Genomic DNA, 72,089 nt, shown 5'->3' on the forward strand with positions numbered 1-72,089 from the left:
GTACTAGAATCAACAGATTCGCATGACAGGAATTCAAGGATATGAAGTTTTCCTAACGGTTCTGCAGCCTCCCGAGGATAAATACAGACGTCTCCGTATCGATCCACAAGACTCTACTAAACCTGCTCATGACTCGTGAGATTTATGTAACCTAGGCTCTAATACCAACTTGTCACGACCCTAAAACAGACCCGGTCATGATGGCGCCTATCATGAAACTAGGCCAGCCGACACAAACCCCAAAACCACCCAAACAATTATAATAAGTCATTTAAAGTCATTAATAAGCTAAAATCCCAAATGTAAGATAGAATAGAATGGTGCAGAAACAAAACACGGCCAAACATTGGGGTGTCACCAGTCATGAGCATCTTCAACTTGTCTAGGAATATGAAAAGACAACATAGTCTGAAACAAAGCTAATACAAAACTGAATAAAGATAGGAAGGAGAAGCACTGGGCTGTGAATGCCAAATAGCTACCTGGTCAACTCCGAAAGCCTGCTGGAAGCCAAATCAGCACTTGCTATCGCGACTCGAGACTCCTGGATCTACACACAGAGTGCATGGAGTAATATGAGTACGCCAACTTCGTAAGTAATAAAAGTAAAAGTAGCTGAGCAGTAAGAAAACACGTAAACCATGTCAAGATGCTACAACAAAATAGTATAAGTCCAGAATAATGCAATAAAACAATAAAATCCGTAAAAATGGCTCAGTTTAGTGAAAATCCTTTAAAAACGTCTTTCAATAGTTTCAAACGAGTGATGAAAACAGTGAGTAAAAGAATAGAAATGTAAAAATCCCCTCGGGCATAACATCAATGGAAACCAGCCCCTCGGGCTACATCACAATCACTTGTAATCAGCCCCTCGGGCAATAATATGAAACAACAACAGCCCCTCGGGCAATATCACATCTCACACTGGGTACCCGCATTTACTGGAGATGTGCAGAATCCTGGAGGGGCTCCTACAGCCCAAGCGCTATAACAAGCCATATCGTGGCATAATCAAACAGGCCCTTGGTCTCATAAAAATCATGCCCTCGGCCTCATAATCATGAATCAGTAATAACATGTTGCGACATGCAGCCCGATCCCATAATATCCTCACAACACAGACCCTCGGCCTCACTCAGTCAAAAATCTCTCAAGCCACTCAGGCAACTGTAAAACATGATGCTCAGCCCAAAATATCATTTAAAATATCAAAAATGGAGTAAATACGGTTGGGTTATGAAAACAATAGAATACAGTATGACTGAATACAAATATGAAATAAAAACAGTGAGGAATAATAGTAAAAATTCCCTAAGGGTCCAAAACAGTTGGCATTCAGCTCAAATATGGCATTCAGCCCAAAATATGATAATACTTTCCAAAACATAACGATATCAAACAAGTTTTAATAAATATGCGACATAACAGTTATACGGGAAACGGACTAAGCCATAATCCCAAATGGTGCACGACCCCACACTCGTCATCTAGCATGTGCGTCACCTCATAGTAGCACCACGATGTGAAATTCGGGGTTTCATACCCTCAGGACAACATTTACAATCATTACTTACCTCAATCTGGTCCAAACCCTAGCCCGCGATGCCCTTGCCTCTCGACTCGACCGCCGGAGGCTCCAACTCTAACCAAAAATAGATCTATACCATCAAAATATGCTAAGGGAACAAAGCTCACTCCAAAATAACCAATTAACACCAAAAATCCCGAAATAAGCCAAACCCGACCCCCGGGCCCACATCTTGGATCCCGATAAAATTCACAAAACTGGAATCCTTACACTCTCACGAGTTCATGCGTACCAAATATACCAAAATTCAACCACAAATGACCCCTCAAATCCCTAGATTAAGGTATCCAATTTTTAAGCCCTAAACCCCCCAATTTTGCTACTAATTTCCATAGATTTCAAGCATAAACATTTAAAACCCATCATAGAAACAAGTTTAGGGTCCAAAAACCTTACCTCTACAAAACCCTCTTGAATTCTCTCTTTAATTTGCTCTCCTAAGCTCAAACCCGTTACTGAAAATAGTGGAATAACCAAAAATTCGCAAAGGACTTAATTTATATGTTCTGCCCCAGCTAAACCACTTCGGCGGTCAAAATTTTGCACTTGTGGTCCCAGGTGCGCATTTGCGAAAGTCACTTATCCTCTCAAGGACCGCACCTGCGATTAAAATCTCGCACTTACGCTATCGCAGGTGCGTTCGAACCTCCACATCTGCGGTTCTAGCTCTTCTCACCCATTTCCGCATCTACGGCTACTCGTCCGCTTCTGCGGTCCCGCACCTGCGGTCCCCAAGGTGCAAGTGCGGTTATGATAGTAATTCAGTAGCTTCAGCTGCAAATTTCAAAGTCCAAATTCCCCGTCAACCATCCGAAATCACCCCGAGGCCCCCGGGACCTCAACCAAAAGTACGAACAACACATATACCACTATCCAAACTTATACCAAACTTCAAAACACCTAAAAAAACATCGAATAAACAAAATAACATCGGATTCAAGCCTAAGATTTTCAAAAACTTTTAAATTACGCTTTTAATCAAAAAGTCTATCAAACCTCGTCCGAATGACCTGAAATTTTGCACACACATCACATATGACACAATGGACATACTCCAACTTCCGGAATCCCATTCCAACCCATATATCAAAATCACCTTTACCAACCGAAAAAATGCCAAAGTTTCAATTTCGCCAATTCAAGCCTAAATCTACTACGAACCTTCAAAATACATTCCAATCACACTCCTAAGTCCCAAATCACCTCCAGAAGCTATCCGAATCATAAAACCAAATTTCGAGATCGTTTACTCACAAGTCAACTTTCGGTTGACTTTTTTAACTAAAAGACTAACTTAAGAGACTAAGTGTCTCATTTCTCTACAAAACCACTCCAAACCCAAACTAACCAACACGATACCACATAATACAGTTGAATAAGACATAAAGAAGCATAAATGGAGGAAACGGAGCGGTAACTCATGAAACGACCGGCCGGGTCGTTACAAAAATAAACCTCCTAGAAAGAGCCTCGGCGACCACATTATCTTTGTCTTTCTACACCTTTAGCACTCACAAAAAAATAAAGAAAGACCACTTTATCAACACAAAAAGTATACTTTTTCAAATTAACAAATAATCTTTCCTTTCTAAGAACATGTTCAACTGCTCAACATGCTCTTCAATTGACTTTGAATATATCAAAATATCATGAAAGTAAACTACAACAAACTTTTCAATAAAGGGTTTCATATAGTTCATCACCATCATGAAAGTGCTAGCTGCATTTGAAAGTTCAAAAGGCATAACTATCCATTCATACAGTCCAAAATTAGTTTTAAAAGCGGTTTTCCACTCATCACTGGGTTTCATTCTTATTTGGTGATAACCACTTCTCAAGTAAATTTTACAAAAGATAAGAGAGCCACTCAATTCATCAAGTAAGTCATCAATCCTAGGTATAGGGTTATCAATAGCCCTACAATCAACGCACATTCTCCAGCTTCCATCTTTCTTTGGCACTAGGATCACGGGCAAGACACAATGACTCAAGCTTTTCCTTACAAATTCCATCTCAAGAAGGTCATCAACTTGCTTTTGCAACTCTTTTGTAGCTCCGGATTGCTCCTATATGCCGCTTGATTTGGAAGTTGAAATCCCGGAACAAAGTCAATTTGATGCTCTATTCCCCTCAAAGGTGATTGTTCTCTTGGTAGCTCTTCGGGAAAGACATCTTCATAACCTTGCAAAAGAGTAGAAACTTCACTAGGTACAAAAGGGGTTAGCTCATTAGTAGTCAAAAAATAATCTTTATGCATAAGAAGTATAAGTGAATGGTTATCCTCAACCTCTCTCAAAGGATCTTGATGACTAGCTAACAAACTCGCTTTTTCTTTCCCTCTAGGCTCACTCTTATTTTGTAAAAGTGAAACCTTTCCCTCATTTTTCCTCTTTTTCCCACTTTTTTCTCTCTTGAAGTGCCACTCTTCTCACTTTTTTTCCTTTATTGAAGTATCATGCTTCTCATTTTTCTCTCTCTCTTGCCCACTCTTTGCTTTTTCCCTCAATTCTCTTATTTTTTTTTTGTAATCTTCACTCACTTGAAATAGTGTTAAAGGTAAAAGAGTAAATTTATGTCCATCTTTAACAAGAGAGTACTTATTAGTTCTTTCATCATGCTTTGATTCTCTATCATATTGCCAAGGTTGGCTGATGATAGGCTATAATTGCGTATTTTAGTCGCTTATTATACTCAAATTTACTGCACTTTAATTGAGTTTGAGCTTTAATCGCTAGTGTCTTGCACTAATTGTGTGTTTTATGCTTTGTAGGATTGATTCCGAGCTATGTAGATGTTATGGAATGAATTCAAGTGATTTGGAGCTTTGAAGTCTGAGTAAAAGCCCAAGAAATTAAGCCGAGATCGTATTCGGGGATCAACGGATGATAGAGAAATAAAACGAAGAATCGAGTAGGTATATTGTGCATTGTCTAGTACAATATACATAACTTTTTGTTCATAACTCCATTTGAGCCCACAATATATGGTTGGAAAGCTAACTCAAAGAGCTACATCTTTCATGTTTTATGTTTTTCCAAATTCCAAATAGAACAGGGTGAAAAATGCGGTCGAAACTGTGACCAAGGACCTGACGCGACAGAAACAGTATACCTGCCATATACCGCGGTTGACCGCGACCGCGGCAGTCTAAACGTGAAATATTGTCCTTTTTCGCGTAGGAGAAGGTATAATTATTTGGTCCCGACACTACTTGGTATATATACATGGAAAAACGGTATTTTAAGAGTTGGACACACTTTTGACATAAAAATTAGACCTAAGGAGGCTAAGGAGACTGAGGATTCGACCTAAGGAGTCAAGAACACAATAGGAGCAAGGCGGGAAATTCTTCAACGAGTTTTTCCTTCCTCTTCCTATTTTTCATTGTTGGTTATGATTTTTAGTATTGTAGTTTTACATACTATTATGAATAGCTAAATTGTTATCTAGGGTTTTGATAGAACCTTTTGTAGGATAAATTCTTGTTATGTTTTTATATAATTGAGCCGTTGGATTTCTCTACTTGTTCAACTACGTGTTTATTGTTGTTGATTGAATGGCCATCGATTGACTGTGCCTATTTATTATGCGTTCCTTGAGAAATGATACATATTTAGGTGATTGTTAAACAAACGTCACTCCTAACGTATGTGAGAAATCAATACAGCAGGTTTAAAGGTAGGTTTACAAATAACAAAGCCTTGACGTGGTCATAATGAGCGGTTAGATAAAGCCAACTAGCGTAGTTCGAGAGAATATGTCTAGTAAATTATTGTAGTTACTCGAGAGAGAATTACGACACCTAAAGTGCTCACGGTCAGTAGAGAATACATTGGAAAAATTGTAGGGAACACAGCTAGAAGGATTCCGACAATTGGGGAAATCATAACTCTAGACCTCCTTAATTTAGTCTCCAACCCTTTGTCTCGTTAGTTGATAATTTTACCGTTTTCTAGTATTTGCTAGTTAATTAGTTAGAAATATAAATATCAATCTTTATAATTTAGAAAATTGTTCAAACTTGTCTTTTTAGTGATATTAAACAGATATAGCTAAGCCTTAGTTCTCTATGGGATTCGACTCCGGACTTTTAGACCGGATTATATTTGCAGCGACCGCTTATCCTTTTTAGGACTAGAGTTGGGCGTGATCATCGGCCTAGAAGCAAATGACAAGCTTGCATTGGCACTACATCACACCAAACTTTATCATGATACTTTCTGATCTTGAACTTTATCAATTCTATCTTTGTCACTTTGAGCTCCCGACACTCATTTAACCATTGTACCATATATGGTGTAGGACGCTTCTTTGTAGGCAAATTCAATTGCTCTACCAAAGATGCACTTGCCACATTTGCACAACTTCCATTATTAATTATTATTGAGCAAACATCTCCCATAATCTTGTTGGAAAAATTGGTTATGGAGAATAGGATTAATCAAAACTTGAGGCATGTCAAGAATACTTCCTTTATGATATTTCACTACACAATAAAGCATAAATTAGGCGTATCCCCCAGGATTCAACAAGCTCTTCCAGTTATTAAACTGGAACAGAACTAGCAGAAAATTAAAGAAAGAACGAAGAAGATTCAGAAAGTTGCAGAAAATTGTGTCTTTAGCTTTCCAAAGACCATGTTTATATAGGTGTTGCTCCAACGGCTAGTTTATAACAGTTAGTTTGACTATTTCAAGATGAGAGAAAGTTGATAAAAATAAGGTACACTTCCTTTTGAGATATCCACAAATGACTAAAAAGACCCTTAGATGCTTGGGCTCTCCAATTGTAAGTGGGCCTCTTCATATGAACTTGGGCCACTATCCTTGAATATCGTAAAAATAGCACGGTCTAGCCAGTTTTCGGACTGGTCATTCAAAAATAGCCAGCGTTTACCAAGTCAATGAAAAATAGCCACTATTTTGCTGCAACAGAGACCGGTCCAGCATAATATACTGGAGTTCGGTGTACCTGTATATGAACTTCCAGCATATTATGCTGGACCGATATACTTTGCTGGCTCCAGTATAATATACTGGAGAGTGGAGAACCAGTGCTCCAAACTCCAGTATATTATACTGGACCGGTATATTATACTGGAACTTCAGTATATTATGCTGAAGTATTTTTTCGGATTTTGAACAATGTTTTTGTTCAGATTTATCTTTACATGAAAAGTGACTAAATTTCGATTACTTTTGAAACTAGGCTATTTTTGAACAACCACTTGTAAATCTGGCTATTTTTGAATTTCTCCCTTGAATATCATTTGGATGAAATTGTGGACTCTATTAGGATTTTCCAAAAGATCATTCAAATCTTCCAACGGTATCAAATGCATCCCAATAATTTGAAGGTCCTCGGCTTGACTCCTAATGAACGGTCTTGAAAGCATAGACGTAATGTGGTCACCCCGGGCATGATAAAACTCACATTCTGCAAAAATTATTTTTACTTTACTTCTTTATTTTATTATTTTATTTTAACTTACCTTGAAATGGTCAAAAGTAGCCCGTACAACATTAATTCTCAAACTAGTCAGTAAACTAACCGGTACATATTTCATATTAGAGGATTATTCTGATTTCTTGATATACTAGCTGTTTATTATTAAAATCTAATATACTAGCCATTTGGTTCAGCACCTATATATAAAAACATAGTTTTTGGAGAGCTAAACACAAATTTTTGAAATCTAATTCTTTTTTTCTCATGGGTTTTCCTCTTCTATAATTTGTTGTTTCTCCTCTTAGTAGTAAGTGAAGAAACTTGTTGAATTGTGAAGAATACACCTAATTTTATTCTTTATTTTATGAGTGAAATATCCTTAAGAACAATGTCTTTGACACAGCTCAAACTAATATCTATTCTCTGTAATCAATTTTTCGCCAACTCTAGCATCCTTTATAATATCTTCAACTCTAGACCAAGTTTCTTTATCCACAATTCATCTTAAATAAAAAAATCAAAATATCTTCAACAACTTCATAATATTGCTTTTTCATCATCAATTTAGTTCAGTTTAATATACATGCTTTCTCTTATATATCAAGTCTTTACCCCTTTTCTTATCTTTTATAAATTCTATATAATTATTCAACCTCAAGCCCTTTTAGTTGGAAAAATTTGACAGTTCTTTATTGGCTAAGACCTTATGTGAAGTGAGCATAGGATTTCATAGTCAAATAGTAAAGTCTATTCTTCAACGTTGAAATGGTTGTTCAGCAATTTCGAACTTGACCGTCAAGAATTTCATTGGGCATTTCCACTTTGTTATAATTGTTTGTAATTAATGCATGTTCAAGGATTCATGTGGATACCAAATACTAATAGATCTGTCACAACTATTTATATTTGTAAAACGTTTGGAAACAATAATGTATGTCAGCAAATAACACACTATCAGCAAATCGTTTCATATTTGTTTCTTGACTTTAACAAAATTTATATTGATTCCACTTATCAAAATATTTCGAGAGAATTTTTTTTTTCTAGTTTACCATTTTACTTTTAATTATGAAATTAAATATAGTAAAGAGGTAATTTTGACCATTTTCCTTTTAAGTTATACTTAAACCTATTTCTAAAATTTGGAGTTAATGCTTTGACGTTATTCTTTTATTTTACCCGTTTAGTTTAACATTTTGCTACTATTAAATTCGGCAAAAAATACTACGTCACTTCTTAATAAATGCTGACCAACCTTCAATAAATTGCTATGATCATCGCTCCGACATAATATCAGCTATTATAGGAAGGTAATAACCCTCTTTCCCAAATATCATTTGGGCTATTCAATAAATAAATAAATGGGATTAATACAAATAATGTACGCTATTAGGAATGTTAATGGACACGGTAGTAAGAGTCTCTTTTTGTTTTATTTATCTTTTAACAGGATTTCACAAATTTGGAAAGAGCTGAATTATACTTTTAACCCTACAAGAATTAGTAACAATTGTTGGTAAAAAAATTTCTTGAAAAAGAAAAAACCACCCGACGGACCTTAATTTGACCACTCTGTCTTTATGTGAAAAACTTATTACATAAAATAAAATACTAAGCCGCCTCAAATGCCAAGTAATTTATAGCCTATTTGGCCAAACTGCAAAAATCAGCTTATTTTGATAAGTGTTTTTTTTAAAAGTACTTTCGATGAGAATCAGTTTGTGTTTGGCTAATTAGTTTGAAAAACACTTCTGAGTAGCAATTAGTATTTGACTAAGCTTTAAAAAATTAATTCTAAGTATATTTTTCTCGAAAGAAGTACTTTTTTGTGCTTCTCCAAAATTGCTTCTGCTTCTCCTCGAAAATACTTTTTTTTTTCTTCCAAAAGCTTACGCCAAAAGTGCCTTTAGAAAAAAAAAAAAAAGAAGCTCTTTTTGGGCAAAAATAAGGCCAAACAGGCTATTAGTACCCTTAACAACTTAACTATTGTGTTTGATTTGTTCCACTAACAAAAATCACTTCTTTGTCATTTTCTCTGTCTTCCCATCTACCCAGATCATGCTTTTTCTTTCTTCTCCAAATAATCAAGAACTGATTTTTACATAAGTGGTTTTTTGAATCTTTGAAATGTGAAGTTGGTTTTATTATTTTCTAAGTCAGATGTTGCCTTCCTTAAGCTGAATTTGAGTTAGAAAAACCCAAAATGAGAGGAAGCATAGTTGGTGCCTCACCTAGTCCTATTGAACCTAGACAGAGGCTCTCTGTATCCACGTAAGTATCTAACTATGCTCTCTACTTGTTGATTTTTCCATTGATCTTAATTTTATTTTATCAGTACAAGTTATCTTATGGTATTTTTCTCAAGGGCATATTTGCATTACTCATTTGCTTACTGCTTGTCTATGTTTACATATTTGGGTGTGCTTATTTTGGGTCAAGATTGGTTTTTGGTTTAGATTTTTTGAGATGGAGTTGAGTACTAAAGTGTTAGTGGAATAAAGTTCATTTTTGCTTAATTTTTTTTTTTAGCTTCATTTACTTCTGAGAATAATTTGGGGGAATAAAATGAAGATTAGGTTCACTTTTTGGGGATGATAGATATTGGTACTGTCCTCCAGCTAATTCTTGTGTATCTGTAGATCTAGAAACACTGTAGCTCAATAGTAGAGTTTTGTATCCTAAATGTGAAATGAAGAGACAAAAATGAGCATTTCATTCTAGTTAGTTGAAAATTGAAATATCTTGAAAAGCTGAGTGACAAGCTGCTTCAGTCATAGTAGACGACCTTTTGGTAGTTTTAGCAGCAAAACATGATGTATGAGGTAGTTGTGCACCCGTTTGTTTAACTAAATCTTATTCAGTAGCACCAAAGAGCTGACACATTCATGCATGACATCGTCGGCTGATTGAGCTCTTTTCTTCCATGTTATAGTTTGTATTTATTCCTCTGCCTGCTAGTTCTTTCTGCTTTATCACTTCGTGCGTCCTTGCTGACTTAATTGAAAATTTGGGTGATGAAGACTCGCTTACCTGGGAAAAATTATTTAAATTGGGAGAGTCTTGTTGAGAGTTTGTATGCAGGGTGGAAAATGTAAGATGTGGCAAACTAGAAATGTTAGCATTATGGGCTTTTTGAACCCTACTCTTCTCCGTGATCCATCCAAACCATGATCTTTTTTATCCTAATACTGAAATCCTATTCCTTATGGGTGTTACCTCACATTAGATGACATCCAATCTCACATAATATGTTTTCAGATTATGAGTAACATGGTGTAGTGGAAGGGTATCATTTGTTGGAGAAATCTGAATAAGGGGTTTTCCTTTCATTTTGGCATATGTTCTATGAATAGAAAACGGTCATTTGCCACAGGTAGCATTCATAAGTTCTTTTATTTGGAATGGTGGGAAATAGTGGCTTCTTTACTCTCTGTTACATTCTTAAGTTTTCTTGATTTAACAAAAAAGGTGGTCTCTTTCCCCTCCGTTTTAACACATGTCAAGTTGAAAAAGAAGCTTTTGAATTGTCAGTTTTACCTGCCCTGTCTCCTTTTCTTTCTCTATGCCAAACTAGTACCCCAAGATCTCAGTTCTCTTTTTGTTTTGTTGTTCTCAAAGAATAGGAGCTGAGGCTGTGAGGTTGATCCTGAAAATGTCAATCCTTGTCCTAAACGAAGATCTCTTAACTGGTCCATTAGATATTAAAAATGACACAACTCGGAAGAGGATTCAATTGTTGGATGTACTCTTATTGAGATCTCTCTTAATGATCCAAGTCCGAACCTGATTGTATAAGCAATTACATGGGACCCTGAAGTTTATGGAACTTTTATGGCTGTTTTGTGTTTGAATCGCAATAGACTAACCACTGAGTCAGATCTATTATCTTTATTTGAGATGTGGTATCTAACTTCAAAGTCCAATCCAGTCTTCTAAATTTCTGACAGAATTGGCGCGAGGTCTCTGATGGACATTCTCACCATTAATGACTTTGTTTTTGACCCAAAAAAGGAAAAAGTTCAAAGATTCAGAAATCATCCAACATGATAGTGATTTTGTCATATTTATGATGACGTTGACTGCCTTTTATATGCTAACCTCTGTTCTTTGGTTCAGGGAGGAAACAAGCAAAAAGAGGTTTTTGAGAAGTAAAGTTTTCAGAGATGGGGAGAAAGGCCTCCATAGCCCCACCAAAAACAGGAATTTCACATGCAAGTTCCCAACTTTAAAGCTCATATTGGGTGTTATTGCTCTGGGAGCATTTTGGACACTCTGGCATTCTCCAACAATTTATAACACGGAATACATATCTAGTTCAAACTCTCGGTAAGTATAGGGCTTTTCGTCTTTGTTATTTCCATATGGTTAAAGATGATAACATCAGTGCATACTGAAGCTATCCTAGATATTTTGGAAGCTCCGTAAGTTGCGAGGATAGGTTTTTTGTTTCTTTTTTTTCCTCTTCTTCTGTACGTATGATTTTGGCACAGTTTCTGTGAATTGATATATAAAACTTGTTACCATTCTTAAAAAAAATGATTACATTAAATAAACCTTCGTATACCTTCATTTCTTAGGCGGCTTAGTGAGACCTTCAAAGAGATTATTTATTTGGTGTTTCTGGGTGAACAAGTTCCTAGCAATGATTAGAGAAACTTCGATTTGTTAAACAGATTATTTTCTCATATTCTAATTCTTTTTCTTTGCTCCAATTTTGGAATCTTGATTCTAGGGCTGCTTTGGTGCACAGAGGGTTGAGCGATGGTCCTTCAGCTGATCAACGTTATACATCACTTTTAGATATTGATTGGGACCAAATTTCCAGAGTTATTGAGAAACTAGCCGATCAACATGCGTATCAGGGAGTAGGACTATTAAACTTCAATGACAGTGAAGTCGATCAGTTGAAGCAGTTACTACCTGATGCTGAGCATGTGATCTTGAACCTAGATTACGTCCCGAACAATATAACATGGGAAACATTATATCCTGAATGGATAGATGAAGAAGAAGAATTTGAGGTCCCCACTTGTCCTTCTTTACCCCAAATTCAGTTTCCGGGTAAACCAAGGATTGATCTCATAGTTGTAAAGCTTCCATGCAAGAAGTCCAAGGACTGGTATAGAGATGTAGCTCGTTTGCACTTGCAGCTAGGAGCAGCAGGGCTGGCTGCCACTAATAAAGGGTATCATCCAGTACACGTGCTTCTTGTTACTGAGAATTTTCCTACGCCCAATCTGTTCACCTGTAAAGAGTTAGTTGTACGTGAAGGCAATGCATGGCTATATGAACCTAACCTGAACACTTTAAGAGAGAAGCTCCACCTCCCTGTTGGGTCATGTGAACTTGCAGTTCCTCTCAAGGCCAAAGGTTAGCTTTTGATGGTTACTTTTTTGTCAGAACGCTATAACTCTGATACTGGTGTTTAATTTATTAACTATTAAGAACTGCCAACCTGACCATCCTTGAATTTTACTCACTGCCTCTTGCAAGACATTGCAGGGGGTCAAGTTAAACTATTTGACATGTCATACACTGTTTATCTCCGCCTTTATCCATCTTCGTATTGTTCTCTTCCATTCTTCAGGATTTGAGGGAGTGGAGTGTGGAATAAGCAGTTGGGCACTATTTAATTAGTCCACCTGAAATGAAAACAATGAGAGGATAACCTCCAAATTCAAGTTAATTTCTCACAAATGATGATAAAATCTAACATTATAAGTTTCTGCAGCAAATTGGCACTCTGGAAATGTGAGAAGAGAAGCCTATGCAACTATTCTCCACTCAGCACATGTTTATGTATGTGGGGCCATAGCTGCAGCTCAGAGTATCCGCTTGGCAGGTTCAACACGAGATCTTGTGATACTTGTTGATGAGACTATCAGTGACTACCACAGGGAAGGTTTGGCGGCTGCAGGGTGGAAAATCCACACAATACAAAGAATAAGGAATCCTAAAGCTGAAAAGGATGCCTACAACGAGTGGAACTATAGCAAATTTCGTCTCTGGCAGCTGACAGATTATGACAAAATCATCTTCATTGATGCTGATTTATTAATACTGAGAAACATTGACTTTCTCTTTGAGATGCCTGAAATAACCGCTATAGGAAATAATGCTACCCTTTTTAATTCAGGTGTGATGGTTGTTGAACCATCAAATTGCACATTTCAGTTGTTGATGGATCATATCGATGAGATTGAATCGTACAATGGTGGGGATCAGGGGTATTTGAACGAGATCTTCACATGGTGGCATAGGATTCCGAAACACATGAACTTTTTGAAACATTATTGGGAAGGTGATGAGGAGGAGAAGAAGGAAATGAAAACACGTCTTTTTGGTGCTGATCCTCCAGTTCTCTATGTCCTGCACTACTTAGGTCTGAAACCTTGGTTATGCTTCAGGGACTATGATTGCAACTGGAATGTGGAGAAATTGCAAGAGTTTGCAAGTGATGTTGCGCACAGGACATGGTGGAAGGTCCACGATGCAATGCCGGAGAACTTGCATAAATACTGTTTGCTTAGGTCTAAACAGAAGGCTGCACTGGAGTGGGATCGAAGGGAAGCTGAGAAAGCTAACTATTCAGATGGTCATTGGAAGATCAAGATAAAGGACTCGCGTTTGCAGACTTGTTTTGAAGATTTTTGCTTCTGGGAAAGCATGTTATGGCACTGGGGCGAAACAAACTGGACAGATAATGCCACTGCTTCTCCAACACCTCCCACGGCCAATACTGCTTCACTTTCTTCTTTGTAGGTAGGAGGTTCTGTTACGATTCCTTTCTACATCTGTAAGTATCACAGAGTCACAACTTAAATGTCAACCAATGCCATAATTTATACATGGTGTTAACACTTGCCCCGCCCTCGAGAATAGTCTGTTCTGCAGCTGTGCTGCTTCAATTCTTTGCCATCTTGTCTTGTTACCTATACGATTGTTTCAGCTTAGCCAAATGGGGGTGGCTGGCTTCAGGAGTTGGTTTTTCTCAATTATCCTTTTACTTTCGGGTACAGATTCTGAAGTTGCAGTATGTTTGAGAAGTCATTCAGAATCTCTCTTTTGAGGCACCATATCATTGTTGTATTGAGGGTAGAAACAAAGTATACTCACATTATATATGAAATTTATTGATTTTAGAAAGCCCAACGTTTCATTTCTTTTCTACCTCCCCCTTTTTTCATAATTTATGCCGAATGTTTTTACTGCATGGGGTGATGGTCAGAGGGTGTCTTATTGTCTTGGAGGAATGGGATTTTGGTTGTTTTACTCGAGGAAAAAGGAAATATGAAAGAGTTAGAGAAGTCAAGCTTATAGTTTGTTTGGCAAAGCTTTTTGTGAACTAAACTTGCTTGTTAAAAAGAAATACTTATTCTATAGAATTAAGGTGTATGACCATGCTTTTGAAAACAAAAAGGAGTAATTTGAATAGTAGCAATAGCATATTTTTTTATTTATGAGGAATCGAAAATTTGTAGCTTCTCCTTAAAAGCATAAGCATAATTAAAACAATTAAGACAAAAATATCAACCAATATATAATGATATTGGGGTGAATTTTCAATATATGATGAATGATAGTATTTTGGTATACCTTATTTATCATCAAAAAGTTAAGGAATAATCTAGGATGTTCAATATTATTATTTTGGTTTAACCACACTGATGGTTAAACCATAAAAATTCATGTATTTGTGATTTGATGTTTTTATACTTAAATTAACAAAAGCTTAAATATTTTAATTGAAGGCTTATATATATATATATCACGACCCGAAATCCCAACTTCGGGACCGTGATGACGCCTAACATCCACTTGCTAGGCAATTCAACATTACTATATATATATATATATATATATATATGGGGAGGGTAAAGTGTACGCAGACCTTACCTCTACCCCGGAGGGGTAGAAAATATATATATATATATATATCACGACCCGAAATCCCAACTTCGAGGCAGTGATGACGCCTAAGATTCACTTGCTAGGCAAGCTAACATTACTACATAACTATTCATTTTTAGCAATTTAAAAACAGAATAATAAGAAAGTAAAGTTGTAGCACTCCAAAGTATATATAATAACTCCAAAAACGTTGTCTAGACTAATCTTGAAATCTTGTGTCGCAAGTGCATGAACTACTAAATAAAATACTACAACTAAGGTCTGAAATAAAAATACAACCGTTCGAATGAAATAACAGTACGACAGATAAGAAAGGGACTTCAGGGTATGCGAACGTTATACAGCTCTACCTCAAGTCTCCGAATGAATAGCAGTTCGAGCGCGCCTCCACTACACGCCATTGGGACGAACACCAGTATCTGCACAAGAAGTGCAGAAGTGTAGTATGAGTACAATCGACCCCATATACTTTGTAAGTTCCGAGTCTAACATTGTCAAAGTAGTGACGAGGCTATAACAAGGCACTCACTCTAAACTTGTACGCGTATAAGTTAAAGCAACAACAGAAATAGAGGAACAATAGTTGACGTAAAAATCAGAACAATAAACATATAATAGAGGGCCCCAGAATATCATTTACTCTCAACTTCATGACATAACACGGATGCGGAACCAACAGTCAAAAACAATAATAATATGTCTTCTCCGTTACGGCGCGCAACCCAATCCACACATATCACATCAACACCAATATCGTTGCGACGTGCAACCCGATCCCAAACAACACTTCAATATCCAATGCAACGCACAATCTGATCCCAAATAATAATACCAATATCCGTTGCGGCGTGCAACCCGATCCCAAATAATAATATCAATATTATAAAAAACTATGATGTATCGCTCAACATGAGAGAGAGAGAGAGAGAGAGAGAGAGAGAGAGAGAGAGAGAGAGAGAGAGAGAAATCTAAGAAAGTAAATAAATCTAAGGCAAACCAATATAACAAACCGGGGAAATAGAATCAAGCGGAGGCAAAAAGGCAATTAAAGGTTTAGAAAAAGTAAAAAAAAGGGCAACAAGACATGGGTACAAGGAACATATAGTAAAATAAAGCATGAAACAAGGATGACATGAATTTAACAAATAAGGGCAAGTAACAATGAGAGCATGATACAAATAGTAGTACGGAGTAAAAGAAGGCATGATTAAGTTTAAATACACAGTTAAAAGTCCACTCCGCATGCTTATTCCATGACAACGTATATACACTCGTCCCCTTGAATATATATCGTCCCCCACACTTAAATCAAGTAGCAAATAGACCAATCAAATCTTAATTCCATCAAGTCAAGATTAACTACGACACTTACCTCTTTCCTCAACAAACTCGACAATAAACCACGGCTTTTCCTTTGATACAAGCCTCCAAACCAGCTGAATCTAGCCAAATATCAATCAAACAATCCAAAATAAACATTAGAAACTACCCACGAATGAAAAAAGGTTCAGTTTTGACCATTTTTGAAAAAGTCAACAAAAGTAGACCCTTGGGCCCTCTTGGTCGAAATCTGAGATTTAGACCAAAACCCGATTATCCAGTCACCACCAAGCCCGGATATGTGATTTGTTTTGAAATCTAACCTCAATTCAAGGTCTAAATCTCAATTTTACAAAATTCCTAAACTCTAACAAAAAAATCCTTAATTTCTATCACGAAATCCATAGATTTGATGTTAAAAATTCATGAAAAGTAGTTGGAATTGATTGAAAACTAGTTAAAGATGCTTACCAATGAATTTGGGAGAAAAAGTTCTTCAAAAATCGCCTGTAGAGAGCTTAGAGTTGAAAAACATTGTAAAATAAGCTAAGTCCCGATTTCCTAATCTTTTACCTAGCTGTAGATTGTGATGTATGCAAAAGCGAACAACTTCCCAACCCTGCTGATATTACATTTACGGCATGATGATCACAGTTGAGATTGTTCATTACTAGCAAAAGAGACAACCATCGTAATTGCGAAGACTGTCCAAACCAGCACCAAGTCGCATGTGCGACCAACCCATCGAAAGAGCGGCATCCACCTGGTCGCATTTACGATGCCATCTTCGCATTTGTGAAGTGACGAGTACAAAACACAACACGAAATTGATGCTCGCTAATCAAAGATAATATAGTATAATATCGTCTTCACATGGATTGATTTTAAACAATGTTCGAGTAATTTTTGGTTCAATTACTATTCAGGAGGATCAACACTTGTGTTAACAAATTATAAACTAAGTTTAACTACTAAAATAATGCAGTTGATAATTGACAGCAAGGAATTGGAGAATCGCAGAGTGGTTTCTTATCAATGTGAGGAATAAGGGTTTGACAAGATAGGTGCAAGAGAGTTATTTGGGATTTAACTCTGGTTTAATTCACTCTAATGTTCTAATGATTCTCACGAATCTACTCGATAATTAGTTCAAACTTGTAGTCAAGATTCCTCTCTCGATTAAATCTTAGCTCTACGAAGTGAACTAATATAAGCATTGTGAAGTATGCAAGCATGCGTTAATAGATTGGTCCTTAGGAGAACGTCTCTCAAATATTCTCCTAACTTTATTTAATCAACAATTAAATAAGCTCTTTCGATTACTTAAGAGATTCAATGAATTAAATCAAACAAAATAATGCAAAGATAATCACCAAGATATTCCTCTTTCGATTAAATAAACTGGTGAATAAGTTGCAACAATTCAAAACTTCATAAACGAATTCAAGCATGAACTAGAGTTAAAATCTACAAATATTTATCAAAATACCATATCCGTCAAATCCTAAGGTAAACTACTCCATAATCACGGAGGAAGTCATCACAAATATAATGGAAAAATAAGAAAGCATCAATCGAACTTTACAATCCAAACTCTCGTATTGAATCGATGGAAAGATGATGGAGTCCCATGTCTTGTAGCCTCGAATGCTCTCCCAAAGCTTCCAAAGTCAAAAAAGTCCCTTCAAAAATGTATTTTTGGTGTATTTATATCCTGTAGGAGTGGGCCCAGGGGAAATTACCTTTTCCAAGCCGAAACAGGAAAGTACTCTGAGAAAATCACACACGCGCGCCACCCCATGCCGAGCGCTAGTGGGAAAGTTTAGAGAGCTGAAATCTGTTAGAGTTGGCCCATTTGTACTGTCGCGCCACGCCCAGCGGCGCCCCATGCGGCGCGGCTGTGGTTATTTTACAGAGTAATTCTTTTTTGTCGTGCTTTGATATCTGGACTTGGTCCTCGACCCCCGAACGCGATCCGAGTTTAATCCCTTGGGCTTTTATTCATATTTCAAAGCTCCAACTTGTTCGATTTAGCTCCTGAATATCTCTCTAACTCGAAATTACTTCCTATAAGGCATAAAACACATAATAAGTGCAATAGACTAATATTCAAGCTCAAATACAAGTAAAATGCAGTAATTAGAGTGCAAACTACGGCTAAAACACGTGATTCTAGCCTACCATCACGAAGCCAACAGTCTCTCCCCTCACATTTGCGAGTCCGACTTCGCAAAAGCGAGACTCGCAATTGCGAACAAGTCATCCCAAATGTGAGACCTACATACCTGAACACCAGCAAAAAGGCACCAACAATTCAAAGCCTTCCGAAACACCTCCAAACTCATTTGAAACTCACCCGAGCCCCTCGGGCTCCAAACCAAACATGCACACAAGTGTAATAATGTTATACAGACTCACTCGCTAACTCAATAATTAAAATAACATCAAATAACAAGAATCGATCATCAAAACTCAAGAAATTTAACTTAGAACTCAATTTTCACAATCTTTCACATAATGAGCCAAAACGTGCTCAGGTCACACAGGACCCCAACCAAACGTGCGTACAAGTCCAAAAATATCATACGAGTCGTCAAAATATTGATCTGATGTCATTTAACAAAAATATTGACTGTGGTTAACTCTAGTTTCATTTTAGTTAAAAATCACTTTTTCTTCAAAATTTCACATAAAAACTTCCGAAAAGTGACACAGACCACGTACGCAAATCAATAAATATGAAATGAAGCTACGAGAGGTCTCAAAACACAAAAATTGATATATACATATATAACTTACATTTCATCATAGTTAAATAGAAATCATTTAATGTCTTTCTTCGCAATATAAAGCTCAAAAAATATATTTTTTTTTAAAATTTTTGAAGTTGATTATTAAATTTTCAATGTATTATATGAAGGTTGTTTCTCTAAACTAGAAGTAACTTATATCTAAAGAAATAAAAAATAAAAAAAATCTCACCATGGTTATTGGAGTTAATTTTTTTGTTTGTGGTAATTAAAAGTACTCAACTAGGTGCCAAGAAGTAATTGATAGTAATATCGAACATTTCATATAACCCCCTTAATGTTAATGGAGAACAAGAGAAGTGTCATATTGCCTTGTCCTATCAAGAATTAAATTTAAATAATATTTTTTGATTTAATTTTCTTTCAATGAACTTAAATGAGATCTTTGTAATGCCAACTAAGATTACGAATATACAAGTGAACAAAAAGTAACTGAGAGTTCTTTCATATAAATGAGGAGTCTCGTACATCTCTGTGCTCTCGAAGTGTAAGAAAAAAGGTAAGATGTGTGTCTTTTCTAAGAATTGTTCTACTACATACGCAGCTAAACAAAATATTCAGTCTTGAATTGTCAAACTCATCCCCTAATTGGTAGCCAATTGATACCATCCATTATTGTTTACTTATTCCATTTATTATTTCATTGTCCGTTTCATTCTTAGAACCTATTTAGAGATTGGGCACATTATACATCATGATAGATTAATGTTGTCACACCTCCTTTTTGCGCGCCCGCCCCGAAGGATTGAATGCGCGAGAGAGTTTTTCCAATTTAAGTGACAATATTCGAAATGAGATTATTTAATTCAGAGTCGCCACTTGGGAAAGGTTTTTGGTGTCCCAAGTCACCGGTTTATCTTGAATCCCAAATCGAGGAAAATATTCGACTTTCCAAATGAAGTCTGCGAACCAGAAATTCTAAGTAAGGAATTCTGTTGACCCGAGGGAAGGTGTTAGGCACCCTCGAATCCCGTGGTTCTAGCACGGTCGCTTAAATTGTTATAATGGCTAAATATCTGATTTAAATACATGTTGTGACTTATGTGCTTTTATTAAGTTTTAACCGCTTTTATTATTATCATTATTATTTTTTATTTATTTATTGTTATTATTTTACGAAGAATTGCAACATTGTGAAAACGTATTTCAAATCACGTCGCAATCAATGCACCTGTGATTATCGACACATTTCGACTCCATTGAGATTTAGATTTGGGTTACATAAATGCACACCCGTATTTAAGAAAATAACATTATTAAATACGCGCCTAGAGCGACTAGCGTATCATTATTTTGGGTAGGGCCGTGAAATTTGCTAAAACGGCTCCTCCCTAATTCTAAGCGATTAAATGTACATTTATTGAGGGCCCCGCAATCTATACATTTCATTAAGCGAGGCTCATCTCATTTATTTTAAATGGACAAATCTTAAAACGACTACATTTTTCTATAAAAATTAGTCTCTAAAATAAAGAAAGAAAATCCTAATTAATTACTAGCTTTTTATTATTTTAAGAAGACATGACATGCTAATTGCTTGATTAATACAAATATTGATGAAAAAGGAATTTTACTCTTAATTTCGAAATTATAAATAAAATAAAAATTCAACAACTAATATTCAAAATAAACAAATATAGCTAGATTAAAACTCAGCATTGTTATTTTTTTAAAAAAAATATTATTGAGATTAATTATTCACAATCATTTGAAACTAAATTTAACCATAATTACTAAAGCTTATTAGAAAGTTTATTAGACTTAAACGTTCTCTTAATCTTGCTTAAGCTCAAGTCATGCCTTAATGCCTAATTTACGATGTTTAATTTAAATTCGTGTCTTAGCTAAATTTAGCTACTTGTTCATGATCAACCTATAATCTTGAAGCCTTCATAACTAGTGAATTAACCTATTTTGCCGAACTGATTTATTACAGACTAACTTATGATATTATTTTCTTATTCCAGTTATTATTTAGTAATTCATGAAATAGCTTAAATACAATCAACAAAAGGAACAAAGAAATAAAAACGAAATTAAAACTTCAAATTTTCATTCTTCATATGTATTCACGCTTCATATTTCGGATTACAATAAACAGCTTTTCAGTTGTGTACCTGATATTGGAAGCAAAAGAAAATGAATATGAGAATCAGCAACAGCAGTAAAATCAGTACAACACAGCAACAATAGCCCAGCAACAGTAACAACCCAGTAACAGACCGGTGGAGTAGTAATCCAAAAAAAATACAAAGCTTCCCGCTTTTATGAAACAACAATTAATTTTGATTTCAAACAACAAAAGAAAGCAGAAAAAATTTTTAGTTTTTATTTTTATTTTGAAAGCTTAAATATTTTTCGGAATTTTCTATCTCTTAAATGTTCAGCCCTTTTCTCTCTCTTATTTTCAGATTTGTTTCTCTCTCCCGTTTTTTTTTGTCTGTGTATTTTTTCTTCTATCTTTTGTGTTCCTCCCCCCTATTCTGATTTCAAGACCTCTTCTTATAACCCATCCCATAAACCTTTCAATTAATTAAAATCCATACTTTTTCTCTACCCAACCCATTATCTTCCCACTCATCCCCATTACATTAAATAAACATATCACACCACCCCATTATATTTTGTCCCCCATGCCTAACATAAAATAATGCAAGATTCCCCCTTTAAATTAAATCTTGTCCCCCCTTTATATTAAACAACTATATCACAACCCACCCCATTTCATTTTGTCCCCCATGCTTCATATAAACAATTACAAAATGTACAATTCCTAAACTACCCCTCTGACCCTATTACAAATTACTATTTTACCCCCGAAAGTACTATAAATTACCAAACTACCCATCAGCTATAACACATCAATTAATCAAACTTAACCAAAATATAGACAATATGATCAATTTCTAACAATGTTCAAACAACAATATGAACACGGATGAACATCATAACAACAATATCACATGAACACGATTTTAACAACATTTCAACAACAAATCACATGAACACAAATTGAACAACAAAGAACAACTAAAATTTGATTGAACAATATTTTAGCAACAAACAATCCTATTTTCGGATTCAACAACAACAAACAAAGTATGAAGATTTCTAAATTCAATCATATTGAACTTAAAATCAACTCTAACAACATTACAACAAACAATTCTTATATTAAACTTTAAACAAGATTATGAGAACAATTCAAGCAATAATCATAAATGGTAAACAAGAAATCAAACTATACAAAATTCGGATTCAAGATCATCCAAACAAAGTATGAACATGAATGAATCTATTTTAAGACAACAAACATGACGGATTCAAACGATTAAATCAATATATTTCCTTCAACACAACTAAATCTTTTTTTTAGACAAATAACAATATTTGTTGTTAGAAACAAATATGAACTTAAACTTGAACTTAACAATATTAACAATTTCTAAAAATACATAAACACATGAAACAAATTGAAGAAATAATCAATTAAATTTCAATTTGAATCTAACAAACATCAAACTAACAAATATTTATTCTAACAACAATACAAACATGAAATAAACATGAAAAACCACTAATTAAATTTCCATTTGAAATCTGAAAATTAATTTAACAAAACATATGAACATGAACTAAAAATTAATTCAAACGATAAACAAAACAAACATTTGCCGATTTTAGATTCGAAAATATCAAAGCAAAATATGGACAAAATAAAACTCAAAAACTACTAACCGGATCGAAATGAAATACGTACGGACTGTTTCGACGAACCTCTCCGGATTCGACGACGAACTCAACGACGAACTCACCTTCCTTGTAAACTTTGACGAACTCAAAACGACGCTCGACGACCTCGACTAAAACTCAACCGAGCAGCTCGTCTGAAGATACAACAGCTGGAATGATGAAGTGAAGCAGCAATGGGAATTTCTGCGACGAGCAGCAGCAACAAATGGAGCAGCAGCTGCGACAACCATGACGGAGAAACTGCCGCGAAACAGCAACGCCGGGGAGCTGGACGCGGCGAGAAGCAGAAACAGGCCGGAACGCAGCAGCAATGGTAGAAACGGGCAGCAGTGGCGCGTTTGAACGATGAGGAAGCAGCTGCGGCGAGCAGAAGGAGTAGAAGAAGCAGCCGCGACAGTAGGGTGAAGCTGGTCGAGGGTTTTCCGGCGTGACTGGGGTTGTTGGTCGTCGACTGTGGGCGGGATTATGGGTGACGGATGGTTTAGACGGAACAAGGAAGAAGATGACGGGATCTCAACAAATAAACATGGGAGCTTGTGAAGGAACAGAAGTGAAGAAGAAGAAGATGACGACGGGCAGCCATGGGAGCTCGGAGGGCAGCTTCGTTGTTGCGTCAATGGCGGACGTGAAGCTGGAACTTGTTGGACGAAAGGTGGTGGTTCGGCTGTGTCGACGGAGCAGGCAGGGGTGTGTGGGGGGCAGCCATGGATGGGGTCTTGCTTAAGGAAGAAGAAGAAGAAGAAAGATAGCAAGGGGGGCGGGTGAGTTTTGGTCTCTTTTAGGGTTTTCCTTTTATTTATTTTTTTGTTTTGTTTTGTGTCTTTGAAATGCAAGATAGGGGTATTGGGTATTTTGGGTTATGGACTGGGTCGACCCAGTTCGAAATGGACTGGGTCGTAGGGAAGATTGGGCCAATTTTTGGGCCTGTGACTTGAAATTGAAGAAGAGGCCTAATTCCGACTTTCTTTATATTTTCGCTCTCTTTTCTTCTTTTATTTCTCTAAAACTAAATTATAAAAATACTTAAACTATTATTAAGAACTAAATTAAGTTATAAAAGCGCAAATTAACTCCCAATAACAATTAACGCACAATTAAGTATTAATTAAGCATAAAATTGTATATTTGGACATTAAATGCTAAAATTGCAAACGATGCCTATTTTTGTAATTTTTAATTTTTGTAAAACAAATTTAATTACTAACAATTGTAGAATTAAATCCTACATGCAAAATGCGACATATTTTTGTATTTTTTATTAATTTATCAAATAAACACGCACAGACAAATACAAATAATTATTCAAAATATCACAAAATATCACAAAATATCACAAAATTGCACACCAAAGAAAAATCATTTTATTTTTGAATTTTTTGGGAGTAATTCTCATATAAGGCAAAAATCACGTGCTTACAAATGTCCCATTTGTTTGCTCTTTGTGAATGATCGAATCTTAATCATTAATTCTGTTTGCCTTTTCGTTTATTCTTAATTATCCAAATCTTAATTATTAATTTTTTTATTTTACAATCTCTTAATATATTTGAGTAGATCTATTTTTAATCTGTCAAAATAGATTTGAATGAATAAAATTTATACAAAATTTAATATTGTTAAGTTGATATCCATTACGTAGTTAACACCCGCAACCATCATATAATTTTATCTATTATTGTGTTGATATAGCATGAAGGTTAAGTATTATTTATTTTAATTTTAGATTTATTAATTTTTAATAAAGATAAATTTTATAAATTTAGATATTAAGAAAATAGGTCTTAATGACTTAGCATTTAGATCTTAATGCAATAATTTAATATTTATATGTGTATTCAAATTCTCACATTTAAATTAGACTGACGTGACTTGATGAAAATATTAGGCTGTTTGGTCAAGCTTTTTTTTTTTCCGCCAAACGTATTTTTTTTACAAGTAAGGTATTTGTCCAAGCTTTTAGAAAGAAAACGTACTTTTGAGTAGAAGCAAAAATAATTTTTGAGAAGCAGAAAATAGTAGCTTCTTCCAAAAAGTATTTAAAAAAAATACTTTTGATAAAAATATACGTAGAAGCACTTTTTAAAGTCTTGTCCAAACACCAATTGCTGCTCAAAAGTGTTTTTCAAATTAATTAACCAAACACAAATTGTTTCTTAGCAAAAGTATATTTTTGAAAATTATTTTTAAAAAAATCACATTTCAAAATAAGCTGATTTTGAGCTTGTTTGGCCAAGCTTCTAAGAAGCCAAAAACACTTCTTCTTTTGGTCAAAAAATCACTCTTTTGGAAATTTATAGCCAGTTCGGCCAAACTTCTCTAATCCTAGAAGCATTTTTTTTCTTTCAATTTTTTAATTATTTTTTATTTTTTTTATTTTTTTTAATTTAAAGTGTTTGGCCAAGCTTTTGGAAGAAAAAAGTGCTTTTGAGGAGAAACAGAAGTAGTTTTGAAGAAGCAAAAAAAAGTAGCTTATCTCCAAAAGTACTTTTTTGAAAAGCACTTATGAGAAAAATACACTTAAAAACAATTTTTTAAAAGCTTGGCCAAACACAAATTGTTGTGCAAAGTGTTTTTCAAATTAATTAGCCAAACACAAACTGCTTCTCAACGAAAGTACTTTTGAGTAAAAACACATTTCAAAATAAGCTGATTTTTGCAGCTTGGTCAAACATGACATTAAGGTGTTTGGCCAAGACAAAGAAGTGCGTTTGAGCTCCACATAAGCAATTTTTCTTCTTTTAGGAAAAAGCTACACGTTTTAGCTGTTTCCAAGAAGCAGAAACATAAAATTATTTTTTCAAGACAATAATATTCTTAATAAGAATTTACATTTCCAAATTATCCCTCGCTTTTTTTTCTGTTTCTGTACCATCTATTTTTCATTTTTCTTATTTTGATTGTTTTTTTATTCTTCCCCTACTCTTCTTTGAAATAGTCTCTCTACTATAAATAGATCTCTTTTTATATAGGATTTATTGAGTAGATTTTTAATTTATATTATACGATGTATATTGATATGTTTGAATCATCGCGTAAACAAAAAGTAATGTCATATATCCAATATTATTTCTTTGGATAACTATATTTTTATTGATTAAATTTTTTAATATGTATTTTAATTTATATTTTATAAATTTAATTTTCTATAACAAATAATAATAATTATAAATTATACATTTACTGTCCTTCAGCATAATTCGATACTTTTTGGGCCAAACACAATTTGCTTATTATAAAAGCACTTCTAGAATGAATTGGGCAATACAAATTACTAATATTTTACATAATTACGTTTTCAAATAAAAATACTTCTTAAAATAGTAGTTTTTAATAATTTGGCCAAACGGGCTGTTTACAAGCTACAAGTACCAAAATAACCCCAGCATAACATTGTGCGTCTTTTCTCCTCTTCCTATTCTCCCTTACACACAGTTGGTATGTAGAAGCTGCGAAGACTTAGGCCCGAGACTCACTTCGATTAAAATGCAATCTACTTCTTCTACAATTACACTACCATCCATACTTTAATATTCCCACACGCTCTCTCTCACTCACTCTCCACTCTTGACCCAAAAAAAGAAAAAAAGAAACATTTAGAGAAATAAGGAAAAAAGAGCTCAATTTTCTCGATCTTCCTTTCTGTCAAAGGTTAGTACCCTTTTCTCCCTCACTCCATTTTTACTTTTTTCTTAATTGCAATTTAAGGGTTTATATTTCTCTTGAAATTGATCTTTTTTGTTGTCTTTCGTATTAGGGCAACAAATTTTGTATTTTTCTGCTATACATGTTTGGCTTTTAATTTGCTTTTAGCTTCTGGGTTTTTGCCAATACGAGCTTTTGTATGTGAATTTAATTGTTGAATTATACTAGACCTGTTAGCAAGTGGGAGAACAAATGATATTTAAGGCAAATAATCCTAATTTTCCTTGAAACGGGTCCTAATAGAGTGAAGTGGATATAAATGGTTCATATTGTCAACCCCAACAAGTTTAGGATTGATTTGTAGTTGTTATTGGTCGAGTTTGCAGTGTGATTGGGACTTGCACAAGTTAATCTTTTAGAATTAATTCGGGAAATTATGGTTAGGGACTAGATCTGAAGCTCTATTATTGGGACGTAGGTAATTAGCTTTGAGAGATTGCTCTTAAGGTGTTTGCCTGAAGCATTGACTTCATTCATCAAGTTAAGGATTTTACCACTCTTCTCATATGGAGTAGTACTTTTGATGAAGTGTGGCTATTACTGGAAAGGAGAAAGGAGGTGTTGATCAAGAGCAAACTGTCAATACTCTAAGCTGTAACTTGTCCTTATTGGCGGAACTGGTGAGTTGTTGCTCAAAGGCTGATAAAGTCACAATGGATATTGTATATGAGGGGGATGTAAAGAAGTACCATCTTCTTAATTGGGCAACTTTAATATTCCGGTGAAGAGCTAAGGACTTGAGGGTACTCAGTATAATCTTATAAAGAAAATGGATTTGAAGTTTTGATCTGGAGTAACATGTGTTGTGGAGGAGGATCATGTCGGAACATTATGGAGCTCATAGGTGGATGGGGAAACAATCATGCAGCCATAGAGAGCAACTCTACAAAGGAGTATAAGGGAAGGGTGAGAAGATTTGACATTGATATCAGATTTGGATAGTTAATATAGCCAGAAATTGTATATTTCTAAAAGCAAAGTGGTGCGACGATATTTTTTTTTGTTGTGCGACGATATTATCAATGTCTCTAGCCTAGAGACAGTAGCACTCACTCATGTATGCTATCAACATAGTGATGGGAATTTATTGGACCTGAACTTCAAATGGAAGGGCTAGGTTCAGCAGCTTAAATTCAAATGTTTATGGATTTTGGTTGTTCGGTGTAATCAGCAGGATGTAAAGAAGGAAGATAGTATGTTAGACTTCATTGAATCCTTGCAAGTTTAGGACTTTCACAGCTGAAGTCCTTTTTTTTTTTTTTTGTTTTTTTTGTTTTTGTACAGAAGGATTCCTAATTCTTGTACTGCTTTAGCACCAGCTTGGTGCTAATTTTCTCTTTTTTCAATATACAGGTTACTTACTTTCTCAAAAAAGAACAAAAAGAAAATAAAAAGGAATTTGCGTTGCTAGGTGATGGAAGAGCTCAACATGGTGTTTGAATCATTCTACAAGCAAAAAACATCATTTACCAGTAATAACAGCCAGAAATGAGGAGGACTAGAGATGTTTTTTTCTCAATTAAGTCTTCCTATAACATACTTGAGAGAGAATGTGAACTTTCCTTACACTTCAATTTGGGTTCCTAGAGCTTCAACAACAATGTTTTTCTTCACTTGAAAAACAGCATGGAAAGCCATCCTCGCTGCTGAGTTTGAGGACAATTTATAAAAGTTGGTGTTTCATATGCTAGAATATGATAGAGAATGCTAACCATTATTGCTTCATGATTCAAGTGCAAACACGCTATGGTGCATAGTCTGGAAGGTGTCTGAAACGGAATGGATGATGTCAAGAACTGTTAGAGAGATACTACTAGGGTGGAAGTTTAGAAGGAAGAGGCCAAGAATGAGATTCTTGAAATTAGCTCCTTTTGTTTCCTGTGGATAATATAAATAAAAACGAATAGAAGTGCATTTGAAGGAGTTGAAAGGCCCTTCTAAATATTTTCAGGTGGGTATTTATGGGGATGCTTGTTACTGGTGCATCAGCAATATAGTCTTCCCTCATAGAACTTGATGGAAGGCATCACCATGCAGTTTGTGTCTGTTAAAAGATTCATTCATATTATCGGTAATCATCCTTAATTAGGGAAGGCTTAAGTGATATCATTGGATATTTGCGCTTCACCGATGCACATTTTAGATGGTCAAATCGGTGCTGCTGTCTTTCGACGTGATGCAATGGCTGTTCACCTTGAGCTAATAGTAGTAGCAAGTTGTACAAAGTCAAAGCTAGCAGAGATTGGAGGGTCAGGATAACAGCAGAGGTAGGAGAGAAGAATAGAAGAAGTAGAAGGAGAAAGTGGCTATTGTTTAGCACCACAGAGGTGTTAAAAAAAATTCGGATACGACTTCGGTACCAAAAATAGCTTGGGGATGTTTTCACTGTATGCTTTGGAGATTATTGAAAGCAAAATCAATAGACCTGTCATGGCTTGATTCATCAAGTGCCTTAATTGACCTAAATAAAATTTATTATCAGCAGCTACTGTAAAGCCAAACACATCCGTTTAACATATAAGCATATGTATTGAATGATGCATGGTTTAATGGAAGTTCTTTTGGTCAAATTGTCCTCGACATGGATGCATGACGAACATTGTTCTATTTAGGCTCGCAAAATTGCTGTATCTTCTATGACCATGCATTAGCTGGCAGCATCAGACGTACATTTTATGTAATTTCCCTAGGATGCTGCATAACCTCTCACGAGTGTTCCATTCGACTGCATCCAGTTTCTAGCCACTAAGTTGTTTGTGATGAGCAGTGGTGTTAATTCTGTCAATATAAATAAGAGGACATCATTCACTCCTTTGATGTTTCTTCCTGCTCGAAGTACTTGCTGCTTTCATCTTGTGAAAGGCCAGACATCATCAATTTTAGAAATTTATGTGGCTGGCGGTCGAAACTTAACAACCAAGGGAAGTCGGACCATTGGTTTGTACTCATGGTTTGATGGGATTTTAAGTATTCAAGTCTCTGGAAGCCTAACCGAGCTGAAAGTTAGTTAGAATAAAGAACCCTTCCAGCATTCAGAAGTGATTGACTACAGTGATTTGGAAATATGAATAGAGTTGTCTTTAACTTTAAGTGTTATAACATGAAAATTTGTTCTGGTTCTTATTCTTTGGTGGCGGTAGTTGCTTCTTTTGTTTGTTCTGTTCGTGGATCACAAGTTCGTGTAGTTTTATTGGATATATTTTCTTTGCTCGAAGTTATAGGGAATCGGTTTTGCTGCTCACTAACTGTGCTTCTCCTGTCTTCACAATTGGAAGGGATCTTGCGAATTATATATTGTCATACTTTCTTTTACCAATCAGAAGAAAAGAAATGTGGGTACTTTATCTTGGTTCTCGTATCTGTGTGTGTAACAAATATCTTACTGCTGCTGCCCCAAGGCTTTGTCTAGTGGTAAGCCGCGCAATGCGTGATGTGTTAGGTGCATGTCACGTGTTCGAACTCTGTCGTAGACAAAAACCTGATATGTAAGTGGAGAAGGGTAGAGGGCCCGGCCCATTGTCTACTGAGTTTCGGACTGTGCACCATTAGCTCTTGGGGATTGCTTAGTTATAAAAGAAAAGAAATGCTGAACCATGTGAAAAAGATATTGTTTTTGCTGAAATGCTTCTAGCAAGTAGACTCCAAATTTAATACTATCAAACCCCTTATTCATAGGGCAATTTCTGTTTCTTAGCGTAGACTTGAGAGTAAATCAAGAGGTCTCTACTCCATCAGGCTTATTGTCTCATCCAATTTCTCTCTCCTCTGCTTGTTTGTTTATTCCCTATATATCAATCAATTTTTCAACTATGGGGTGTATGAATCCTCTATATCAGTTGCTCTCTATTAGAGTTGGTTTGACTCTAGTACTCAATATTTGGTATAAAAATAATAAAAATAGAGGATCTATAAATTTGCACTCATCACACCAGCATAACCAAAGTAAAAGCTCCTGACAAACAATAAATCTAATGTGAGTGTAACAATAACTAGTCTTTATTCTAACTAATTGATATTGCCTGTATATATGTTTGCTTTTATTGTGTTCTCCTTAGCTAAGTCTCCCATGGATTTTGATAGATTATAGCTCTTTTGAGGCAAAATTCTCTATGTGATTTTAAGTTTGCGTTGTCCCCTCGAGCACTTCAATCATATCATATTATTGCACCTACGGACAGGTATACTTGGAAGTTTACATAGGACATGACAAAATATTTCATGGGATCTTCTCTCATTTTATTCTATAAGTTTGCTACCTTTTTTGTTTTTTGAAATGGTAAAGTATCCTCTAAGTTTGCTACTTGCATATTGATCTTGACATTCATATTATTCAACACTCATCTTCTGGATATTTTGGGTTTTATAGGTCAAACATTCATCATTCCTTTCCAGAACCTATATTTTGTTTTTGTAGTTTTCCCATTATGTGGATTACGAAAATCAATGTTCTATGGAAGTAATCTGGAAAGGGCGGATGATAGGAACTTATTTGTTCCTAACTTAAGGCTGCTTGATTCTCTGAAATAGTTAAAATTATGTCTATACTTTCCAGGTCTTCAGATATTCTTTATGACAGAAATTAAATACTGCTGATATTTGCTATCAAGGACCAGTATGGGTGAAAGTGCAAAAAGGCGAAAGTCTTTGTGGGATGCTGAAGAGACTCCAAATAGTCCGGATTATGAGGAATGGGGAGCTTCAAAAGCTGATAATTCGTGGCAGTCCAAAAATAACTCTGGCTGGTCGTGCGGGGACAATGTTACAGGAACAGAAGAGCTGAGGAAGGAAAACTACCATTATAAAAGCATGTCTCCAGCTTTTGATAGGTGGGGAAGGCGAAGCAGTAGTCACTCTCCAAATAATGGTCGGACCCAGTCTCGCAGGTCTGTTTACAGTATTTGGTTTAATGATCCATCATACTCATGATTATCAAAAGATAATCGACCACGTATCTGTAAAACCTATTAGCTTTCAAGTAAGATAGTTCTTTAGGTTTGAGTTTGTGATGCATTTCATGTATTGCAATGTGCAATGAAAGAACTTCTGGCTGGTGGGAAGCCACTGCTTTGGGTTCTCTCATATTTCAGTGTTACTTGCCTCCAAAGTTTTCACGAGTTTATTTGACTTTCCATCATTCTTTTGGTGTTCTCTCTCGTTTTTGCCTGATCCTTCCGTTGGGCATGGGGAAAGGGGAAGGGGAAGTTCGCCTAGCAGATATGGTTGATATTATTTCTACTGATACGTTGCAGTTTGTTTTTCATTTTATAGATACCCTGAAAGAGCCAGGAGCAGGAGCCGGAGCCGGAGCCGGAGCCGGAGCCGGGCAAGGGGAGAAGGTAGGAGCAGGAGTCGCAGCAGGGGAAGGGATAGGTTTAGGGGTTGGACCAGGAGTAGAAGCAGGAGCAAGAGCCGGGACCGGGACCAGGACAGGGACAGGGACAGGGACAGGGACAGGGGTAGTATGAGAGTTCAGAATAGGAGTCGTAGTCCTCTCCATAATTCTAAACGTGATCCATATGCATCAGGCGATAGAAGGAGCGGCCCTCGTATGTCATCCCAGGTATGCAGAAATTTTACAGCAGGGAATTGTAGGAGAGGCAGTGACTGCAGGTTCTTTCATCCAGATGCTATCAATCATAGGGATGGAGGTCATTCAGAGGGCAACTTGGTTGAAAGATTGGGTAGTCGGCCAGAGCGTGGACATGTCTCAAGGTATGCTGATAGTGAAGGTCCTGGGTACCAATCAAGGGATAGGCTTCCTGACATGCATCATCTGGAGGATGAGATGCACAGAAACCGGAATAGAGGTACAATTATTTGCAGGGATTTTGTGAAAGGCAACTGTCGCTGGGGTGCATCATGCAGATTTTCTCATGACGGTGCCTCAGGTGATAGCTATGACAAAGGCACTCGGAGTGCATCCATTGATCATGGTCAGGACAATCAAGCAAGCAGAACTGGAAAATCACTTTGCAAGTACTTTGCAGCAGGAAAGTGTTATAAGGATAACTGCAAATTCTCTCATGATGCCACATCAAGAAATCATGAAATTAGGCCCTCAGATGACATTGGTGGCCACAGACTTGATGACAAGAATAACTGGTTGAAGGGTCCAAAGTGGGATGATGAAGGAAGGCCCTCGGACCTTGTAAAGGCTAGTGGGTGGGATGAAGGCAGGCCCTCGGACCATGTAAAGGCTAGTGGGTGGGATGAAGGAAGGCCCTCGGACCATGTAAAGTCTAGTGGGTGGGATGAAAGTGGTGTGAGAAAAGATACTGCTGTCACAGTTCTTACAGATAGGACCAATGAAAGATTGGACCATAGTTTTGAAAATGAGAGCAGAGCCTGGGGAAGCACAGAACCACATTATATGAATTCTGACGGAGAGAGAGGTGTTTCTCCTCACGGAGGGAATGCTGGTAATCTTAATGCTTTGAACATTTCAGAACCTTCAGTTATGCAAAAGCTTACAAATGCTCAAGCTATTCATCTCACTTCTCAAGCTTCTGATCAAAATATGGAGAGAACTTCGGCACATGTCCTTGGACATAATTCAAATCCAGAAGCTTCAGGCATCATTCTCTCTGCCACAGCCACTCAGCCTTATGGATCTGCTAGTTCTTATATTCAGCCACAGGGGCTGACAGAAGATAGCATTGCCAGAACACTTGGCTCTAATGCACTAAATGAATTTATGCATGCTAGAGATGGTCTTCATCAAGTTCATTTGCCTGGACAGAGCTTCAGTGGTACAGGTATTGGTATGAGCTCTGAACATTCTGCAGCTCTGAATGGAACACACCAAGAACCGAATGTGTTCATACCTATCCCATCAACTGGACACAATAAGAGAGAAGCACCCAGCACACCCGAGATGCTGGAATTCAAAGTCCCTCAAAATATTTCCTGTACTGTTACTGGTGAGCAAGTACACCAAATGAAAACCTCTCCAACGTCTATGATAAAGAAATTTGAGGAAGAACTGCAAGAAGCCCAACTGCAAAGAGTCTTAAATCCCTCTGATCCTTCAGGAATGCTAGCTTCACATCCGATTTCTTCACTTGTTAATGCTATATATGGTCAGACCAATCTGGAGATGAGGGGTCCAAATAACTACCATCCTGCAGATGGCGTAGACAACTTTAAGATGCCCCCCGACAACTCGTCTTATTTGGATAGAGAGAGTAATAAGGTTCCGGAGGAGCAAATGAATCAATCATCTACTGTTGATCCTGAACCTGGAAATAAAGATCAAATCGATGATGTGAAGCAGCAGGAGAATAAATTAGTTGAAGTCAATGGAAAAGACAAATTAGCTCCCGAGGAGTCCAAGGATGGGCAAGAAAATGATCATCCAGGAGATATGAATATGCATGGGAAGGTTGAGGAGGGAAGTGGTAACAAAGATGAAAAAACGATGCGTTTATTCAAAAATGCTCTAATAGAGTTTGTTAAGGAGATCCTAAAGCCCACTTGGAAAGAAGGTAAGATGAGCAGGGAAGTTCACAAAACAGTTGTTAAGAAGGTGGTTGATAAGGTGACTAGTACAACTCAAGGAGAACATGTCCCTAAGACACAAGAGAAAATAGAGCAATATCTGTCCTATTCAAAAGCTAAAATTACCAAACTTGTACAGGTGAGTTGTCTTCTTATCGATTCTACCGGGTTCTTTATCTTGCTTTGGACTTAAAACATTGTTTTTCTAAAATATGATAGTATGTTATTGTGTGCACATTTGAACATTTATGTTACCTGTGGGATGTGTATGTTTTTGTCTGTCCCCGGGATAGTGGGGTGAGGGGTGGGGCATAGACAGTACTGAAGTTGTATATGGCATTGAACTCTGAATTGGATTTTGATTGCATGTCTGGGGTTTTTGTGTCATTGGATATTTTATAAGGCTTGTTCATCCTTCATTTTTAAGATGTTGATTACATGTTAACTTCCACTTATTATTTTCTTGACAGGCATATGTGGAGCGACTTCTGAAGAATGAAGCTTGAGATGCCATGTTTATACTTGCTCTTCCTTTTCTCTTCTAGAAAAATCAAATTCAATAGGGATTTGATTTTCCAACATGTACTGAAGGTTTAGCTGTGTTAGTTTGGTCTGGTGAAGTCAAATCTGCTCATGGTTTCCACTAGCTGGATAGATTCGGTTTTGCAAGCAGAATATCTGTTATTCCTACCATTTATTTCCGGATTTATCCTTGTTTGAGCATTATATGTAATGGGCCTTTCCGCTGATTTCTCGCTTACATGCTTATCTTGTTACTTTTCTTGTTGATCGTCATAGTTTAATTTCTTTATAATTTATCAATGAGTACCTTGGTTGTCTGATGCAAAATTCTAGTGTGCTCCTAGTTGGAGTAGTTAATTCATCCTCTTTCCTTGAAAATTCCTTAAAAAAGAAATCATCATAGACGTATGATTTGCCCTATTCTGCACCTTTTTCTATTTGTTAATATCAACGTGAAATTCATCTTGTATTTTTCATGCATTGATAGCTGACATTGTGACCAGGGACTTAGATGTTTATTTCTTCCTTGGTGTGATTTGACAAGGGAGGGTAAAATGATGGGAAGAAACTAATAGGCTGTTTGGTCAAGCTTCTAAAATTAGTCTATTTTGAAAAGTGATTTTCTCAAAAGTACGTTTCAATGAGAAACAATTTGTGTTTGGCTAATCTATCTATATTATTATAAAAGCATGAATATAATGTCGGTTTACAAAAATAACCTTATAATATTAAGCATAATAACTCACGATAAAAGGACATAATCGGAACTTTAGATATTTGTAATCCTATTAACTTTAGAATATAATACTATAAGTTAGGAATCCTACATAATTATCATTAGGAATCTTATTAGTATAATTAATTTAGAGTATAGAAATATAATACTAGGGTACGGATTTGCTCCAATAACTAAAGCTCCAGTAATTTTCAATACATATCTAGATGGTAGCCATGTTTCCCTATGAAAATTTAATGGCCTTGATTGCATCTTCTTTTTCTCTAAATATCTAAACCATTTTTCTCATTCAAGACAATAAAAAAAAATTATTGAACCCGACACAAAGTAATGAAAAGTTCACGATACATACTTTTTTTACTTCAAATTTGAAAATCAGATTCACTAACAAAATCTCCAATATGTTACTATTGGTTTTCAAAATGGTAAACAAAGAAACAAGCTTCATGGGAAACGAAACTGAACGATAATTTTAATTATGAGTGTTATAGCGAAGAAGAAAAAGATTTTGTGTGAGTTTCTCTATCTTCTCTGTAGTCTACAATATAAATCTTTTTCTCTACAACATTTGCTCAGGTTTCTCGCCCTTGGGCTTCAACAACGTCCATGCATGTTGTCATGGAACTCGGGATGAGAAGGACCGGGTATATTTCAACTAAATTATTTATTGAAAAAAGCAAAACGAATTCCAATTACAAGCTAGATACGGAAATGGGAGCCTACAAGTTTTTTGGATGAGCATATGGTGGTGTTCCTTTATCTTCATTCTTCATTTGGAACATGTTAGTACGTGTTAGCATGTTAATTTAACACCTTTATGAACACGTTAGCTTTCCTATAAGAATAATTACTTTCGAGATAAAGACATATTTTTAGTCATGTAATTCTATTACTTTTAGGATATACTTCTTAAAAAATTCTATTACTAATTAAATTTGAAAACGTATTATGATGTGATATTACTAATTTCATTTGAGAATGTATTATATTGTCCAAATTCATTTAGAAAAAGGAGAGTATATACTATTATAAACGCACGAATACAATATTGATAGACCAAAATAGTCCTAAAATATTAAATAGAAGAAATTATAGAAAAAAATTAAAATAACTTATTTTTTTGGACTACAAGACCTGCTATGTTGAATTTTTAATATTTAATATTTTAAAAATAATATATTTTGTCTATTAAATTTTTATACAATATGTAGGAAGGCTGAACAAAATTAATTTTATAAGAATCCTCCATATTGACAGTACATTATCACTCCATAATATCTAATACTAAGGGAAAATAAAAGTAATATTAAATGGACTACATAAAACGTTAAAATTGAGAAAAAATATCCTCATATTATATTTGAACTATTTTCCTACTCAAATAATATATCTTTTAATCAATTTTTCGGGTAATATTGAAAAATATACTCAATTATTAAACAACAACTGAGAAAATATTTAAAAATATAAATGTGTGAGAAATAGAAATAAAAATGGTTTGTAAAAGTCAATACCACTAATGATTCTATACACATAAAGTAGAATGTCATATCGGTTTACTCTTTGAAAAGAAAAGTTTGGTGGATAAAATACTAATTAAGATTAAATCTTCTAAATAAGAGATGAACTAATATAAAAAATCCGAATCAACATAAAATAAATTATTTTTGTCTAAAGACCAAATAATTAAATCTTCAAATAATTATTTAGCAAGAGAATCCAATTCAACTTTTTTTAAAAAAATTTTATTATATGGGTAAAATTATTTTTCAAGTTAAGAAAAATCTTAGGGTATATAAATTTATTCCATAAAAAGAGTGTTAGAGATTAAAAAAATGTAAACACAAGGTAAAAAATGTTATTATAGTATTAAGAATCAAACGACCATACAAGTGTATATTTAAGCACAATCAAAGCTAAATTCTGAACAAGAACAAACTTTTAAGACTATATTATAAAGAGCCGACTCTTATAGTGTGATTATCCTTTGTAGATGCCTCCGGCAGAATCAAAATAACATTTTTATGTCAGGCATTACTTGAAAATGTCAAATCAAGAGGCATGATATTGCTAGCAATAATAACAAAAAGATTTGATATACCTCTTCAAACAACTGAAATAACCATCATAAATATATCAAAGCAGAAAAATACTGCTAAATTTATAAGAAAAGCAAAATTGATAATATGGGATAAATCGCTTATGGCGTTGAAGATATATTGAATACCAATGAACCATTTGGTAAAAAATTAATGGTTTGGAAGGTGATTTATGTCAAGTACTATATATCAATAGTTATAAAATCGATGCAAGCAAGGATCGTAAAAACTAGCTTGGCAAAATTATACTTATGGACTCAAATTAAAAAGATTTAACTGACAAGAAATATAAAGTAACAACAGGTCTTTAGTAACTTCTTGCTTCGTGTCAGAAACGAAAAAGAGCATCTAATAAAAGATGGTTTGGTTCTTTCGTAACACTTGGTTATCAATCACAATTGTAATAGTAGTGCATTTATTAAGAAAAATATTTTGTATCAATAGATTAAAATGTAATTTATCCAAATTGCATGATAGAAATTAAAAAGCTATCTTAACTAGAAGAAATGAATATATCGATCAACTAAATAAAAGGTTGATTGCAAAATTTTATGGTAAAAATAAGATATTTTTCAATTTTTGACTCAGTAGAATATGATACAAATAATTACTACCATAAAGAATACGTAAATACTTTAATACCAAATGGCCTTATACCACACAAATTTGTTGTCAAGTTTATTTTTTCTTATGTATGTCAGTGTCACCGTATATGTAATACATTAAGTTAAAATTGATCCTCCGTTACATATAAATTGATTTGAAGAAAACTATGCTCGTCACGCTAATGAAAATCTTAGATCCACTGAATAACTTATGTAATAGCACATAGATTGTATATAGAAGTTTTGACAATAACGTCATACATGCAAAAATTATGATGCCGGTCAATGTATTTCTAAGTTTATTTTTATCTCTGAATTCAACTTTCATCTTCCGAAACTAGAGAATATCCATTTAAGTTTGTGTGAAAATAATTTTCGGTATGTTTATGTTGTGCAATTAAATAAATAAATCACAAGGACAAACATCCTAAATATTGGACTGTATTTATCGCAATATATTTTTTTGCACTAACAAAAAAAATATCAATATCGACAATAAGATTTATGGTTATGGCAGAGCAACCAAAGCATTACAAGGAAACATACGCAAAAATATCATCTACAAAGAAGTGTTCGGTAAGATACCACCAAATTAAATACTTTTAAACTATAATACGTAATTAACTAACACGACTAAATTGATGTAAGTTCTGATGATGTTCTTTTATTTTGAATTCACGTATTATGCTAATGTAATGATATTTTTCAGCTTTCAGATGATTTAAATGGTTAAAAACCATCGTGTATCATTATTAACGTGCAACACACGTTCATAGATACTAGTTATTTTGAAAAGTACTTTTGAATAACAATTAGTGTCTGATCAAGCTTTTAAAAAGTATTCCTAAGTATATTTTTTTTCAAAAAGTGCTTTGAGGAAGAAGTTAATTTTTCTGTTTTTCAAAAACGGTCAATGATCAAGTGTACCCTTGTACCATTATTGATTATAATATTTAAATCCTTCGTTATACTATTGGGACTTATGGGTCCTTGCCGTCACACATTTAAATATTTCTACCCCTTCTTTAGCAGAGAAGACACGTGTAAGTTCCGTGTGATGCTTTCAGGTCCAACTTAATAATATCCATCCATATTAAGACCCGACCCACCCATACAATAACCCACAAATTTACACCAGCCCCACTTAAATGAAAACTCTCGTCTCTTTCATAATCGTATTTTCTCCCTACATTGAAGAACTTCTTTCCTCCATATTTGGGTGTTTCTTCCCTATTTAAACTTGAATTCACTTATACAGTTTGATTTTGTTTCTTTTCCTTTATCAATTTAAAGGTTGCCTTTTAAGTGGGTACTCAATGTCTGAATCTAGTTGTTCATCGAAAAGGAGGTGCTTTTATGGTGATATATTGCCAAACACTTCACTTCAACCACTGTTTAAAATCCTGCTAGGAGATTCTATAAGTGCGCGAAACCTGAAGTAAGTAATATGTATTTACAAATTTATTTAATTTTGACATTTTTAACTAAATTTCAGTTTTATTAGTTTTCTCGTTATATGTTGTTTGGATTGTGTGTAAGAATGAATCATGTGATTTTTGGGAACGTCTACCGAACAGAGCCATGGTTATAATTAACAATTTTAAGTCGAAGTTTGATGTTATTCAAGTTCAACTGAATACCTTGAATATGGCATTGGATACGTGCAAGATTGAAAGGGACAAAAAGATGAAAAAAGTGGATGCATTAGAGGCTATAAATATTGTTGAAGCGAACAAAGCAAGGGAGTCAGAAGAAAAAGTGTTGAAGCTGAAGATGTTCATTATAATTTCATGTGCGCTATTTGTTGGATTTGTTGCGGCTTTCTTGATGAAGTGAACCTTTGAATAAGTCAAGTGCATTGTGTTTTCCACCGGATGAATGTTTGTAGAAGTAATTCACATGAAGTACTTATTTTTGTGTTGGTGGACAATATGTAGTATTTTGGAATGAAGTTTTTGATTTCATTTCTTTATTTTGTATTTCGGATGAAGTTAATTGCAATGAATTTTTTGATTTCATGTCCTTGCATTCAGTTCTTCTTAATTAGTGTGTCACGAACCAAAAACCACTTAGTCGTGATGGAACCTATTCCTAATGCTAGGTAAGCCAAATATAGAACAAGTAACTCAAATGATAGAGTAATAGTAACAAGAGATAAAATGACAGAATTCTATACAACCTCCCAAGGACTGGTAGTACATGTCATGTAACACCCCTTAAGTTCGGCTCAGGTATGAATGAGTTAAAGGAGTAGTAAGGTTATATTTTGGGCATGTAAAGTCCCATCGGGATGATTATGGGTGAAAATAGTTATTTCAAAATCAAGATGGAAAGTGAGGTGCATAAGATTTGACAAAATCGACTAAGTTTGTAGAAAGTTTGTATTCCAGCAGGTTTTAGTGAAAATGAGTAAGGAATTTGGGCAAACTTAAAGCATAAAAGTTGTAGTAACTTGAAATATCTTTCCAATGATGTATTATTGAGCTCGAAAGAATCTTTGAGTAAAACGTTATACGCATTTTACAGAATAGTATGCGATATGCGTGCCGGTAGCGCGACCGCGCTAATTTTGAGGCAGTGTTACTGCCGTTTAGCATGGTCAGTAGCGCGGGCAGTCCTCCAAATGCACGGGAACGCTAGTGGGGGGTCGTTTTAAAGCTATATTTTGTCCCCCACAGCCCCAAAACATAAAAACTTGCTCTAGAAAGGAGAACTCTCAAAAACCTAACTCCCTAAGGGTCCTTCCACCACCCAAGGTAAGTTCTAATGGTGATTCTAAGTTAATTTCAATATTCTAATATCTTATTAACATGGGTAAACTCTCAATATCATTAGATATTCGTTTGGGGCATCATTGTTGATAGAAGAAATCCTAGAACTCGAATTCAAGAAGATTGAACGTCAAAAAGGTAATGTCTTCACCCTCTAATTGATTCTAGCATTGGATTAATGATTATTGACTCAAGTTCATGAGATATGAGTTGCTGGGTTTGATAGAAAAACATGAACAATTATAGGTTTGGCTTGTTGATTGTTGATTGTTGATTATTGGTTAAGGGTGTTGTTTACCTTATGGGTGATAAAGAATAATGTTGATTATAACTATTTGAGACTTTAGAATTTATCTAGGAGCAAGAGAATGAGTTATTGGGTATAGAGACACCATTAATAAGGACTATGAAGCTTTATGCCACCAAGTGTTTGAGAAAATGCCTAAGTGACCAAAACATGAGTATTATTGCTAACACGGAATCCCTTTGACTTGTATTGATATAGATTGAAGTTGAAGGGGGTTGGCGAATGTTGTATTATGCTCAAGAGCAGGAAGTTAAGGTATGTGAGGCCAACTCTCTATGTTTGGGAATATTAATGATTCTCCCTACACTACGTTTCTTTTACGACGTATCAATTGCCTAAAAAATATAGTTAAGCCTAGTTCCTTGAATAGTTGTAGAGCTTCTATTCTCTAGCTTCATAACTCGTTCATGACTTTCATTCTGAACGTTGTGAGCTCAGTGCGTATTCAATATAGACTTGGGTTTGATACCCCCGAGTTTTAGTATAGATTACTCAGTATGCCATAAACAGTTGAAGTTTCAGTGTTCATAATCAGTTCAAGAATACATGTCTAAGTCTAGTCCTATTCAGTATTCCAGTATTATGTAACTCAATGTGATTCAGTATTTTACTATCATATATTGCAGTATGATTCTCAGTTCCTGATTTTAAATCCCTGAATGTTGAACACTTGTATTTGGGCCTGAGGCTGCAGTTTATGCTTTATGCATTTTTGACCTGAGGTCGCAGTTATGTATACGTATACTTTGGCCCGAGGCCGCAGCTTGTGCATATATATATATTGGGACTGAGGCCGCAGTTTAATATTCAGATAAACAGGCTGTTCATCATTCAGAAGAGGGAGTATTCATATCCTTACTTCCTTTCAGTTCAATTATTAGTTACCGTTCAGTTATCAGCTATCATATCAGTTACCAGTTATCAGTTATCAGTTCAATTACCAGTTATCAGTTCAATTACCAGTTATCAGTTCAGTTATCAGTTCAGTTATCAATTATCAGTTATCATTTCAGTTTCAGTTTGAATAGTTATCATTTCAGTTATCAATTATAAATTCTCAGTTATCAGCTTAGTTTCAGTTTCAGCATTTATAATTCTTTCTTTTAGATGCTTTACATACCAGTACAATTCAAATGTACTGACGTCCCTTTTGCTCGAGGCATGCATCTCACAATGCATGTAATGATTTACATGTTGATGATTTCGAGAGATAGGATTTTCGTACCAGCTATTTGGTGATCCTCAGTTCTTTCGGGGCATTATCATTACTATAACCTTCAGTATTTCAGACAGTCAGTGTTTACAGTACTTCATTAGAGGCTTCATAGACTAGAGTAACAGTTAGACAGAGTCTCAGACTTTTCATGTTAAGCCATGTTGCCTGCAAATATGTTTCAAAATTGTATTAGTATTTCCGCACTTTGATTTATATCATCCAGACTTTCAGTATATCAGCATGTGTTAGTTTATCTTCCGCATTTAGTATGTTATGATATCACATGTTGATTCAGCCAGCCAGTTGGTTCGCTCGGTCACATATAGTCAGGCACCGAGTGCCGTGTTATGTCCAGGCCCAGGTTTGAGGCGTGACATGTCATGAGCCACTATGATTAAGATTTATAAACCTAAAAGAAGAATAAGTACACCATCTTCTTGAAAGTTACATGAGCAGAGTTTAAGACGTAAACTATCATGAGTAAGAGGTAGCTTGAAGCTGGAACATCTTCGATGCAAGGCTCCATCTTCAACAGCTACACGACTCCAAGATTTGCACACAAGGCGTAGAAGTATAGCATGAGTATAACAAACCCCATGTACTCAGTAAGTATCTTAACTAACCTCGATGAACTAGTGACGAGGCTTTAAGTTAACAGATACTCAATTATATTTTTATTTGTGCAAATGATAAGCAAGAAGAGCAATACAAGAAAGATACACAAATACATAAACATGTAATGAATGAAACAAGAATACAATGATAGAGGGCCCCAAAATATCAACACTTCTTAGTCTCACAACACAATGCGATGACATAAATCAAAAGACAAGAATAACTATAATACATTTTCTCCGTTGCGGCACGCAACCCAATCCCACATATATAAAGAATAATGTTGCGGCATGCAACCCGATCCCCCAATATCAATAAACACTATTGTAGCGTGCAACCTGATCCCCAATATCAATAATATCATATGAAACCACACACCAAATGCAGGAAAAGTTCAAAACGGAACACTAAGAAAACGAACACGCGATATTCAACTAGGTAATACAACTCAGACCGCGTAGAATGAGCGGTCCAATGTCAAAAGCTAGTCTACCATACATAATGACAAATCTTCCACAAAGCATAACACACAACTAATCTAAAAGTCACACAATCCGGTTAAACAAAAGAGAGTAGAACATGAAACGAGTAAAGAATGTTTATCAAGTAAGAACAGGGTTCGAATGAAGACATTCAATAGGTGGAATTAGGTAGCAAGTAAAGGCATGTAACAAGTAAATCGATTTAATCAGTGAAGACATATTGTAAGTAAAAACATATAGTAAGTGAAGACATATAGTAAATGAAAGCGTGTAGTGAGTGAAGACATGTATCAGGTTAAGGCAGTTAGCAAGTAATCACATGATAATTAAAGGCATGTAATAGGTATGGGCTAATAACAAGTAAAGACATGAATTCGAAGAAGACATGTAATAGAAGTAAATCAAGTGAAAGCGCAGGTGTAATAGTAACAGACAGGAAAGACATAGCTATAATAGTAACATGCCAAAAGGGAAAACGCAGAGGTAGCTACAAAGGAACTCAAGCAGAAAGTATTATACAAAACCACAAACACCAATAGAAACCAAAGAGAAATACATCTAAGAACTTAAAGAATGAGCGATCATAACAGAAATCTAACTTCCTTCCTTTCTTTTTGCACGGTAATAACCACAAATCAATTTATTTCAAATCACACGGAAATACTCATCGTGTCAACATCATATCAATCACGTAGAAATACACATCGCGCCAAACATAGCCCGAAGGCCCCAATCACTATCTCGAATAAAGAAGCTCGTGTAACATGACAATAATATGTATAAATATAGATTCCTGATACTACGATCAAGTTAAGTATGCTAACAAATCTCGAAAACGACACATTTAGTCCTTTTTAAGATGTCACATGCTCTAACATGATTTCTAATGCAAATAATTGAGTTTACTAGTCATGGAATTAAATGAAGCATATTTTAAGGGATCATCAAGTTCAACAAAGGCACAAAGAGGCATATAATTTCTCCATCCCGAGCATGGAAACCCTGGCACATGCATATACGCTCGTCACCTTTTATATGCATCAACCCCGTATGTAGCAAACAATATCGATTAGTAGGAAAAATTCTCCCAGCAAAGCTAGGCAAGACATTTACCTTATTTCGGAATAATTTCCACAATCCAATACCATCTTCCATAGAAATTATCCTCAAAATGATCAAAACCTAGTCAAATATCATCTAATGAAGTCAAATAATGCTAAAGGAAACATCCCTAATACATAAAGGCTCAATCTTTGCCAAAATCCCAAAAACAAAAGTCAACCCCGAGCTTGCTTGGTCAAAACTCAAGATTCAGATAAAAATCCAATTATCCATTCACCCCCGAGCCCGGATATGCAATTTATTTCGAAATTTGTCCTCAATTTGGGGTTTAAATCTCAAATTTACAAAATTCCTAAATTCTACCAAAACGCCCAATTTCTACTTTAAAATCCATAGATTTGATGTTAAAATTCATGAAAAACTAATTAAAATTGATTGAAAACTAGGTAAAGATGCTTACCTATAAATTCGGGAAGAAAAATTCTTAAAAAATTGCCCCTGGAGTGCTTAGGGTTGAGAAATGGTGTAAAATGAGCTAAATCCCGACTTTTTCCTCTTTTACCCAATCACAGACGTAGTAATTGCGAAACATAGTTCTCAATTGTGATGTTAGCAAAAGCGAACCACTGTTTGCAAAAGTGAACAACTGCCCAGCCAACAGTTGTCGTGAAAGCGACAAAAATCCCGCATTTGCAGTCTGTCCTTCCCATTTGCGAAGGTTACACAGCTGAACTCTGGTTGCATTTGCGACAAAACAACCACAAAAGTTGAGTCCACAAGATCTCATATATGGTGTTATCTTCGCATTTGCAAAATCAACAACCCCTCCCTAGATATTGCATTTTTGAGCCCAACTTCGCAAAAAGTGGGTTCCAAATTGAGCTCATCCGGAACTCATCCGAGTTCCTCAGGCTCCAAATCGAACATGCACACAAGTATGATAGCATCATATAAACTTTTTCTCTGCCTTAAATCATCAAAATAACATCAAATAACAGGAATCGATCATCAAAACTCAAGAATTTCAACTTACAAACTCATTTTCACAAATCTTCACATAACACGCCGAAATGCGCTCGGATCACCTCGAACCCCAACCAAACATGCGTACAAGTCCAGAAAATATCATACGGACCTATCGAAATCGTTAAAACACCAATCCGAGGTCCTTACTAAAAATATTGACCGTGGTCAACTATAGCCTCTTTTAAGTCAAAAATTTTATTTTCTTCAAAATTTTACGTATAGACTTTTTGAAAAATGACATGGACCATGCACGCAAATCAAGAAACATCAAATAGAGTTAGAAAAAGTCTCAGAAAAAATAAAGGTAAGCTAATACTCAAAATGACCGGTCAGGTCGTTACATTCTCTCACACTTAAACATACGTTCGTCCTCAAACGTGCAAAGAGTCGTTCAAAAGCCATCACTTAGCTTAATGAACTCATCATATCCATATCCATGAGCGATACCATACTACCTCGATCCATATAAGTCCATAAACACGACCCCGACTGAAGATTCTTCCTTCAACCCTAGCCAATAAGCCTTAGAATGAAATTTCAATATCTAGGACACGTTCTAAGATCCTATTCTCGCATATACACACTATATCAATCACAACATGCTTTATCAAGCCGCTAATACACTACCAAGATCAAACTACATGATGTGTCACATAGCTCATGTGCTCATAGCAATAACCTTTGACCACAATAGCTGCTCATCACCAAACCCGGTACCGATAATACTCCTCATATAAAAATAAATCTCTTTCTAGGCCTTCACAATTCCGTTAATGAAAAAAGAAGCATACAGAAACTTGTAACCACCCATAAAATCAACAAGTCAAGGAGCTTTCTCGTCCGACAAGAACCATTGCCAAATTCTGAACGGAAATATGATATTATTCTTCCAACATTTATTGTCCCCAATATGATAGTGCAAATTACAAGCCCAAAAACCTCATGTCACCCAATACAAGCAGTCCAACTGACAGGTCACACCAAAAGCCACATGAAACCTCACATAACGCGGTCCGTATACCAAACAAGGAATACCTTATATACATATATATATCTAAAATAGAAAGAAAATAAGGCACAAAGACTACACACCAAGTACAACTGATATAACAATCAAAGCATAATTCTTATGAACTCAACCCACAAAGGGAAAACAAAACACACAAAGTAAACATAAAGAAGGTTATCCCACATAACTCCATTGCGGCGTGCAACCCGATCCAAAACATATCAAACCATATAGGGATACCTATCGAGCCATGGTGCTCGTGCTCACTAAACACACATGAGTCAACATCAAACATAATAGAGCGTACAATTATAACTATGGGGTGGAGAGTTGGAATAATACAATACGAGAAAAGGCAAGCACAACTAAGGTGAAATAAGCAAATCAACATCACGAGGGCCATCTCGCCCATATCGCCAAAAGGCCTTCATGGGATTGCAACATGCGTGTAATAATCAAATAGCCTCACAACCCATCATAGTATAAAAGAGAAGCATATAACATAGACCAGGGCACGAATAACATCCATTCTGTCCGATGATATACCCACGGTAGCAATTGCTTAAGAATAAGCAAACCCGATCTGATATAGAATACACATTCTCATTAGGCTTACAAATATCCCCCAAACCAATTTCGATCATCCCCAAAGAAGTAAATAACCTTCCAAAGTACATAGAAACATATCCATAACACATACCGTCAGTTATCCAATTCTTAACATATCTTCATAGTCTGTAATTAAGGAATAGTCTGCCTGCGTGAACATCTAGTCTCTAAACCTCAAGAATAACAAAATCTCCATATATGATCCCAACTCCACTGCTCAAATGACTGATACATCACTCATACTCCATCATCTTACAGAAAATACACATAGAGACCTCTTGCGCCACGTAGCAAAACCTGAACCTCAACAACCCAAAATCAGACGATCACCGTAATACTAGCCAAACATCCGCAAGTCAAAACATAATGCGCCTTCTAAGATATGCACCGTTGACGTCCAATTTTGACTCTCTCTTTTAAAATTAATTTACTTATACTTAATAATTTACAATAAATATTTTTGAAAGTAGTTTCTAGAAATAAATACCTATTTCTACAAATTAATTAAGTATTAATTTTGAAATTAATCACCTAGCATTAGTATTATGTAATTACAAATATATTTACTATTTTAAGATTATTAAAATATCCTTTTATATATACACATCACATAGGCCTTATAATTAATTAGATGAATTACTCCTTAATTTTTAGTTAATTAGATTACTATGTTAATATTTTGAAATTAGTGCTATAATTCAAAAATGAAGTATTTATAAATAGTTAACTAAAATAGTTAGTAGTATATATACTAATTATAATTTTACCAAATTATTAAGCTTATTTAATTTAATTTAATTATAAAAGGGGATCAAAAGAGGCTAAAGGTTATAATTGCAGTTCTCAATTAAACACAAATGGCTATTCTTTAAATCAATTTTGGCCCAAATAACCAAGCTCAATCCAAAATGACCCAGTCCAAACAACCCCTCTAATCTACTATGGCGATCCGCGCCCCTCTCCCTTAACCAATCATAGCGTGCCATGTTATTCGTCTCTCTTACTCACAAAGAAAGCACAAATAGAATCTGGACCACTGATCCATCTTATCAATGGTTCGCGTTTAACCCCCATTTCTTTCTTATTCTTTAATCTTATTAAGATTCAATATCAACTGTCTGATCAGAGAGATCCAATGGCCATCGATTTTTTCCCATTAAATCATTTCTAAATTCTTAATTATCAAAACAATCAGAACCATTGATCAAATGATCCGACGGCTCCCGTTCCATCTCTAAATCTTAACTCAAAGATGATCCCCTAAACCCTAATCATTTACCACCTCCAGTGCCGCCTCTCTTTCCCTTTCCTCTCTCTTTTCTCTCATCTCCATCAGCCCTATCAATCCTAAAACCTTGAACAGATTTTTGCAAGGTCACAAATCAAGCCGTAAGATATCCATCTTGTCCCTATAAACTGTGAATCTCACTGATTTCCATTCCATTTCCATCAATTTGATTTGAATCTCAAATATGAAACCCTATACCTAAACTATGCAACTTGAAAATCCATCAGCCCTTCTTGTGTTCTATCGAGTCAAAGCATGCACGACCAATATATTTAGCTTCATCATTATTATTTGTTGTCCAGAGGTCAAACATAGTGACCACTGGACATTAGGGTTTGGCCGCTGGTCCAAAGGCTTCAATAGTCGGCCTCCTCGTGCTCAGGTAAACTCAACACTGCTTTTCCCCTATGTTCTTTCCGATTTCACCCGATTATGCTCACATCATCAACTTGTCGTCATCTTTCACTTCCCGTTTCAATCTATTAAAACACTAGAGCTATTAAATGGCACTATAAATAGGGATGTGATTGCTTTCACCTAGAATCACCTACAAACACACAAGACCTCACATGAACACAGAAACAATACTAAGATTTTCATAAAAACTAGGGTTTCTTTTTGATTTCTAGTTTTTCTCTTCTGAGTGATTTCACTGCTTCAAGCTTGGAGCTTAGGGCCCTAGGCAATTAGAAGGAATACTTGTTTGGTCTGCTGCCCTCGAGAAGGTCAGGTTACCTTCACCCTCTTCTCTTTTGATCATCTTACTTGAATATCATGAATATGCTGTTGTCTTCTATTAAGTGTATTCGTTTATGATGTTTGTCATTAGTGTAGCAACGTATTCTCCAGTTCATGATAAGGTATTATTGATTTGTCGTCATTTGTCATGTTTCTGAATATCTCTAATAGGCATTGATTAGATTGTTATGTGACCTAATGACTCTCATTTCTGAATCCATGCAGTCTACATAATTAAGTTTCCTTAATATGCCTCAATGACCTCTCATGCTTGTCTAGGCTTCGAATTTTCTATTAATGGTTATGTTGTGATCTCTATCTCTACACATTATTTCCTGCATTTTGTTGTAGTCGAGATTTGTTGTTTGATAACTCTGACTAGTACAAATCTGAAAGTTCATAATTTAATCCTTCACCATTTAACCGAAGCATAAAAAGTTTAAGTATTTAAGTGCTCTCCTTCTCTATATTTGTGTCTGTTAACTCTAAGAGCAACTTTTGAGTTGTCACTATGACATTATTATGTTCATATTTAACTGTTGGTTGTATCTGTATGAAACAGTCTTATTAGTGTGAACTCTTATAAACTTCAATGACCTTTCTACATATATTCCATTATTATCAATGTCGCGCCCCCTTTTTCCCCCTCCGCGGAGAGAGAGGGGGGTCCGGGTCTCGACATTCATGGGGGGTAATAACTCATTCCTTTTGAGAATTTGGGTATTTTGAAGAGTCGCCACCTAACGGATTATGGTGCGTTAGGGCACCTAGAGCGATTAACTCTTGGACTAGTTTGCATTACCAGAGATTTAGGGTAAGATCTCGAAATAACCTTGAGGGGAAGGTGTTTGGAACCCCTCTCGGTCTACAACGGTGGGTCCCGACCGAACTTATACTTATGAATTAGTCCTTTAACAAATAACTAGTTTAAACACGCACTTGCAAATAAGGGCATATTTTGGACATTGTATGACTCAAGTAATAAGACAAAGAATTTGAACAAGGTTGCATATAAAAGAGTAAAGTTTAAACATCAGAAATTGGGAAAGAGGGGTCCTAGGTTGGTTAGCCTATAGGATCACCCCGCACAATGCCCGGTAAACACTCCTCAATGAGGGGCTACACGTGGCATTAGGGCGTAGTCATCATATCCTTACTACCCAATTCCCTCCCTATGGTCATAGCCTAAAACGTTCTAATAACCTTGACAGATGTCTTATGCGTGTACTACCCGCCCCTTCCTTATGGCCCTGGAGGTATTTAGGACCTCTAACTAGGGTAGTTCTAGAACTTCCTAAGGTTTTAAAGGATAAAAGTCTAGGAATCAATCAATAACAATTATGACTGCATTTAAAGAGAACAAATAACAGGCTCATAGTCACCTCCACAAATATAACAAGTAAATGCATGTCTTCAAACAAAGGTCAAGTATTTAAGAGAAAATCCTAGAACATGATATCTAGGTGGGCAGGTATTATACAGTATTGAATTAGGACAAAGTGTAAAAATCCTATTTAGCTTGCCTACTGATTTAGACCTGTTAAATCTGAACAGTTTTATATAACCAAAGCACAATCTCATAGTTGCAGAATTTAAATCGCCCTAGAGGCTTGCCTAAGCGCATAACAGTGACATCCTAAAAATATGGTATCTATATTGACTATGAATGCAGTAAAACAATGAACAGTTTTTAAAACGGACAACTTGAGATCCTATAGATATGTTTTCTAGCGGTATTAATTTACTGCAGTGCTTGAAAACTCATTTAAAGTAACGAACAGTTAATTAAACCAATTTAAACATGATTTAGACTGATGTGTTTAACTAAACTGATTTGAACTTCTATAGGTAGGATTCTAACTAGAACTAATTTTAATTCCTATAGGCATAGTATCTAATTGTTAAGAGCTGATTTTCGATCTTAAAGACATATTTTATAGTGAGGTGAATGTAAATACATGCTGTAACGAAACTGAACTCAATCACTTTATTTCTATAGACATGATATCTAATCATAAGGCTGATTTTAACCCTATGAGCATGATTGCTATTATTATAGCCATTTAGACCCTATAAGCATGGTTTCTAATATTGTGGAAGGTATAGCAAACATAGCAAATGCATTAACATAAATCCTATAGGCATGGTTGTCACGACCCCAAATACCCGGTCGTGATGACGCCTATCACATTACCAGGCAAGCCAACCCAAACATCGATCATAACCCTTTCTCTTTTAATAAATCATTTTCTAAAACGAGTTTAAATACCAATTTTTCGTAAGAAGTGATTAAACAACTAAAAAGGTGCGGAAATCAATAGAACATAAGACAACACAGCCCAAACATCTGGTGTCATGAGTTTAGAGCCTCTAAATACATAACCGACTGTCTAATACATCATAAGTCTAAAAATGCGAAAAAAACAAGATAAGAAGGAGGAAAGCAGGGATGCAAACGCCATGCAATTACCTCGCAATCTCCGGCAACCACTAATAATGCTAAGGACTCTCACTCCACCAGTCGGGCACCTGGATCTGCACATAAGGTGTAGGGAGTAACGCGAGTACGCCAACTAAGTAAGTAACTAAAGTAAATAAGGTGTGAAAGCAGTGACGACCAATTAAAAATTATATAAATGAATAAACAACAGGATAACAGATCAAATTCCACAATTTAAAACTAGTTTCATCATAAAATCATCAATTTCAGTTTAAATGCTTGAAATTGTATACTTAGCAATTCTTCAACAGAGGTTTCTTTTAAAAGAAGAGTGAATTAGTGAAAATATCATAATTGGGCCCCTCGGACAAGGTATCACTCAGAATATGGCCTACCGGGCAGCCTCTCAGTCACTCATGACTCAACTCTCGTCACTCAGTACTCACTCTCAACACTCAGGCTTATTAATATCTCATAATAATAATAATTATAGTAGTCGCTGCGGCGTGCAGCCCGATCCGTAATTTATAGTCGACTACACTCATTGGGGGCGTACAGACTCCGGAGGGGCTCCTACAGCCCAAGCGTCATATCGGTGCGGTGTGCAGCCCGATCCAATATATATATCACTACGGCGTGCAGCCCGATCCATATAAGTATCACTACGGCGTGCAACTCGATCCATAATATATATGTATAAATCCTCACCATTAGGTTCTCAACCTCTCTCAGTCATTAACCTTACAGCCTCTCGAGCACAATATTAGAAATTAGGGAACTCAGTCCAAACAGTCCTCACATTTAAGAAGTAGAGTGATAAAACCAGTTTTAAACAATAAACAGGTAAAACATGACTTAGGATATGCTTTCAAACAAGTAGAGTGAGGAAAGACAGTAAAAATGCCCCTAAGGGTCTCAACATGTCGTTACAAGACCCCAAACATGGAATACAACCCATAATATAGTATAAATGACTAAAGTACGGAATATCATAAGGTTCCAAATCAAATACGTGGCTTAATAGTCGCTACGGGATGGACCAAGTCATAATCCCTATCAGTGCATGCCCACACGCTCGTCATCTAGCATGTGCGTCACCGCATTTATCAAAAACAATTCAAATACCAGGGTTTGTACCCTCAGTTCCAGATTTAAAATGGTTACTTACCTCAAACCGATGAGAATACTACTCGGCGACGCCTTTACCCCTCGAATTGACCTCCACTCACGTCAAATCTATCCAAAATCAGAATCACGGCGTCACAATATGCTAAGGGAACGAAGCCCAAGTGAAAATAATCAATTAATACCAAAAATCTCGAAATTGCCAAAACCCGACCCCTGGGCCCACATCTCGAAACTCGGTAAAAATCACATCAATGGAATTCTTATCCTTCCACGAGTCCATACATACCAAAAATACTAAAATCGGAGTCCAAATAATCCCTCAAATTCTCATTTTAAAGTCTCTTAATCTCAAACTCTAATCCCTAATTTCTTCCTTAATATCCCCTAATATCATGATTAAACAATGAAAAAATGATCATAAACCCAAATAATGAAGCTTAGGAAACTTACCCAACTGATTCCCTTCGATCTTCCTTTGAAATCACTGCCCTAGCTCGCTTACTGTCTTAAAAAATGGAGAACTTAGCACAATTTCTCGAAGAAAACAATATATACCTTCTGGCCTAGGGATTCCGCTCCTGCGACCCAGATACCTCTTCTGCGGTACCGCATTTGCGGTCAATGAGCTGCTTCTGCGGCTTTCACTTAATGGTCCAAAATCGCATCTGCGACCAAGTAGCCACACCTGTATCATCGCAGGTGCGGTCAGCCAACCGCATTTGCGGCTCCTGCCCTTCTCCTCCTTGACCGCTTTTGTGGTCCTTTCTTCGCATCTGCGACATCGCACCTGCGGTCCCCAATCAGCAGGTGCGGAAATAGCAAAACAGAAAAATCTGCAGCTTCTCAAATTTCTCAAACTCTCTGACAACCCTCCGAAATCACCCCAAGGCCCCCGGGACCTTAAACAAAAGCACCAACATATTCCAAAATCTTATTCAAACTTATACCAATCTTCAAAATACCTCAAACAACACCGAATCAACCAAAACACATCGGATTCAAGCCTAAGTTTACAAAATCTTCTAAATTACGCTTTTGATCTAAAACCCAACCAAACCACGTCCGAATGACCTGAAATTGTACACACACATCCCAAATGACACAATGGAACTAATGCAACTCTCGAAATTCCATTCTGACCCCTATATCAAAATCTCACCTATCAACTGGAAATCGCTAAAAATGCAATTTTGCCAATTCAAGCCTAAATCTACTCTGGACCTACAAAACATATTCCGATCATGCTCCTAAGTCCCAAATCACCACCCGAAGCTATCCGAACCATCAAAACTCACATCCGATCCCTCTAAATCATAAGTCAATAAGTTAACATCCAGTTGACTTTTCCAACTTAAGCTTTCCCAAAAGAGACTAAGTGTCTCAAACCTTACCAAATCCTTTCCGAACCCGAACCAATCAACCCGATCACATATAGAACCATTAGACAAAGCAATAAGAAGCAGAAATGGGGGAAACAGAGCTGTAACTCATGAGACAACTGACCGAGTCATCATAATGGTATCTACCCATTTTACCCAACATATATAAATACCCACCCCTTTTCACTAATCACCCCAATGTTGTTTACAAATAATTATTACAGGCTAGCTGTATAAATTACATAAAAAAATAAAGAAAAGAAGAAGTTAACTATAGGGAGCCTAAAGCAGGCCCAAATGACTTCCAAGCCTCCAATAGCCTCAAATGGCAAAGTTCCATAGACAGTACCATGTCTAGATGTGTCAGAGTTTCCTAAGGACCTCAAAGATCCCGGGCAGTGCTCACACCTAGAATTTTCTCAAACAATAACTGATTTAGGTGTAGTGTGGAAAGGCCAGTTCTGATATGCCAGAGTTCAGAGAGATCTGAAGGCAGTACACATGCCAGAGGGGCAGAACCTAATATTCTAGGAGTAATGTGAGAGTGTATGACATAATTTTGTTTTGAAAATAGCACGGAGATGACTTCTTAAGTATAAAAGTTTTCAGAAACAGGAAATAACTTGGTGATAAAAGATAGTTTGAGAAGAGTATCAAGCAACAGACAATCAATTAGTCATAAGAGACATTCAGAATACTTAACAAACAAAACTTCACATGGGGATAAAGAGATTGTGGTACATAAGAACCACCTTAGGGTACACGGATAGGGATAGAAGAAACATATAGTCACAAACTGCATGCAACACTTAGGATCTTAGAGACTCAGTAAATAGTCAGGACATAGATAGTAGTTGGAATATCATGAACAGGATTAAACATATAGTTTGGACATGCTAGGTAAAAAAGTAGGCAAGAAAGAGTGCAGAATTAAAGAATACATTAAACAGGCAGATTTTAGACATACTGAGCAAAGAAGTAAGTAGGAATACAAGTTGACCTCATAACTGATGAACTAATGTAGGAATGAAAAACACATAGGGTTTGGATTCCAAAACTTAACTAGAGACATACCAGTTGAAGAAAAGGGTGCAGAGTATAAAGCAAATGATGTTCCAATATCTAGCCTGGGCTTTCAGCCGGCTAGATCAACAAGTATCACAAGTAGCAATAAAGAAAGAGAACTTTAGAGTGTAAGAAGTAGTGATTTTGAACTAATGTTTGTTGTTGTGTGGAACTTAAAATAAGGGGGGGGGGATATATAGTAAACAAAAACCTAACAAATAAGGTAAGAGATCAATTAAGTAGCAAAATCAAGGAAGTCACATATAAATCATCAAGATCCTTCCCTTAATCAAGGGACAATTAAATCAACGGTAAAGTATGCTAATTATTTAAGGAAAAGAATCAAGTAAGGTTTAGGTATAGAATAGGTAATTAGGGGTAAATGAACATGAGTTTAATTAAGGAAACAAATCAGTAATAATCAGCGAAATACAAACAAGGCTGGGAAAAATAATTAAGGCAATCAATTCAGTCAAATCGAATAGAGAGGTAAGAATAAAGAGTTAAATGGAAAGTGTTCAAATTCAACCAGTTAATAAGGGATTCAGAGTAATCAAGGGTTCAGAAAGTCATGAAAGAGTAAGCATGTTTGGCATATAAAATAGGGTAAAACATGAATAGTTAGGAATCGATACATAATTTTAACAAACAAAAAGTTAAACAACACTAATTCGATGAGAAAGATCAAGCATATAGAATCAGTGAAAGTGTTGAACTAAAAAATTTAGCAGAAGCATATTAGGACAAGGAAAAAAATCACGAGAAATCACAAGGACCCAAAATAAGAACACAAATCAAATGTACCAATATCCAAGAACCAAACGAAGAACCCCAAAAAATTAGGGCTTTTGGTAGAAGCGAGTTAGGGTTGTAGCAGACTCATAAACATTAGCCAAAATATATGAGAATCAGAAGTTTAAACACAAAAAATCATCAAACAAATTTTAAAAAGAAATTCCGGAAACCCTAGTTTTAGGAAAAGATGAAAATCACACGATTCTTGTAAAGAATCTTAAGGTTGTTGTAAAACTCACATAAAACAAACCTAAATCATCCTGGATCTGTACAGATCTAGGAGGTTTAGAAAAGAAATTAGGGTTTCGAAGAGAACCATACAGAGATGAAGAAACATACTAAGAATCCCATAGATCGTAACTAATATAGGACGATCTTAATCGGAATTTCTTTTAAGTGGCCTGAAACAGGTGAGAAAAGACCAATAGATGCAAGCCACTAGCCCTGGTCCCTTGAGGGCCCTGGATATGGCAAAAACAACATGAGAGAGGCCATCAGAGGCCTGAGAGGTGGTGAGAGGTCACCGGAGATGGCCATAGATGAGTGACGTCGTTTGGAGATTAGGGTTAGGTTGAGAGAGTTTGAGAGCATAGAGGATTTCAGGACGGCGGGTTTATAGAAATGATTTAGGGTTAGGGGTTATTAGGAATAAAAAAGGAAGGTTTTAACGGTGGCCGTTAATCTAAAGGACCAACGGCCACGATCTGATGGGGTTTTGGGTCGGGTAGGTGTTCCTAAGTTGGACTGGGTATTTTAGGGTCTAGTTCGACTGTATTGGGATTGGGGAGGGGTTGGAATTGGGCTAAAATTGAAATAAAATTAGGCTAGATATTAAATAGCCATTTTCAATAATATATAATTTACAAAAATAATAAATGATTTCCAAAAAAAATATTTTCGTGTGCTAAAATGATTAAAAATAGTTGTTTAACATTTTAAAAATACAAAAGACCATTTTATGTATTAATAATGTAATTATGCATTAATAGGGCTAGTATAGCAAATATATGCAAATTAGCTTAAAAAATATAAATGCAATTATAAGAATGCACTAAAAATATTTAAACAATATTTTTGGCATAAATATAGAATTTAGATGACTAAATCACTACAAAATAATTTGAAGAATTATTCGAAATTTTATAAGTAAAAAGGTAAGAAATAAATCAATTTGAAGCCTTTAAAATTATAGAAAAATTATAGAAAATGCTTATGCATGATTATATATGCATATATGCTATTTTGAAGGTGTATATATATGTATTAAAAAATATAAGAAAAAATTAGGTATCAACAGCTGCCCCTCTTTACCCGGGAAGGATGAAAGAGTTTTCGGGTAAAGAAATGATGACCAATTTTGACTGGATGGGATGTTTTGAAAGATAGAGGCCGGACTCCGATCTTCGAGTTGCCTACATATCCCTGGTCTTATAGGAATCAGACCATGTGTAGTTCTGGATTCATTGGCAGAATATACCGATGAAGTTATTACAAGAACGAACACGGGATGCAAAAGCGACTATGGTGAGCGGTTAAGGTTTGAGATAGTTGAAGGAACTAGAGAGAGGTCGCTCCTTCTAGGATAGAGGTTTCTCACTGGTCACCTGCCGATAAAAGATGCTACGGACATGTATTTGTACGAAAATTTAAACATGATGCAGATTCCCTTTTGGACCATGAAGCTTGTCTTTGGATGGTTAGAGATGACGTCCTGGGGCATGAATTGTTTAGTGAGGGATTCCCAGGCCATGAAATGATGTTCTCGGGCCATGACAATGGTGCTTCCGAACCATGAAGCCTTTGAATAATGATATGCAAATTTGAGGGATCCTCAGGCCATGGCATGGTGTTTTCCGGCTATGAGGATGATGCCTTTTAGACTATGACACCTTTGGATAGATTGGCGATATTTCAGCCCATGATATACAGTAATATGATGTTAATAAGACAAGGCTTAGTCTTGTGAAATGAAGGGCAGAGTTTAGCCCGATTGAAAAGCGAATAGATAGTACTAGAAATAGAGTAATATTTGTGCAAAGAGGGACAATGCTTAGTCCCATACAGATAGGGAGGCAAGGATTAGCCTCATGCAGGTATGAAAGCAGGGATTATCCTCATGCAAACATGGAGGCAGGGATTAGCCTCATGCAAGCATGGAGGCAGGATTAGCCTCATACAAATAGGGAGACAGGGATTAGCCTCATGCATGTATGGATGCAGGGAGTAGCCTCATGCAAGTACGGAGGCAGGGATTAGCCTCATCTAAATATGGAGGCAATGATTAGCCTCATGCAAGTATGGAGGCAGGGATTAGCTTCATGCAAGTATGGAGGCAGGGATTAGCCTCATGGAAGTACGGAGGCAGGGATTAGCCTCATGCAAATATGGAGGCTGGGATTAGACTCATGCAAGTTTGGAGGGAAGGATTAGCCTCATGCAAGTATGGAGGCAGGGATTAGCCTCATGCAGATAAGGAGGCAGGGATTAGCCTCATGCAGAATATGGAGGCAGGAATTAGCCTCATGTAGGTACGGAGGCAAGGATTAGCCTTATGCAAATAGGGAGGCAGGGATTAACCTCATGCAGATAGGGAGGCAGGTATTAGCCTTATGCAGAATATGGAGGCAGGGATTAGCCTCATGCAAATGTGGAGGCAAGGATTAGCCTCATGCAAATGTGGAGGCAAGGATTAGCCTCATGCAAATGTGAAGGCAAGGATTAACCTCATGTAAATGTGGAGGCAAGGAATAGCCTCATGAAAATGTGGAGGCAAGGATTAGCCTCATGCAAATATGGAGGCAAGGATTAGCCTCATGCAAATGTGGAGGCAAGGATTAGCTTCATGCAGAGAGCAAGTAGCAAATAAGTGTAGTATATGTCTTAGCTGGAGATATATTCCGTGTCTGATAGTGAGTTTGTTAGGTGTATATATTTGCGGATGCTATCGCTACTTCAGATGTGCCTACGTTCAAAGAAAAATTGTAGGTTTTTGTGAGGGGAGGTTGGTTCGTGCCTTCGTTTGCCGACCTTGCTTTGCTCTGCTGTGAAAGCCTTTTCGAGTTCCCCTGGGTAATACCTGACTATTATGGAAATAAAATTTTCGAAAATTATACAATTACTGATAAAATAAAGTCATTTTAGAAATGTATTGATATATCAAGTAATTTTAGATTAACTAGTGACCGTAACACATCTCAAAGGCATTACAGCTCTCTTATATTGGAATTTTGAGGGTCCTCCTCAAAATTCTGCCCCAGTTTGGCAGATGATCTTTTGACCGTTTGCGGATAATGGGTCTTGTCGAACCTTCTTCGGAATTTTGAGAATCCCCCAGTTTCTTAACCAATTTCTGACTTTCTGGCATGCGATGGTGCCGGCTGGACTTGCTCCGGAATTTTGAGTGTCCTCCTCAAATTTCTGCCCTAGTTTCTGATTTTGGGGAAAAATGGAAATTTTATTATGATATGACCGAACCCATAAGGCTGCCTACGTATTCCCTCTTAAATGGGAATCAGGTCAACTGTAGTTCAATTACATCAGATGAGGAAATGTAAATAATCTAAGCATAGTATCTCTTGATTGCATCTGAATTAATTGGTTTTAGCCAGATTTCTCCGTCCATTTCTACAAGTATGAGTGCTCCTCCTGTCAACACCCTATGAACCATGTACAGACCTTGCCAGTTGGGAGAGAATTTCCCTTTGGCTTCATCTTGATATGGGAAGATCTTCTTCAGCACTAACTAACCTGGTGCAAATCGCCTTCGTTTGACCCTTTTGTTGAAAGCTCTGGACATTCTGTTCTGATAAAGTTGACCGTGACACACTGCGTTCATCCTTTTTCCATCGATAAAGGCCAATTGTTCATAGCGACTCCTTATCCACTCTGCATTGCTGAGTTTGGCTTTCTGTATGATTCTTAAAGAAATAATCTCTACCTCGGCTGGGATGACAGCCTCGGTACCATAAACCAACATGTAGGGAGTTGCCCCTGTTGATGTGCGAATCGTAGTACGGTATCCCAATAAAGCAAAAGGTAGCTTCTCGTGCTTTTTTTTGTGGTTCTCTACCATCTTCCTTAGTATCTTCTTGATGTTTTTGTTGGCGGCTTCTACGACTCCATTCATCTAAGGTATATAGGTTGTGGAATTCTTCTACTTGATTTTGAAAGTTTCACAAATGGCTTTCATTAGATCACTATTGAGATTGGCGGCATTATCAACAATAATGGACTCGGGAACTCCGAATCGACAAACAATGCGGTCTTTGACAAAATCTGCGACGACTTTCTTGGTTACGACTTTGTAAGATGCAACCTCTACCCATTTTGTGAAGTAATCAATGGCTACTAGAATAAACTGTGTCCGTTTGAAGCAGTGGGCTCGATTAGACCAATGACATCCATTCCCTAGGCGACGAATGGTGAAGGTGAGCTTGTTGCATTGAGCTCGTTTGGCGACACTTTTATCATATCGGCATGCACCTGACATTGAAAGCATTTGCGGACATACTAGATGCAATCTGTTTGAGTATCTTCTTAGACAAGATGAAACCATTCATGTACGGGCCACAGGTCCCGGCATGTACATCCTCAAGTAGCTTAGAAGCTTCCTTTGCATTGACACATCTTAGCGATCTTAAATCGGGAGTTCTTCTAAACAGATTTCCTCCACTATGGAAGAAGTGTTTGGACAATCTACGGATATTCTCCCTTTGACAAATACTCCTTGATGTCATGGAACCAAGGCTTTCCATCTGTTTCTTCTTCAACATGAGCACAATATGCTGGCTGATTATGGATCCTCACCAGAATGAGATCAATATAATTCTTATCTGGATGTTGTATCATAGATGACAAGGTGGCCAATGCATCAGCAAACTCATTCTGAATTCTGGGCACATGTCGAAATTCTATCTTTGTGAATCTCTTTCTCAATTCCTGCACATGGTGCACATATGGAAATATCTTGGAATTCTTCGTGTCCCACTCTCCTTGTACCTGGTGCACAATCAAATTTGAATCACCGATTACCAGCAGCTCTTGAATGTTTATGTCGATTGCCATGTCGAGCCCTAGTATGCATGCTTCATATTCCGCCATGTTGCTGTGAAAGGAAATCTGAGTTTGCAGATACTGGATAATGTTGACCCGTTTCTGATACCAAAACTGCTCCAATGCCCATTCCTTTGAAATTTTCAGCTCCGTCAAAGAACATCCTCCAACCATCGTATGCTTCGGCAATGTCTTCCCCTACGAACGACACTTCTTCATCAGGAAAATATGTTTTCAAAGGTTCGTATGCTCCACCCACCGGATTTTCAGCAAGATGATCTGCCAATGCTTGTCCTTTGACCGCCTTTTGAGTTACGTAGATGATATCAAACTCACTTAACAAGTATCTGCCATTTGGCCAACTTTCCAGTCGGCATGGGTTTCTGGAATATGTACTTTAGAGGGTCCATCCTGGATATGAGGTAAGTAGTGTAGGCACAGAAGTAGTGCCTCAATTTATGAGCTGTCCTGGTCAAAGCACAACAAGTGCATTCCAGTAGAGAGTACCGTGCTTCGTAAGGTGTGAACTTCTTACTCAAGTAGTATAGCTCCTTTCTTCCTGTCTCGTCAATTGTCCCAAAACACATCCGAAGGCTCCATCCAATACAGATAAATAGAGTAGCAAAGGTCGTCTTGGTTCTGGCGGGACCAGAACTGGTGGTGTGGACAGGTACTCCTTGATCTTGTCAAAAACTTTCTAACAATCCTCTATCCAGCTTGTTTCGGCATCTTTCCTCAGCATCTTAAAGATGGGTTCACGTATGACTGTGGACTGTGCTATGAATTAACTGATATAGTTGAGACGTCTTAGGAAGCTCATCACGTCCTTTTTGCTCTTAGGCGGTGGTAACTCCTGAATATCCTTGACTTTAGATGGATCCAGCTCAATCCCTTGATAACTGACGATGAATCCCAATAACTTTCCTACGGGAACCCCGAATGCACACTTTGCGGGGTTCAGTTTCAAGTTGTACCTCCTTAGCCTATCAAAGAACTTTCTCAAGTCCGTTATGTGATCTACAGACCTCTTGGATTTGATAATGACATCGTCCACATACACCTCTATTTCTTTGTGTATCATATCATGAAAGATAGTTGTCATGGCTCTCATGTAGGTATCCCCAGAATTTTTCAGACCAAATGACATCATCTTGTAGCAATATACACCCCAAGGTGTAATAAAAGCTGTCTTCTCTGCATCTTCTTCATCCATCAAGATCTGGTGATATCCCGCGAAGCAATCTACAGAGGATTAGAGTTCATACTTGGCGCAATTATCGATCAGGATGTGTATATTTGTCAGTGGGAAGTTGTCCTTGGGACTTGCTTTGTTTAAATCCCGATAGTCAACACATACTTTGACTTTCTCATCCTTCTTCGGAACTAACAAAATGTTAGCTAACCAAGTTGGGTACTCAACCACCCTGAGAACTTTGGCTTTAATCTGCTTAGTAACTTCCTCCTTGATTTTCATGCTCATATCCGGTTTGAACTTTCTGAGTTTTTACTTTACTGGCGGACACATGGGATTAGTAGGCAACTTGTGAGTCACTATGGACGTGCTCAAACCGGTCATGTCATCATATGACTATGCGAAAATGTCCTCATACTCTTTTAGGAAACGAATGTACTCTTCCTTCTCTGTTGGTGACAAGTGAATGCTGATGCGAGTTTCCTTGACGGTCTCGGCGTCCCCCAAATTTACTGCATCAGTTTCATCCAGGTTGAACTTAGGCTTATTTTCAAAGTTTCCAATCTCCCTGACAACTTCTTTGGGTATCTCATCTTCTTCATCTGAATCACTGTTCTCATGTTGCGTTGCCTCATTACATGTCACAGTCATTGGTTCATCAAGAAAAGTAATAATAACGTTGTAGAAAGAAAAAGTGTAAAAAAATAGTAATGAATAATAAGGAGAAAATGCATTTGATTAAACCGAAAAATCATCCAAACAAGTACGTCTCGATGAATCGAGCATTTATTTTGAAACAAATAAATCTTAAAACAAAATTACTAGAAATCTTAGATTCCTAGAATGTCTATAGAAGTAAAATCTGCCAAGCTACCCAGGGACTCGACGGGCTCGGGATGGTGTGGCAGAGTCGGTATTGGTAATGGATTGAGATTTTGGTGTAGAGTTGCGTATTGATTTGGTGTGGGAGGATTTTGTGGGTGTTGTTTTTGTGTGTTTTGGGGAGGTGCTGGGTTCTTTGTGTTTTGTTGGTGGATGTCGGGGACATTTAGGGTTAGTGACAAGTTTGCCAAGTTGCGGACCTGCTCAAGTTCTCCTTGCAATTCCAATATATTTTGTTCCAGTCTCAAGACTAGATCATTTGGGTCCAGAGTACTACGACCATCTAAAGTTTCTGCATTCTCAATATTCTCCTTTCGGATACCACTTAAGTCGTCCATTTTTGCTTTCCCTTTGCCTTCTGTATTAATTGGAGGAGGAAGAGGTGGAGGGCCTCTAGATCTGGTGTGATATGCTGATGAGGCCAGTATGATCGAACCAACCTAAGGGGATGGGAATAATCAAAATAAGGAAAAACAAAAAGTAACAAGTCAATGAGAATTCTGAAATGTTTGCAGTATGTAAACACATATTGCGAAAACGTAAATTTGTGTCCTAATTTGGGGAGCCTCGTTATGCCTGAGGTAGGCCTAGAGACAAGTAGATTTGGAAAACTTTAGATGCCAGTAAATACTTTATTTCATAATGTAAAACAGTCGAATCCCAAAATGACACTAAGATAATCGAAAAAATAAGTCACTACTGGCACTTGGCCTTATTACCTTTCAAGAAAGCAAATAAATCTAGCCTATTTGGTCTTAGAAGGACCTTCCCCAGATTCGATCTTCCTAGCTCCATCATATAGGTCCCTGAGCTCACGCAGACCCAGCAGCAAGTAGGCTCTGGCCAGATGTCCTCCTTCAGTTCCTTCAGCGTTCTGGCAGTCCTCGATCCTCTTTATGAATTTACCTTCCAGCTCCACTATTCCTCGCTCCAGATATTCCAAATTCCTGTTGGAAGTGACTGCCATTTCTTTCCATTCTTCGATCAACCTCACATTCCTCTCATGTATTTCCCAGTGCTCATTCTCAGAGTCGTGGACCCTCTTGCACAGCCTGTTGTATTTGACTTGGGCTTCAGCTTCTTTGTCTATGATTTTATTCCCTCGACCGGCCCCTAGCATCACCATTCCTTTTATATTGTCCTCTAACCATGATGGGTAGAGAGGTTCACACCCCGCATGATACCTGTCTAGCTCAACACTGTTCTTTTCTACAATGATTTTGCAGTGCCACATGTGCTGAGCTTGGCACTTGTAAGGGACGTCGTCATCTTGAAAGTCTGCCCTAGAATGTCTCATCTTGGCAACCCTTGGCATAACCTGTTTCCTGCCTGCTTGCTTCATAACTCGGATAGGGACATAAGGGTATATCCCTCTCAACCCAATCAGCACCAGGTGTGGAGCATCCCTAGATCTGATGATGATTTTGTTTGTTGGGAACCATTCAAACATCCATTGCACCTGTTCCTCGGTCAGATTGTCGAAGAACTCTACCCATTCTTTGGCACTTTCTGGCTGAGCAAACCTGCTTGGAATGTAAGTCATCTACTTGGGGTGATGGAAGGCAATATAATCGTTCCAAGCCCTTCGCGGAAATTCTTGGCGATAGTGACCTTTATGAAAATGTTCTAACAACCACAACTACAGCAACAAGTTGCAATCCTCGAAATGCTTGACCCATCTTTGACAGCGCTCCAGAGCCCTGTAGATGTTGGCTATGATGATAAGGAATAAAGTGTATGTCTGTCACACCTCCTTTTTCCGCCCCCGCGGGGGGCGTAGGGAGTTTTTCCAATTAAAGGACAATCGAAACGTGATTTGTTTATTTATTTCAGAGTCGCCACTTGGGAGATTTAGGGTGTACCAAGTCACCAATTTTAATCCCGAATAGAGGAAAAGAATGACTCTGTATTACAGTCCGCGAACCAGAAATCCGGATAAGGAATTCTGTTAACCCGGGAGAAGGTGTTAGGCATTCCCGAATTCCGTGGTTCTAGCACGGTCGCTCAACTGTTATATTTGGCTTGATTATTTGATATAATACGTATTATAAACTTATGTGCAAATTTTATCCTTTGGCCGCTTTTATTATTATATTTTTAAAGAATGTGAACATCGTTTAATAACATGTCTTTGGATTGCGTCACATAAAATGCATCCACGATCCGGAACGTATTTTTATTCGATGTTTTGGGATTTGGATTTGGGTCGCATAAATGCGTACCCGTGTTTAAGAATGTATTATTATTATATCGCGCCTAAAGCGATTAGCGCTTTATTACTTTGGGGAAGACCGTGAAATTTGCTAAACGACTCATCCCGAAGTTTAAGTAGTCAATTAAATTTTTATCGAGGGCCCCGCAATTTGTGTGTTTTATTTGGCAAGGCTCGTCTCATTTATTTTAAAAGGATAATCCTAAAGTGCCTACATTTTTTCCTATTAAATTTGTCTCTACAAAATAAAAGAGAAAATGTATTAATTTATTTACATGTTATTACCTAGTTACATTATACTAGGCATGTTCTCAGTTTGTCAAATTAAAAAAAACATGACAATCTAATTTTAATCCTAGACCATTTACATGCTGAAATTAACCAATAATATTTACTCTAAACAATATTTCTACCAAGTTCCTACTAGATGGCCTATTCGTTTGATTTTTGACTCGACGAAGTTACTACACCATTTATTTATTTAGGCAATATATGCAGATAGTTCAACTGTTAAGCTATCGTCGAATGTTCCACTATGTGTATTAAATAGCTACATGATTCTGATTTTTTGCAAGCTAAATAATTTGTACATACAAATAAAAATCAGAATATAATTAAAGCTAATTCAGAATTTCAACTCTTCATTTTTCGTATTCATGCTTCATATTCGGATTACAATAACCAGCTTTTCAGTTGTGTACCTGATATTGGAAGCAAAAGAAAATGAAGATGAGAATCAGCAGCAGTAATAACAGTACAACACAGCAACAACAGCCCAGCAACAGTAACAACCCAGTAACAGACCGGTGGAGTAGTAATCCCAAAACAAATGCTTCCAACTTTTATGAAACAACAACAATTAATGCTGATTTCAAACAATGAAAGAAAGCAGAATATTTTTTTTATTTGAAGGTTTGAATATTTTTCGGAATTTTTCTCTCTCTTAAATATTCAGCTCTTTTTTTTTCTCTGTTTGTGTTTTTCTGTTCTGTCTATCTGTTCCTTTTTTCTTCAGATTCGTTCCTCTCTGTTATTCTCTTCTTCTCTCTATCTGTGTGTGTTTTCTTTTGTGTTCAAGACTTCCTATATATAATCCCAACCCTTTAATCAATTAAAATCAATCCCTTTCTCTACCAAACCCATTATCTTCCCACTCATCCCCATTACATTAAATAAATATATCACACCACCCCATTATATTTTGTCCCCCATGCTTTATTTAAAATAATACAAGATTCCCCTTTAATTTAAATCTTGTCCCCCCTTTATATTAAATAATCATATCACAACCCACCCCATTTCATTTTGTCCCCCATGCTTCAAATAAAAAATTACAAAATGTACAATTCCTAAACTACCCTTTCGACCTTATTGCAATTACTAAACTACCCCTGAACGTACTGCAAATTACCAAACTACCCCATCAGCTATAACAAATCAATTAATCAAACTCAACCAAAATATAGCCAATATGACCAATTTCTACATAAATTCAAACAACAAATCTCATGAACATGATTTCTTCAACATTTCAACAATAAATCACATGAACACAAATTGAACAACAAAGAACAACTAAAATTTGATTAAACAATATTTTTAACAACAAACAAACCTACTTTCAGATTCAACAACAACAACAACAAACAAATATATTCAGATTTCTAAATTCAATAATCATTTGAACTTAAAATCTAACAACTTTACAACCAACAATTCCTATATTAAAACTAAACAAAATCATGAAGCAAACTGAAGAAATAATCAAAAATGATAATCAACAAACAAGAAGATCAAACTATACTAATTTCGGATTCAAGATCAATCAAACAAAGTATGAACATAAATGAAAAGATTCAACAACAATAACAAACAAGCTTTATTCAAACTTCGAATTAAACTTAAACAAAATAAATAAACATATTCAAATCACTAATCTTCAAATAATCAATTAATTTTTTTAAAAATCAAATCCAACAAAATTATAACAAAGATACATGATCCAAAAATTAAAACCAAAACCTAACTTCACATTAAATCACTGAATTAAAACAAACTTCAAACAAAGACTAAACATGCATTAGATCCATATTAAATAACAAACATGACGGATTCAAATGATTTAAACTAAATCTAACAATATTAAAATTAAACTAACAATTTCTTCTACAAAATAAAAGCACATGAAATAAACTGAAAAACTATTTAATCCAAGTTCCATTTGAATCCGAAAATTAAATCAACAAAACATATGAACAAACTAAAAAATTATTTCAACAATGAATAAACAAAACAAAAATTGAATCATTTATCGATTTTGGATCCGAAAAATATCAAACAAAATATGGACAGAAACAAAACTTAGAACAACTAACCGTAAATGACCAACGATGAACTCAAACGAACTTTAAACGAATCCAATGAAACTTCGACATAAACGGACTTGAAGATGACGAAGCGACAACGAAACAATAACAGCAAAGAGGACGATGAAGTGAAGCAGCAAATAGCTGGAAAAAACGCAGCAGCAGTGGCGACGCGGGCAGCAGTAGCAACGCTACTCAACTAGTGGCAGCGATGGAGACGACGATGCTCATTTGGACGAAGCGTTTAGCTTAAGCAGTAGCGGTCGCGAGCAGCAGCAACACGAAGAGAAGAGACGCAGCAACAGTTGCTCGAAAACGCTGTAATGCAGCAGAAACGTAGCAACGAGGACGATGAAGTGAAGCAGCAGACAGCTGGAAGAAAAGCGCAGCAGCAGTGGCGACACGGGCAGCCATGGGAGCTCGGAGGGCAGCTTCGTTGTTGCGTCAATGGCGGACGTGAAACTAGAACTTGTTGGACGAAGGGAGGTGGCACGGCTATGGCGACGGAGCAGGCTGGGGTGTGTGGTAGGGCAGCCATGGATGGGGTGTTTTGGAGCTTGAGGAAGAAGAAGGAAAATAAGGGGGGGGGGTGGCGTATAGTTAGTATAGTTTTAGGGTTTTTTTTTTGTTTTTTTTTGTTTTTGTTTTGTAAAAATGAAAAATGAAAATGAAGAGGGGGAGTTGGGTTGTTGGTACTAGACTGGGTCGACCCAGTTCGAAATGGACTGGGTCGTTTTTGGAAGATTGGGTATTTTTTGGGCTTGTGGCTTGAATTTGAAGAAGAGGCCCAATTCCGACTTTCTTTATTTTTTGCTCTGTTTTCTTCTTTTATTTTTCTAAAACTAAATTATAAAAATACTTAAATTATTATTAAGAACTAAATTAAGTTATAAAAGCGCAAATTAACTCCCAATAACAATTAACGCACAATTAAGTAATAATTAAGCATAAAATTGTATATTTGGACATTAAATGCTAAAAATGCAAACGATGCCTATTTTTGTAATTTTTAATTTTTGTAAAACAAATTTAATTACTAACAATTGTAGAATTAAATCCTACATGCAAAATGCGACATATTTTTGTATTTTTAATAATTTAACAAATAAACATGCATAGACAAACATACAAATAGTTACACAAAATATCACAAAATATCACAAAAATTGCACACCAAGAAAAATTATTTTATTTTTGAATTTTTTGGGAGTAATTCTCATATAGGGCAAAAATCACGTGCTTACAGCTGCCCCTCTTTGCCCGAAGACACGAAGGGTTTTCGTGCAAAGATAAAGCGAGCGATTTTTGCCCATCCGAGTACTCCGTGTGAAGCATTTTTTTGAAAAAGATTTGACCGAACCTTTGATTCAAAGGTTTCCTACATATCCTGGGCTAAACAGGAATCAGGTCAATGTAGTTCGGGAAGTTTTGGTAGCTGGGACTACCGTGGGACTGCAATGTTACTGTTGTTGCATGCTATTACTACTGCTTACCGATCTCCTTGTTACACCGTGCTTAAAAGAAAACAAGAAGCTAGGCTAGACTGCAATTTGTTCTTGTTGCCTTGATTTCTTGTCTGCTTGCATTTCTTCCGGTGCTTTTCTTCTTTTGACACATGTACTTGAGCTTGTACTGTGACCTCTTGTTGCAACCTTCTGTTTCCCGGTGCCGGGGAATTTTATTGTTTCCTGCTGGGGATTCCTATTGTAACCCTCTGTTTTATTGTCCTATGACTTGATCTTGAAATGTATGCCTCTGTTGTATGGGCGGGCTCCCAACTTCAATACTTGAAAATTAAAGACTGAAATGTATGCCTCTGTTATCTGGGCGGGCTCCCAACTTCAACGCTTGAAATGTAAAGACTGAAATGTATGCCTCTATTATCTGGGCGGGCTCCCAACTTCAATGCTTGAAATGTAAAGACTGAAATGTATGCCTCTGTTATCTGGGCGGGCTCCCAACTTCAATGCTTGAAATGTAAAGACTGAATGTATTCCTCTGTTCTATGGGCGGGCTCCCAACTTCAACAACTTTAAAAATAAATGCCATTCCTCTCTTCAGGCGGGCTCCTGACTTCAACAACAACTTCTAACATAAAATGCCTTTCCTCTCTTCAGGCGGGCTCCTGATTTCAACAACAACTTTGAAAATAATCGCCATTCCTCTCTTCAGACGGGCTCCTGACTTCAACCAATAAATCGCCATTCTATTCTTCAGGGGGCTCCTGACTTCAACCAATACATCGCCATTCTATTCTTCAGGGGGGCTCCTGACTTCAACCAATACATCGCCATTCTGTTCTTCAGGGGGCTCCTGACTTCAACCAATAAATCGCCATTCTATTCTTCAGGGGGCTCCTGACTTCAACCAATAAATCGCTATTCTATTCTTCAGGGGGGCTCCTGACTTCAACAACTTTTCAAAAAATGCCATTCCTTTCTTTGGATGGCGAAATTTCAACAACCTTTTTTTTAAAAACGCCTTTCCTTTCTTCAGGCGGGCTCCTGATTTCAACCAATAAATCGCCATTCTGTTCTTCAGGGGGCTCCTGACTTCAACCAATAAATCGCCATTCTATTCTTCAGGGGGGCTCCTGACTTCAAAAAATAAAACGCCTTTCCTTTCTTCAGGCGGGCTCCTGACTTTAACCAATAAATCGCCATTCTGTTCTTCAGGGGGCTCCTGACTTCAATCAATAAATCGCCATTCTATTCTTCAGGGGGGCTCCTGACTTCAACCAATACATCGCCATTCTGTTCTTCAGGGGGCTCCTGACTTCAACCAATAAATCGCCATTCTATTCTTCAGGGGGCTCCTGACTTCAACCAATAAATCGCCATTCTATTCTTCAGGGAGGCTCCTGACTTCAACCAATAAATCGCCATTCTATTCTTCAGGGGGGCTCCTGACTTCCATCAATAAATCGCCATTCTATTCTCCAGAGGGGCTCCTGACTTCAACCATTTTTTTTCAATTCAAACTTCTTCTTTTTTTCAAATTATCCTAGGAGAAAATTCATCAGACTAGATTTTGATCCTAGGAGAAGATTCATCCGACTAAGATTTTATTATATTATCTTGGGAGAAAAATTTCATCAGACCAAGATTTTGACTCTAGGAGATAAATCGTTAGACTAGGTCCATTTTGTTGTGATCTTAGGAGAAAGATTCATCGGACTAAGATTCGGTATCTTAGGAGAAAATTTCATCGGACTAAGATTTGATATATTATCTTGGGAGAAAAATTTCATCAGACCAAGATTGTGACTCTAGGAGATAAATCGTCAAACTAGGTCCATTTTGTTGTGATCTTAGGAGAAAGATTCATCGGACTAAGATTTGATATCTTAGGAGAAAATTTCATCGGACTAAGATTTCTATCTTAGGAGAAAGATTCATCGGACTAAGATTTGATATCTTAGGAGAAAAATTCATCGGACTAAGATTTGATATCTTATCTTGGGAGAAAAAATTTCATCTGACCAAGACTGTGACTCTAGGAGATAAATCGTCAAACTAGGTCCATTTTGTTGTGATCTTAGGAGAAAGATTCATCGGACTAAGATTTGATATCTTAGGAGAAAATTTCATCGGACTAAGATTTGATATCTTATCTTGGGAGAAAAAATTTCATCGGACCAAGATTTCTATCTTAGGAGAAAGATTCATCGGACTAAGATTTGATATCTTATCTTGGGAGAAAAATTTCATCGGACCAAGATTGTATCGGGAAAGAAATTCATCAGATTAGGACTTTTATCCTAGGAGGAAAATATAAAGATCAATGATTTGAGAAACTTACCTTCGTAATTTCTTCTTTTCTTTTCTTTTTCCTTTGCGCTGCTTTGTTCTTGCTTGCTGGGGATAGTACCACTGTGGGAGTTTCCTTTCTTCCCCTCCTCCATTCTTTATATATTTCTTCTTTTCTTTTCTTTTTTTTCTCTCAACACTGCTGAAATAAAAGTGTTACCTTCTTGGGATAACGTTGTTGAGGATAACGCTGCTGGGGAATTTTATCCCTTCAAATCGATGCTTCATTCTTATGGAAGCTGCTGGGGATGATAAGGCTTTTTTTTTAGCACAAATGTCATCCCTTTGTTCTATCTGCTGGGGATCAACTTCCTCCATTGAAAACTTATTATGTTGGGGGCAACCCTGGTTCAAAGACCAATTCCTTAGTGCTATCTTTATTCTTCCCCAAATGGGTACCTGATTTCCAGAAAATTTTCTAACCTGAGAAGAAAATTTTCTGCCCCAGTTTGACAATCTTTCTTGTGGCATGCATTTCAGTTATAAATGCCATTTTTTTTACCTGTTTGAAATCAAACATTTGTTAGCTTAAAGCGTGGTGGTTGGCTGTGATACTCCACTGGGATGGTTTTCCCTTTCTCCTTCCTTGCTCTGCGTCCCACAACTTGTTGGGGATGATATTATTTGCTGGGGATAATCCTTTTCTGGCTGGGGA

General features: G+C 36.4%; 3 protein-coding genes across 4 annotated transcripts; 2 read left to right on the forward strand and 1 right to left on the reverse strand.

The window, feature by feature from the left end:
- Positions 1–9,026: 9,026 nt before the first annotated feature.
- On the forward strand, positions 9,027–14,182 carry LOC104215713 (putative UDP-glucuronate:xylan alpha-glucuronosyltransferase 3). Its single transcript, XM_009765571.2, has 4 exons — positions 9,027–9,307; positions 11,153–11,362; positions 11,769–12,406; positions 12,768–14,182. Exons 1-4 carry the CDS (start codon positions 9,240–9,242, stop codon positions 13,796–13,798), a joined length of 1,947 nt encoding a protein of 648 aa, XP_009763873.1. The 5' UTR covers positions 9,027–9,239; the 3' UTR covers positions 13,799–14,182.
- Positions 14,183–26,342: 12,160 nt separating this feature from the next.
- Positions 26,343–34,789, forward strand: LOC104216703 (zinc finger CCCH domain-containing protein 55-like). 2 transcript variants are annotated; one of them, XM_009766822.2, is made up of 4 exons: positions 26,343–26,478; positions 31,140–31,415; positions 31,801–34,168; positions 34,500–34,789. In XM_009766822.2, the coding sequence occupies exons 2-4, from the start codon at positions 31,147–31,149 to the stop codon at positions 34,533–34,535; spliced, it is 2,673 nt and encodes an 890-aa protein (XP_009765124.1). In that variant the 5' UTR covers positions 26,343–26,478; positions 31,140–31,146; the 3' UTR covers positions 34,536–34,789. The 2 variants fall into 2 exon arrangements, with proteins under 2 accessions (XP_009765124.1, XP_009765123.1); XM_009766821.2 differs by having other exon boundaries at positions 26,353–26,478; positions 31,085–31,415.
- Positions 34,790–48,359: 13,570 nt separating this feature from the next.
- Positions 48,360–59,993, reverse strand: LOC138889839 (uncharacterized). Its single transcript, XM_070173176.1, has 2 exons — positions 59,669–59,993; positions 48,360–48,442 (listed from the first exon to the last, which is right to left on the reverse strand). The coding sequence occupies exons 1-2, from the start codon at positions 59,991–59,993 to the stop codon at positions 48,360–48,362; spliced, it is 408 nt and encodes a 135-aa protein (XP_070029277.1).
- Positions 59,994–72,089: the final 12,096 nt, after the last annotated feature.

This window comes from Nicotiana sylvestris, chromosome 4 (genome assembly GCF_000393655.2).
Source record: "Nicotiana sylvestris chromosome 4, ASM39365v2, whole genome shotgun sequence".
In the NCBI taxonomy this organism is placed as follows: domain Eukaryota; kingdom Viridiplantae; phylum Streptophyta; class Magnoliopsida; order Solanales; family Solanaceae; genus Nicotiana; species Nicotiana sylvestris.

Excerpts from the sequence above, each read along its gene's own strand:
- LOC104215713 (XM_009765571.2), top strand. The coding sequence starts at position 9,240 with ATGAGAGGAAGCATAGTTGGTGCCTCACCTAGTCCTATTGAACCTAGA. Across the intron at positions 11,363-11,768 it reads ATATCTAGTTCAAACTCTCG|GGCTGCTTTGGTGCACAGAG; the intron begins GTAAGTATAGGG and ends TCTTGATTCTAG. Across the intron at positions 12,407-12,767 it reads AGTTCCTCTCAAGGCCAAAG|CAAATTGGCACTCTGGAAAT; the intron begins GTTAGCTTTTGA and ends AAGTTTCTGCAG.
- LOC104216703 (XM_009766822.2), top strand. The coding sequence starts at position 31,147 with ATGGGTGAAAGTGCAAAAAGGCGAAAGTCTTTGTGGGATGCTGAAGAG. Across the intron at positions 31,416-31,800 it reads GGTCGGACCCAGTCTCGCAG|ATACCCTGAAAGAGCCAGGA; the intron begins GTCTGTTTACAG and ends TTCATTTTATAG. Across the intron at positions 34,169-34,499 it reads AAATTACCAAACTTGTACAG|GCATATGTGGAGCGACTTCT; the intron begins GTGAGTTGTCTT and ends TTTTCTTGACAG.
- LOC138889839 (XM_070173176.1), bottom strand. The coding sequence starts at position 59,993 with ATGGTAGAGAACCACAAAAAAAAGCACGAGAAGCTACCTTTTGCTTTA. Across the intron at positions 48,443-59,668 it reads ACGAAGGCGATTTGCACCAG|GTTTTAGGATTGATAGGGCT; the intron begins GTTAGTTAGTGC and ends AATCTGTTCAAG.